The sequence below is a fragment of the Cyclopterus lumpus genome, chromosome 8 (genome assembly GCF_009769545.1).
Source record: "Cyclopterus lumpus isolate fCycLum1 chromosome 8, fCycLum1.pri, whole genome shotgun sequence".
NCBI lineage: Eukaryota > Metazoa > Chordata > Actinopteri > Perciformes > Cyclopteridae > Cyclopterus > Cyclopterus lumpus.
Genome location: NC_046973.1, coordinates 4,088,629 through 4,158,654, shown reverse-complemented (window position 1 = coordinate 4,158,654; position 70,026 = coordinate 4,088,629). Strand labels below are relative to the sequence as shown.

Genomic DNA, 70,026 nt, shown 5'->3' with positions numbered 1-70,026 from the left:
TCATCGGTGCTCGCTCGCATTACAGAACGTCTTCAAGCATCTGCAAAAGAGCTGTGTGAGTAAAAAGAGACAGCAACCTGTCTAAGAATGTTACATAAGTGCGTCTTGAGTTTGAAATGTTATATATCTGAGAAAAAATTATCTAATTGGTTACAGTCTCTCAGTTTTACCCACTTGTTGACTCTGGCTCACTGGATTGTTCCACTGAAGTCCATCAAGCATAGCAAAAATACTTCTTGTTCCTCTTTATCGGCATGTAAGTAACTTCCCAGGGTCACACGATGAATAAAAGAGCCTGCTATCCCGATGACAAAGTCTGTGTAGTCCTTTGTGTGTCTCCCATTGTCAGTGCGTCCTGTGAGTCCGGCAGTGAATCCTCATCTTGGCCGCTGCACCAACTTTGGCAGGACGTCCCCCGGACAAGGAGAGCCGACGGGCATGCGTCTGTGTGAGTCTCGGCCTTCAGGGGTGTCCTCCTTTTTGTCTGAGAGTGAGTGTTGTATGCGTGTTGTATCCTCCCACATCTACGTCAGCTTGCCTTTCTGACCTCCTGCAACCTTCTGCATCTCTCTCTGGTTACTGCGGCTTCATCCATACCCTGTTCGCCTCAACTTGAGGCCTCATCAAGTCCTCAGCTCATGTGCATGCACATATGATCATATGTATTGTATGTCTGTTTGAGTATAAGCATCAGAGTGTATCCCTATGATATAGTTGCAAAAGGCCCACTTAACGCACCGACTTTACTGCCTCGGGGTAACCCTATCTGCAGGCTCGCTCCTGTATGAATAATGCAGGCTGGCTGAGCTGTTGCTAAACTGTGTATGAGAGGCGAAGCCACACAGAGCCAAAACACACACATAGCGGCGGTAGCAGCGTAGACCACAGCTGAGAGTGATATATGCTAAAATGTACACACAAGAATTCAACAGCAACCGCACAAACCAAAAGTACACATGTTTGATGCAGGAAGATTCAACTCAGGACTTACTTGGGTTATTCAAATAAAGCAATACAATGAAATATTGCTGTACTTATTGTTCTAGTCATTGTTGCACTCCAGCTAGCTTAACTCATGAATCTATAGCAACTTTCCACTAAGTAACCACCGATAACAGGAACTACCCCATCAGAAAGGTCTATTGGCCTATTGAAGCCTGATTTACAAGGTCAAAAAAGAAAAGGCACCATTTCTTAATTTGTTGCACTTTTATTGATCCTAACTCAGCCATGATCCTCTCAGTGGCCATTAGGCATCTCTCTAAATATCATTGTATCATTTCATACCTATCAGGTACTATATTGGGCAAAAAAAAAAGAACAGGATAATAAAAAAAATATTAAACCTTTTAATTATTTGTCTCCTCATCATCATGGCTAAAAAACCTACAGACTTGCATACATCTCTGCCCCGGTCAGAAGGCGAGCAAGCTGTAAGGTGGGCGGGTGTGAGGTGTGATGGCATTACACAAACGACTGATGTCAACTCATTGAGGACGGTCTGACGTGAACTCACTGACGATGATCTGATGTTTATTCATTGATGATGGGCCGATATTCAAGGAGGTCATCTCAGTGGCAGATATGAATGTTTAATGTCTGCCCTGTGTTCTGGCTACGCAGCACGGATAAAACATTCATTGCAGGTTGCTCTAAATATATCACAAAGGTTCAACCCCGCTCTGGACTTGCTCCCCAAGCAATGCATTATACATACGGGCTAGTGTCAGGGGTTAAAGGTCAGACACCGTCAGGACAGAGAGCAAATAGCAAAAGAAAGAAAGAAAAACTGAGAAACTTTTTCTGACAACAGCAAAAACAAAGTAAAAGAAGACATTTATCCACATGGAAATCTTGATCACTTATTACAGTTAACAGGCCCCGCCTCCATCTTTTCTTTCCGCCGGCTTGAGTTTGAACGACTAATGGTTTTGACCTAAGATACCATCTCTGTATCACGTATCCTCATAGGAGCAGTGACCATAACCAGACTCTAAACTGTCTGCAGGTTGCACAACAATAACAACAACAACAGCTGTTGGTATCATCTGACTGCAGACTAAGATAAGGGAGATAAAGAGAGCGAGCGGGCACAGACAAAAGTTCAAAAGTTCAAAAGTTCCTTCCTGTCTCATCAGAAGCACGCATAGTGGAGGTTGTTGGTCACACAGAGATATCTATTTGATATGTGTGATGTGTATCTGCTGTCTGACTGATGTGGTCTGTTGACTGAGTGAACTGGTGATGAATAGAGCGCAGGCGACAGAGATGGAGGAGGTGGGGAAAGGTAAGGAGGGAAAGGGAGAGGTGCATCAACGATCTGCCGATGAATGAACTGGAATGAAAAGAGGGAGAGGGGACAAACACGTGAAAGAGGAAATTAATTAAAAGTAAAGAGAGGAATGCTAGAACTAGAAAAGGGAAAAAAACAAGAGAAGAAAATTGTTATCGTGAGAAACAGAAGATGGAGGGATGACAGAGAGGGACAATAGAGACGTGTGATTGATAGATGAAGGGAGAGAGTCTCTCCATCTACACGCCAACCACTGACAACATGCTTTCAGCGGATGCACTCAGTGACACACGACTAATAAAGGAGATCGCCCGAGCAGAAGCACAGCCAACAGGCTCATTTAACGCTCCATGTCCACTATTGGAAACGCTCCCGAGGCCGGATACGTTTTCTTAAAGCTCCGGGGGTTATGTCCTCGCGATCGATTGTATTTTCTGAAACTAAAACAACTGCAGTGTGCAGAAAATCTGCTTTGGTTTGGACCAAAGCCTTGGATAGACAGATATTGTCATCCCTTCAGCGCTTGGACTACAATGATGATTATACTAGAACAAAATGGTTTGAGGGTCAGATGGAAAATTAGTGTCTTTTCATACAGAAAAGGTGAGGCAGGAGGATGAAGAGGCTGGACTCAGGTTTCCTGCGAGCCCTTTGAGCTCAATTCAAGTCTTAACATTCGCTGCCAGATGCAGTGACAATGGCGAGATGCCAGCGGCTGCTCACACACACACACACACATTGAAGACTTGTCACGGAGGATCAAACACCAACACTTGGCTCGGAGAGACGGCTATTCTTAGACCTGAATATGAGATGCTCAATTTGACCTTAATGTATCCGTTGCGTGCGAATGTAAATACCAAATGCTGGGTGGAGGTATCGAACACGGACATACACAAAGAAACATTCTCCAAGACTTTGTCACGTTTCATGAGCCGATCCTTCCATTTAAATCAAATCCTTCACATTGTAAAAGAAGACACATTTGAGGCATTTGGCTGATGCTGTGATGCAGGAATCTCACAGTAACGAGATATTTTACTTGTACGGTGATGCAACAGCTCATCAAATATCCCCACTCATATTCAGGAGTACTGCACAGCCTATGAACGAAAGATATATAAAGTCTTCAGTGGGTCTGGAAGGAGCTTTTTCAGGTTTAAAAACTAACACAGCTGGAGACTCTGAAGAAAGAGGCTATGGAGTTGCATTATGGGAAATGTAAGATCCGGCTCACGGACACATCGACTAGGGTGGGGATTGAACTGCCAACCCCCTGATTAAAAGATGGGCATGCTAACCACTGACCCATATTTCCGCCTCTGAAGCTTCGATTTATTTTGCTTCTTTTTTTAATGCGTCTCACTCGAATCACTTACAACAAAACCAAGAAATGGCATTATTGCAAGCTATGGTGACTTTAGAGGCGGTGCCTTTCATCCCTCTGAGCCTAAAAATGTAAAAATGTAAAAAACAATGAATATATTGTTAATGCCAAAACAAAGTGGCACAAGCATAACTTCTCCAAGTTTCAGCTGACTTTAACTAAGAGGGATTGAATCTGTGAATTAATAATATTGATAATCACAGAAGTTGGAAGAAAATATGACTTATAGTGAATTATTCAAGAAGTGGTAAATACCATTCACAAATAATGTAAACTGAGCGATAACACCATTTCAACACCAGTAACTCCCAGTTCTCCCCCCTTTTCTTTTCACAAGGAGACAAATTCTAAATATATGAACTGCCACACCCTCTAGTGGCAATATACATCATTTCTATAATCACAGCCAGTTGTTGTGTTTGGTCCAGCTTACCTTATCTGTTTTTTTGTTTTTGAGTCACAGATGTTGTTATTTAGAGCTCTTGAATCCCCCAAACCGTCTGATGAACCAACTCACCGTCTGTGGTGAAAATCTATCCTCCTGACTTTGGTCTGCACCGTCTCCTGCACCTCCTCTGGACCCTCTGCTCATGTTTTATAGCCCTCTGCACACAAACACACAAACACACATTCACAAACCTTTCCTTAAATTACATGGTACACATCTGGACACACAATGGGCCTTCAATGGTAAAAGAAAAACAACAATAAAAACATTTGTTGTTTCAGTGATTTCCTGAACATGTACGGTACAAATGTACAATAGTGAGTAAGGTGAGAAAGGAGTCGGTGCAGAGAGGTAAGAGACCACTCTTTACATCAATACAAGCATCAGCAGTGAAGTGGTTAGGTGTGTGTAGTGCTGCCTCCCCCCTTCGTGCGCAAGTGCCTCAGTAAACAATCGTGCTGGTCCATTGTGCGTTAATAGCACGATCACCCACACATACAGACACACACACACACACACACACACCACGCTATCATCCTCACACACTGGCGTCCCGACGTTGGAGCCAAAAGAGCAATTTGTTATGTAAACCCCTTTGGTGACAAGAGGTTGTGTGTGTTTGTGTGTGTGTGTGTGTCAGGGATGGTTATCAGATCTCCTCACATATACACGCACACACACCACAAAGAGGCATCCCTCACAAACTCACAGCATGAGGACAGAGCTTTGGTAGATGGAGGACGCTCATAGTCGAGTTTGTTTATTTATGAATGGAAGGCCTGAAACAAGATTATCTTCACATAAAGGCAAATGTAATACACGCAGCAGGCTGTTAGCTGGTACATATGTACCTTATGCAGGTACATATGCTCAGTTCAGTCCTTTTTAACCAATTTCTTAATAAAGTCCCTGTTTGCTTTTCCAGTCTTTCGTTAGACCGAATGTACGTTTGATGTGCCGAGAAGAGGACAGTCATCGTGAAGCGGTAAAACTCAACTCAATAAGCTATTTTACAAATCCAACCCAGCAAACTGGCAACAACAACAACAACAACAACAACAACAAAGCAAAACAACAACAAAGAAACCTCCCGGCACACTGCGAGGAGACAACACCCAACTTAAATGGGATGTCATGAGCAGGCTGAGTCAGAAGAGGGCAGAAGAGACCAAGTCATCGTCTCAAACGCTGGTGACTTTTGTCTATGCCTTGTCTCTTTTCTATTCTATGAGCCAGAACATGTATAGTTCTATGCATTAATTCATTAACGATAAATCTCCTGGTGCTGCACAACCATGTTTTATTCCCCAGGAAGAATAGCCGCTGCTTTGGCTTCAGCGAACGCGGATACAAATAAATTAAATTAAATGTTGCAGGTGGTTTTCCTGTCGGACTAAAAATAGCATAAAGCAAATTATGAGAGATTTGTTTGCCGGCTTTGGGATCAAATATGTATATATTTGTATTATTAAATAAGTTATGTGTAAATATACTGTATATTGTGGTATATTTTATGAAAGCAGAACATTGTCATTCCTAAACTCTACAAATAAAGTGATGCATGCGACCAATTGCTATCAAAAAAGGTCATCCTGGTGGCCTCTGGGTTTAAGATAGATACATCTATCTCATCCGGGTCAAACTGCCCAACGAATGCATGGATCATGGCAAAGCTGCACGAGAGCAACAGCTGCACGTCTTCCAGGAGGAACTCAAGCTTATAAGTACAATTTTCACCATCTGACATGTGATCATTGTTGTTAGAACGAGAAGAAAGTAGTTCTTAGGTTTCAGTCCATTAACCACGTTGAGCTGCAGTTAAGAGTCATGGAGGCTTTGTTGCCTCTTAAAGTCGTGTGACCTCAATTTATAGTCCATTAAGTCTTCATACTGGTTTATTTAAAACCAGTCACTGTGCTACACAGAGGGAAACTCACACGACACATGATAAATCAATTACAATAACATGTGAGTCATGTTGCAAAACTATTATTTGTTATTTATAGGAAAGTTAACGTATATAGCAATGACTTTGCACCTGGAATTTAGCTGCTTTTTGCACAACATATGATATTTAACATAAATTATTGTTATAACGCCGGCGATAGAGGAGCTCTTTGGTTTTAAGGCTGTTTTTTTTTCTTTCCTTATCGATTAATCCGCTGATTATCTTCTTGAGAAATTAATTGATTAGTTTGTTTGGTTTATACAATGACAGAAATGTGTGTGTGGGGGGGGGGGGGGGGGGGGGGGGAGTTCACGGTGAATATCTTAAAAATATTCTCTTGAGTCATCACTGCAAACCAAAACACAATAAGTTTACTTTGATTGACCAGAGGAAATTAGTAAATCTTCATATTTGAAAGACTAAAAACAGCTATTTTATGGCATTTTTGCTTGAGAGAGGACAAACAATTAGATCATCTGTCAATTGACCAATCGATGAATCAAATAAACACTGCAGCTTTATGGCAAATAAAAGAACATTTGGTTGGGTTACTATTGATTATACGAAGTCATCTGTTTAAAAGAAGCTAAACACTACTTTCTCTCATTAAGACTAAACTAAACATACACAAACAACATACTGTAGACCTAAAGACATGAAAACAAGCCTCTTAAAAGCACTCTAACGAAACAGCCAATTCTTGCTCATGTGGCACCACACACACCCTCTGGAAGCCATATGGAGCCAAGCAGCATCAAGTGTCACGCCTGCTCCACACAATACCCGCCCATTGGACCGTACCTTTTGCTTCTTCTTCTCCTCCTCCACGGTGTTATCCCTCCATCGTTTCCTCTTCTCTTCAGGTTATTCCAAAGCAGCACCTCTCCATCCACGACTCGCTCCGCGGAGACATCTTCGTGGCATCTTTTAAAGGCCGGCGGTGTCAACACACTCTCTCCGTCCCCCCTCTCCCTCTCCCAGCCCCGAAGAGCTGCTTCTGAATATTTAATGGTGCTATTGTGCTTGTGTGCGTTCCAGTGAATAGGGAGCATTGGCTGGGAGTCCATACTTTCTGGTCAGGCCCGCCTCGGAGCGTTGGAGACGGGACGCAAGCAGCTGGGCGGCCTGGATGGAGACAGTGGAGACAGGTCAAAGGTGATTGACCCTCACCTGGTGTGCAGAAGGGATGAAGGTCATCTGAGGGTCACAAAAACAACATAGACGTAGTTGAAGTGAGGCAAGGAAGTGCATTTTATTATTTAATTCAATACTTCATGGTTCAGTTATATTTCTATGACATTCCTTTTCACATTGGGGAGTTTTGCAGCATTATTCCAGAATGGCGTAGCTGTGTGCTAGCGTCTGGTGTTAAAAGGTTGTTTAACTCACCTGAGCTCTGAGTTTAAGACTCAGCCGTATGGAGCTTTGCACGTAAGCAATAACATCTTTAATCTCACTATTTTTACCAACTTTATTGTTTTTGCTTCACCGCTCTCAGAGCAAGTTCTGAGAAGCTAACTAAGCTAGCTGACGCTGAATTGAGGCATTGATGAGCGACTAGTAGCTAAAGACTGGAATATGTTCCACACGAGACTAAAACAGAACTAAGAGTAAAATATAGGACTCAAGAGTCTCCAGGTGGATGAAACGGGCTCCAAATTGACAATAATGTTGCTCCATAACTGCAACATCTCAGTTCCTGTTGTCAGTGTTGAGTTCACAGCTCGTTTCACCCAAACGATCAACAGAAAATGTTTGAAATAAATATCTAATGTGAACAAGAACTCCTAAAAAATGTGTTACACCACTAAAATACAAATAATAAAATGTCAGTTGTAATAATTTCACATAATCTTTAATTTATATATTTTACCAAATGTATTTATACAACCATTAATTTTATAGTTAGTTTAAAAGAATGCTGAACTTAAGACAGCTTCATGCAATGTAAAGATGTCGAGGAATTAGAAGTGTGGTATTTACATGTGAATATAATCCAGGTGAGATGCAGTTACATATACCAATAACACATTAGAGGTGAAACTCATAGTAATAAAAGAAACACAAGGACTCATCATTTTACGGACTTTATTATTTCCCCCTCCCCTCCCCCTCGTTTCTCTATCTGAATGAATGCATCTTCTTAATAATAATCAAAAAGTCAAATACAGCATTTCCTGGGGACGGTCACCTGAAGACTGCTCGGTCTCTTCAATGCATTTTGTTCATTTTAATATACAAAATAAGAATGGCGGATATTTTTCATTGATTGCAGTAAGTTTACTGTACAGTGGATCTTTTTTTCCCCTCCATTCTAACTCAAAGTGTGACTCTTCCTGCTCCGTCTCTCCTCCGTCCCATCAAAGGCTGGTTTTTACTTCTTAACGATCTGGATGACGTCCTCGTGCTCCATGATGTGTGTGAGGCCGACCCTCTGGGGGCTGTACTTGGTACTGGTTCCCTGGAAGACCAACACACCAATCAGTTCAGGCCCTTTTGGTTTGGGTTTTAAATGCAGTGAATCGCTACTCTGCTTCTCATACATACACACAGTGAACACAGCTGTAGCTCTACGGGTGAATTTAATTTAGAGAGTCAACTACACGAGCACTGAATATAGTGAGTATTATTATGGTCTGTGACCAAAGTTATTCATTCTGAGAGCTGCAGCTGTGTTTACTGTAGTAACGGTACGAGTAGGGACATTTGAGAACCATGACAACGCTTACAGGCAGTGTTCATAAACCGTGTCCCAGTTTCATATAATAAATAATATCAATAGATTATGAATTATTTACAGCTGAGAATGCACACATTTTCATTTATCTTGCACAACCCATTGTGGGATAAAAGCAACATCAACATCAACTCGGCACAAAAAAAAAAGTATCTTGATATGTTAAATTGTGTTCTTCCACAAAAGGTATAATTATTTGAGTGATTCTTGTTGAGTGACATTACTACAAACAGTTTAGTGTATCAGCCACACAACAAACTACAAGCAGAGACATTTCACTGGCAAAATATGTCGTAACTACCACGGTGAACTTTCAATGACATTCATTTTGTGTTGGGACACCATCGAAACCTCTCATCGGATTTGTTCACCATCTTTATGCAAACAGGCGGTCATATTTACATTTTTACATTCATGACCCCATGAATCACTGTGTAGTGCTGTGGTTTAATGCAGCCTATCCATGACACCCTTAAAATAGATTTTATTTATTCTGCTCACTGGGTCAACATGAGGGAGCTCGTTCACACAGTTTATGAGACAAGAGGCACATGAGTTTCTGGAGGTCACTGCCTCTGAAGACTTGAACTTACCCAAACCAGGGCATATTTGAACTGGCTGGCTAAGGTTCTATGGATTCGATGGCACTGTGTGGGAGAAAGCAAAACAACATATTTGCAAACACACCATACTCATCGTCATGATATTAACTCATGTACAAATGTTGGCGTTTTACGTACCACGTGTTCTACAGACGCTGCTCTTCTCATAATGATGGCATCGTTAAAGTCGGGGCGCTCTAATGGAAAAAGAAGAAAGGAAGACTTAATACATTAGGTATACACGAGATTGACGACAGTCAAGCATCTGAAGAGAAAATGCGCATGTACCTCCTCTTTTCTTCGTGTAAATGCAAATCAGAGCCAAGTATTCCCACAACGTCTCTAGAAGGTAATCCAGGTTCAACTTCATCCCACAACTGAAATATACATGTGGAGAGAAACGGAGAAAGCTGTTTAACTCCCACATACTTAGAGATATTTACATAGATGAATACAAAACGAGTTACACACACCCACACACACACACACACAGATATCTGACCTGATGATAACACTGTTAGCTCTGTGAGCCAGGCGGTCAACCTCCTCGATGGAGATTTGATCCACCTTATTGTACACCTGTAAATACCACAAATAATATGAGGGGGGAAAAAGAGACCCTAAGCAAATGCTAAAAGCTTGACAGAACCTCGTAACTCCAAATATATCTTCCAGTTTTTTGCACAACAACATTTGTTTCTATGGGTTGAAAATGTTCAGAAAAACCTCTCTCCGGACTTGGAATTTGGCTTTGAAACATTTAATATTTAAGAGCTATGAGGCTTTGACCCAACCCAGATGATGGACACTGACTTACATAAAGGCAAGGCATGTATACTCTGTTCCCGACGATGACGTCGATGAACTCGTCTGGTGTGCTGTCCTCCCTGAAGAGGACTTCTGCATTAAAGATTTCTGAGGAGAAGCGGTTAAAGAAATCAAACAAATCCTACTGTGACTTATTAAGTCCATAGAAATGATTTTCTACGAGGAGCCTCTTCTGCCACTTGAGGGGGGAAGGATACTGTATTCGTGAAGGATGAGCTGAACAAGCTTCTCTGAGCACATGGTGAGAGGAACTGTGGAGTTGTAGGAGAGGCCGCCACCTTTCTTGGGCTACAGGAAAACATAAATCACACATTTACCACAGTTCAGTTTTATAACACGACAGGTTTCTTTCATGCTCCGCTAGCAGCAAGACCCCTTAATGACAAAGCAAGCTACCGTGACTATTTTAAACCCAAAATGTTTGCAACAACACAGGTCTCTTTGAATTCAGCTGTTGATATTGATGGTCCGCTCAGGAGGATGATAGAAAATATACCTTGAAATATATATTTGGTTTCGACCTGTTGAGTCTGATGCCCACCGACTCCAACTCCTTTTCTAGAAGTTCTCTAGAAAGATGAAAAATAAATAAATAGGAAATAATTAGTTGATGAAATAACTCGTCAGCCTCTCAACAGACCGGCTCGCACACACACAAACACACAAACAGTGGGCATCACACACCTCTGAACTTCTCCTTTAGTCGCGTCCAACATCATGATGACGACGTCTGCCGTCCTGGCAACGGCAATGACCTGCCGACCTCGACCCTTACCTATAACCAGTCAACGGGTCAGTGTTTTAAAATCACTATGAAGCCCTCTCTCAATATTTCGAGAGGCAGCATCTAAATTATAAACTGAAAGAATGATTACTCTGAAATCCCACACTTTATTGTTCTTTAATAATTCTGATGCAACGCCACAATAACAAAATAGATATGATACAGTGTCTGCTCACTTTGAGTTTAAGTACACAACATTATAGAAAACATCTAAGCGTACCTTGGGCAGCACCCTCAATGATTCCTGGCAAATCCAGCAACTGGATGTTGGCCCCTTTGTACTGAAAAGCAACAAATAACAGTGTAAATGTTACTTATTTTTTGTTTAAACAATAATTAAGACATGCAGTGGCTGTGATTGTGTGTACCTCTATGACACCAGGTATGCAGGTGAGAGTGGTGAACTCATAGGAAGCAGCTTCACTGGCTGTTGATGTCATCAAACTAAGAAAGGTGGACTGCAGGACACAACGGAGGATTCAATTACACCCGGACGTGTCGAATCGTTGGATTATGTTTCATATATATACATTTCACACGTTTCTTTCTGTTGCTTTTCAATGCGAGAGGACCGTTGGGTCAGTTCAACCCTCTTACTATTTGTTTGTATTTGAGATGCACAGTGCAGCAGGACTAATGAAACATGATGATGAAAGAGTTTCCAGATCCAAACCTGAAAACCGCCGGCAATGTTGACGTACCTTACCCACAGAGGGGAAACCGATAAGAGCAACACGAGCATCTCCAGATTTCATGACATCGAAGCCCTCGCCTTTGGCCCCCGTTGACTTGGGCTCCAGGAGCTGCGCTCTGTATTTGGCTAGCTTGGCCTTGAGCAAACCCAGATGGTACTCAGTGGCTGGAGAAATTAACGAGAAAAGAAAATGGTGACACAAGCTGCTTTAAAAGTAGGAGTCTGATGCCACATTAATGAAGGTGAGAGGTGAAGAAAGGTGGCTATAAAACTGTGATACCAGCACAAACACCACACTGGAGTTTAGTTTGATTCATTTGAATGAATCAGCTGTTATTTGGGAGATTGTTCCTTTAGGTATGTGGTTGCTGTAATCAAGCTTACGGTGTCAATTAGCACGCATCTCCTACTCTGAGATCGATGAGTAACACAACACGGACAAGCTGACACACAAACAGTGAGACAAGAGAGGTGGTACACAAGTTCGTCCATGGTTAAGCTAACGGTTAGCCTCGCGACTGGAACTTTTTTACCTTTGTTTTTCTGCGTCCGAGCGATTTCTCGTTCTATTTCCGCGATTTTCTCCAAGATCCCCATCGTGGCGGTTCGGCTGAGCTTCAGACGACGTGACTCTGCCGAGGAGAGAAACCAACAGAGAGCAATAAACGTGTCACTCCACAGCTAGCTCGGTTAGCCACCCGGCTAACAAGTGGACACCTAACAGTTTATAAACACGATTAAAAACTATGAATCGACACAAATAGCTTTAAATGAATATCTGCATAAAACACATGCAATGTCAAGTTGGTAACAAATGTTGTAATATGATAGAAACGTACACTTTGATAGAGGCTTCTCTCAGCGGCATGCACAGACAACTGACATCACCGACCGGAAGTCGTTCCGTGCCCATGAAAAGTCCGGAGGAAACAAGGAAACTCACGGTCACGCAAATGTTGTCCCCGTGCGTCGTTATCGGTCGGTAAGTGAGCGGCACGACGACCGCGACGTCCTCCCGGTGGAGTAAAATATATTAAAAAGCGACAGCGGGCCGAGTTGGATGTAGCTGCATTTTTAACATCCGGACATCCCTGATGTTGTATCGATAAAGCGGTCCGAGGTATTGGGTAATACAGTCCGCAAACATGGCTGCTCCCGCAGGACCGAAAGGGACGTCAGCCTCCAACCTGCCCGGGTTTGAAGGTTTCCCGTTTCCCGTAGCCGCTAAACCACCGGAGGACAGCTCCGGTAAGGAGCCGGCGGAGCAGACCGGGGGTGTGAAGAAGAAGCCGTGCAGAGCTTGCACGGACTTTAAATCCTGGATGAAGACCCAGAAGAAACCGACAACTGCTGTACAGGTGACATGAGGTCAAGAAGGGCTTTTTTTGAGGGATCTGTATAAATATTACATTCACAGCAGTAAAGTTTGGCTTGACTAATGTTTATAAAGTATTTGTATATTGTCAATGTGATCGAGTTTTCTCTTCGAGCTTTGCCAAACGTGTCATGTCATGACGCAACGTCCCATGTTGTTACATTGGGTTTCGTCCTGTAATGCCCCACATCTGATGCAAAGCCTTTTCATATCAATTAAGTTGATCTCCACGAGACAAACAGTCTTCTCTGACAGGATATGAGCAATTAATGTGTAACCACAAACCCACATAAGGCAGCTGGCTTGCCTGCTCCCTTTTTTTTTAAATACCAGTTTGACTCTCCAGGAGACCCGAGCTGCAGAGTCGGAGCCACAAGACCCACAATGTCCATTGGACAGGGAGGAGTTGGGGCGTAACACCTGGTCCTTCCTGCACACCATGGCGGCATATTATCCCGAGAGTCCATCTTCCACCCAGCAGCAAGAGATGGGGCAGTTTGTGAACCTTTTCTCCAAGTTCTTCCCGTGCGATGAATGTGCAGAAGACCTCAGGGGCAGGTCAGAGACCACATGGATCCTTTAGATTTAATACGAAGGCTGACGGTCACGTATCAGGTCTTGTCACCCTTAACTGCTTTGCTTGTAGGTTTAGTGGAAGCAAACGGATCGGCAGCTGTCACATTTTAAATGCACCATTTCCTCTCTGCAGATTGAAAACCAATCAGCCGGACACCAGGAGTCGCCACACTCTCTCTCAGTGGCTCTGTCATATCCACAATGACGTTAACGTCCGTCTGGGCAAGGCAGAGTTCGACTGCTCCCGCGTCGATGAGCGGTGGAAAGATGGATGGAAAGATGGTTCCTGTGACTGATGGACGAGAGGTGTGAGGACTGTGAGGCCTCAGTGGAACTCACAACTCTGTTGTGGAGAAACTTAACGTGAGGAGAGACGATGTTGTGCACTTCACATTCTTGTTTTGAGGTCAGTTAATAAAACTGATCCGGTAACAAAATGGAAGATACAAAACAAATACTTATCTCTCTCGGGTGAGAACCAATACTGAACCTCTTGTTAATACTGGTTGTGGGGCGTTTGCGATATAATTGTTTCTTGAAATTTTACATTCAATCTTGTGTTTGTTGACCAACGTAGTCCCGACGTGTCTCTTAAAACAGAACGTTAAATCGGACCATTACAATGTTTTCTAGTCTGTACTGAAGTCAGAAGACTCTAAATATCACGTCCTTAAATGTGAGAATAATTAGAAAATGTTGATATTGTCAGTGATTAGAGGCATCTCCAATTAATTCATTTTTAATGTCATATGTCATATACACATACATGTCATATTTACAGTATGTAGTATATGCCATGTACACATATATATGTATGTATATATGTGTGTATGTATGTGTGTATATGTGTGTATGTATATATGTGTGTATATATATATATATATATATATATATATATATATATATATGTGTGTGTGTGTGTGTGAATGTTTTTTCATTGAATATTTGTATAGTTACTCTCTTTGTGTGTCTTGTGGGGTGGTGTACCTGCAGAGTATATACATTTATTTGCATAGTTTAGTGCTGGAATTATTCATTATGTAATATTCTATTTACAATCATAAATAATTGATCATACAAGTAATTAAATTAAGAAAAAAAAATAATATTTGTTGTTGATTACAGCACCATGTGAAGCCTTTTCCCCTTCAGTCAAGATCCCTGTGAAGCCAGCATCACAGCCAGGTGACCTGTGTGTTATTAATAAACACTGATTATGAATTTGCTATTTGAGGAATGAGCAGAGGACACAACCCCAACGAGTGTAATGCTCAGCTGCTACTGTGTGTTTGCACTGTTATCATGATCCCATAAAGGGTGTGTGTTTGTTCCACAACTAGTATTCCTCTTCAGCTCTGGTACGAAGTACTTTTAACATTACTGTTGAGATATTGAACTTTGAAGTAGACGTCACTGCCCTCTAGTGGTGGGAGCCGTGTATGACACGCATAATGTATTTCATGGCAGCTTCAGTTTGCCATTTTGACACCACAATTCATGCAATTTTAGTGGAGAAAATAACACCTGCCATGTTTTTACAATACCAGGACTACATAAATTAATTGTCTGAATCTGTGTCGGATCCCCGCTGATTGGCGAATATCCCATGACGATAAACTTGTGACTGTATTTTATTGTGGTATTTGGCACAAGTACATCATCATGAGACATGTTTCGAATGTAGGATTCTCTTTTTTTTACTCGCCACAGTAGGTGTGACCTTTAGGCTTTATATTTAGACGGAGTCCATCTTTCACTTGTGTAATCGCTTCAGTTTCTGCAATTGAGGACAATTGGAGTCACGCTGGCTGTTACTTTTCTTATCTGTATATTTTTAATATTTTTGAAATCTGAGGGGAGTTTACATTTCATAGTTTAAAAAGTATAATATTGTGGATACATTTAAAGGCACTACGGACCCAGAATATACGTCCACACAGAAGTTGTCACAGCCGGGTCAGCTGACTTGTAATTTGGTTTAACATTATGTTATTTAAATGTAGGTTCATTTGTCAGAAGGCCCCTCTTGAAGCCAATTTTAACCATTGACTTCAAAGGTTAAAACCACAACCTCAACCCAAACTAAAGGTCTATCCAAAAGGATATCTTGTCCTCTGCTGCTTTGATTTCGACCATTCCTTCACTGGATTAGTTTTAAAAATCTAAAAAACATTTATTAGTCCATAAGGAAGTGCATGGTCGTGCACCAGATCACCCCTCAGAGATGCTTCAGGACCCCTAAGAGCCACCGGTTCTTCTCGATTAGCTGTTCCACAAAGCAGAATGGAAACAATGGAATTTGAGATGCTGCTTTCAGTCATCACGCTCCAAGCTGCCGGAACAGCTTTCCAGAGGAGCAGAAAATACTGATATTATTAAATGTGACCCACAAACCCATCTTAACCCTTTTTTAAAATCTAGTTACTCAATTTTGTGTTATTGTTGATCATTAATAATTTTGTTGTAATGACATAATGAAGTCATATAAATTCCCTGTAAAGTTCTTTGAATCACATTTAATTGGTTTAAAAGGTGCTGAAAATTTTAGAGTGTAGTTCCACCACAGTCGTTTGCGCGGGCACGTCTGTCATGCACGCCCCCACTCCCCACCCCCCTCACTCGCGGCGTCCTACTCCGTATCCGCGCGTGCGCGCAGGACCAGTCCCTACAGCAGCGAGCAGCAGCGCATCCATCCTGCCGTGGAGCCGGGAGCGTGGAGCCGCGAGGAGCGCACAGAGAGAGAGAGAGAAGACAGAAGATGGACGGAGCGGGATCGTTCGGAGCGGGCCGGTCCGGGTCCACTATCGACCCGATTACCTTCGCCAAACAGCCGCAGACCATCCTCAGAGTGCTCTCCTGGGTGAGCGCAAGGAGCTTTTTTTTTCGTGCTCCGGCGCGTATGTGTGTGCATAAACTGTGTGTGTGTGTGTGGGGGGGGGGGGGGGGGCTCTGTGTTGTCCTTGCGGTGCGAGACCCATGACGTGTTCTCACTGCAAATCCAGAAACCCAGAAACGATAATTGATAAGCAGGGTGTGTGAACGGAAACCAGGGAACGAATGTTTATGTCGGAGCGCGTCCTTATAGAAATGCAGCGCACAGGGTGCAGCCAAGGCCTGCTGGCTGTCCGACACCCCGGCCACGAAACTGATCTCACTACAGATGTTTTCTTTTTCTTTTTACGCAAGGAAACAGACCTATTCTCCTGTTTTTATTTCTCCTTTTCCCCAAATGTCAGTGCTTCATGAATAAGGTGTGCGGCAGACCGGAGCCGGATTGTGTAGAAAACGAGAAAGACACGCGGATCATGTTCGTTCCTCCCGCTTCCCGTTGTTCATATATGAAATATAACATTATCATTTACTATGTGCCAATACATCTCCAAGTTGTCGCCAATTATATATTTTTCGAGCTAATTATTTGTGTTATATTTTTTTTTTGCTGATTTACCCATAAACGGTCGTCGTCCGTCGCCGCACCTTGTGATTGGTCCGCGCTCATCATTACGCACGCAGAGCCGCGTCGTGCCCTGACGTTTGATGTAACGCATCACCTTTGGGTGACACGGAGAAGGTCCACCCTGCCAGGAGCAAAAAGAGAAAAGGTGGGGGAGCTTCTCTAAAACACACCGAGGGGGCGGGGGGACACATCGGTCCGAGAGCGTGAGATGTGTCCCAATATAAATGTGTATTTATCATTATGAGTGTCCGGTGACTGGTTCTTCTCGTGCAGCGTACACATGAAGTCCCGCTGAGCCCTTTGGAGTCGTCGTTAGCTTATCATGAAGGACAAATCCAGTTTAGCCTGCAGATCAATCACTTTGACTATTTGAGCGGATGCGCTTTGAAGATTAATTGCCCACGCGTTTCGTTGCTCGTTGGTGTATTTTCATAAAGGTACAAAAGCATAACAAACTACGTGTACTTATAATATCGGAGGTATAGCTTGTACCTTTTAAAAAGGTAAAAGGTATGTTTGCTTGAGTTTATAATCACCTGAAATAAATACGGTAGCCCAGAATGGACAAACCAAACCCTGGCTTTAAATGGGACTTTTGCGCGTTACTTTTTACATCTTCGCGTCGGCCACCGTAGTTCTCCTAACGCGCTTGGCACACGAAAGAAGTTTCAGTAGGTTGCAATCTGCCGCCTCACTGCTAGATGTCAACAAACCCTATGCTCTGCACCTGTTACTGAAGTATTAATATATATGAAATAATTGTATTATTTTTACTGATAAAGCTGGTCGAGATTGAGCCTTTAAAAAAAAAAAAAAAACTACTTTATTTACATACAGGCAGTTTAATCCAGAGGTTTCCTATAAATTAAAAAAGGCATACAATTTAAATACCGAAGTAAAGTAGGTCTACAATTATCTTACTTAAATGTACTTAGTGACTTTTAACCATTGGCTACAACGACGCTGCTGCTCTCTGAAGCGTTACATGTAAAGAAAAAACAACTATTGTATCACACTGATTATCACAAAGATAAGATAACCCAGTGTAAAAATAGGAGAGAACATTATCACACTATCATATTTTTAATATCAGTCAAAGTGTTTTCTCTCATTTGGAGATGCAGTGCTTGAGAAGCTTTATCGTGGTAATTCACTAAAAGCACCTGAGTGTGTATCTGCTCTGATTATATCCCCACATGTGATTGGTTTTAAAGTGTTATCCCATTGTCCACCATCACATGACCACCCCCCCAAGTGTGTGTGTGTGTGTGTGTGTGTGTGTGTGTGTGTGTGTGTCACATGGCCCGATTCTGCCACCCAGAGTTAGTCAGCAGACAAGAGGTAGGAAGCTAAACAGATCTACAGATCAGACCTAAAGAAGAGTCTCATTCTTAAAAAAAAAAATGCAATGAAGTAACAAGGGGAAAAAAATAGATTAATGGCACGAGTTATAGCAACATTCCTGTTTTGGTGTACACACACACACACACACACACACACACACACACACACACACACACACACACACACACACACACACACACACACACACACACACACACACACACACACACACACACCGCCTCAGGACGATTCTTGATGGCAAGTGAAGCATCCACATCTTCAGTCAGAGACAAAGAAAGAGAAATTAGGTTAATGCCTTTGGATTGAGCACGCTCAAAGAGTAGAGGGATAGCTGGTGATTGTTGATGCAATAATCTCTGATAATAGTTTCCTCCATTACTCCTCCTCCTCCCTATCCCTCACCTTCTTCCCCTCTTCCTGCCCCGTCCACAGATATTTTCCCTGGTGGTCTTCGCCTCCATCGTGAACGAGGGCTACGTCAACCTGGGCAGCGAGCGCCTCCACTGCGTCTTCAACAAGAATGCGGACGCGTGCAACTACGGCGTGTTCATGGGGCTGGTGGGCCTGCTGGCCTGCTCCTTCTTCTTCATGCTCGACTACAAGTTCTCCTCCATCAGCTCCGTCAAGGACAGGAAGAAGGCTATAATGCTCGAGATCGGCTTCTCGGGTGAGGAGGACGAGTCGCATTCGCACGCACGCTCCTAATTTATTTGTCTTTACATCATATTCTATTGTACATTTTCACATTTTAAAATGGTGTCTTTTACTATTGTATGGTATATAAATAAATAGTCAATACACCGTTTCTGATTATGACATTTCATAGTTATAGTCTGTGATTTAATTCTAAGTCGGCAGGATTCAAAAGGCAGGGTTTCCCTAAAAAGCCTCCTCCCACCCCCTAAAAAAAATAGCCAAACTAGGCCAGATGACTTTCAGAGGACATCAAGAGAAATGAAACCTGTAAGCAAAAAAGGTATTAGAGAAATGAGGAGTATCTTTAATCTCTCAAGGGAACAAAGAAAGGTTTCAGCCGGTCTGCGTGTTTCATGTGTAATGTTGGAAATCACCCTCTTTCCGTTGTAACTAAGTGTTATTGCTCCACAGGTTCCTGGACCTTCCTGTACTTTGTAGGTTTCTGCTTCCTGGCCAATCAGTGGTCTCGGACCACAGCTGCTGATCTGCCACTCAACCAGGGGGCCGACGCAGCCCGGGCCGCCATCGCCTTCTCCTTCTTCTCCATCATCACCTGGGTGAGGACAAGCAACACCCCCCCCCCCCCCCCAACCACACACACACACACTGTTGCTCCTGATAGTCACGCGGGAGACAAAGAGAGGCTCTGTAACTCCTTTCTAAAGCTATCAGACACAATTATATTACAACAATGTTTTAATGGTCTTATATTGATCAGGACCGGCACAATCTGACAGTCCAAAATTCAAAGTTCAGGTTAACCCTTCAGACGGGGGAGGCTGTGGATTAGACCAGTTCGGGCCGCAGTGGCTAAACTCCCTAAATATGAACAGTAAACCCGTTCCCGATTACATTTAAGGTTGAAAAACCGGTCATGCGTCCCCTGAATTGTGGTAAATATAACGCGCCTATTTTCAGTGGTGTGCGAGTTAAGAGGCGTTGTCAACATTGCAGGTTTTTAAAGGAACGGTTCTGCATTTTGGGAAATTCCTTTATTCTCTCTGGAGAGTTGAGATCAGACGATTGAGATAAATATGAAGTTATTCACTCTATTCTCAGCATGAACGAGAGCGCCTCGACATTGTGTCATTTTGTGTTCCTCCTTCTGTTTTAGATCAGATTATTTTATATATTATTACATTACTTTGCCAAGCGTCGCTAGCAGCTTCATCATCATTTACGTACCACTGATATTAAGCTTTAAAAAACACCCTGTTATTACGTTTTAATGCTTTTTCAAACAAGAGAGTAACCATTTGATTCACATCATGTGATCAGACACAGAATTTCTCTCACTGCCAGAAGGGTCCGTGCTGCATGTTTAATCATAGGGTAAATAAAGCCAATAGTATTTGGGATTATTGCAGAAAATTAGGTCCTGTACAAGTTCATGATAATTACATGTTAATTTCAGAAATAATTTAATTAAAATTAAAGCGTGAATGCAATCTGTAGAAGTAAAAAGCTAACAGCCTTTTTTTAAGACACTTCAAAGCAGAAAAGATTACAAGAGGGGTAGTTACCAACATATTTTAAAACGTAAAGCAAACCACAGACAGGCATCTAAAATTAAAAAGAATAAAAAATTAAAAACGAGTAAAAAAAAACAAAACACATTGACTACGAGTTAAATATACCGGAAGCGAACAATTGCAAAGTTACTTCTAGGTTCTCTCTTTGTGAGGTTGGAAGTTCATAAAATCTGTCTTCCAGCACCTCTAAAGCGTACTAATAATCAATAATCGCTTTATATCTTTATTGGTAACTTCCTGAACTCTCTGCTGGTTGCCTGGTATTTCTCTGGAGTCCAGTTTTTCATGCTAAGCTAACAGACTCCTTGCCTGTATTTAAAAAGAGACCAACACCAAAGTGGTATCTTTCTTCTCATCTCGCGTATTTCTCCAAAATGTATTAAAAATAATAATATTTAACGGTAACTTTATTTCCAGAGATGAAACCTCTTTTATTTACGGCTGACGACCATCTGGCTGTGACGACGGCGCCTTCCATGACTAGTGCAGCTGTTTTTCTAATCTTTTCCATCTCCCCCCCTCCTCTTCTGCTCTGTAGGCCGGTCTAACGGTGCGTTCGGTCCAGAAGTATCTGCTCGGCACAGACATGACTCTGTTCACCACGGAGCACATGGACGGCGGCGCGCCCACCCAGCCGTACCCCTCCAACTCCCCGGTAGGAGGCGGCACCACCGAGACCACAGAGACCTACCAGAGCCCGCCGTTCACCGAGAACAACGCCGCGCCCACATACCAGGTTCCCATTTACTAGATAGGAAGGCAGACGAGGAAGGTCGGGAGACGGGCACGAGAGGAAAGTTGACAGAAAAATTGCTTTTCTGTGATGTTGCACCTGCGGTTGTTTGTGTGTTGATCTGGGCTGAGTTTTCAATAATTGTAGAAAAAAAAAGAAAGAAAAGGCCTCTCCTTCTTTGTTCCCTCGTCTCGTTCCCTTTCCTTCCTTAACATTCCGGCTTTATCTGCACCTTTCTTGACTTGTGTACTAAACTAAAAATGTCAGTGTCCTCTCATCAGAATATGAGAGGAAAAGAAAACAAGAGGAGAACATGTAGAAGAGAAGGCCATATTGTACACACCATTTTGACCAAAACATACATAAAACAACATTTTAAAAAAGCAAGTGACCACAAAGCAGTATTAGATTACAAATAAATACATAAATAGTGCAGAAGGCATTCACATACAACACCTTCGTCTTATTCTTTCCATTCATTGAAGTGTCAAAACCCCCTTTCATGCCAAACAGTGTGGGGAATGTCATGTGTTTAGTTTAGCTACAGTTCAGTCTGGTCAGTGTAAAGTGATCATGTGTGTTGAATCTGCATGTTACCAAACTTAGAGATCAACTAAGTGCCATACTGTACTGTGTGTCTCAGACAGTGACTTAATTTTAGTAGATTTCCACATGCTGTAAAAAAACAACAACAACAACAACAATGTTTTGTGACTAAGTGCAATATCTCACATTCTTCTGTAGGTCTGTATATTCTGTACTGTAGTTAGGCTAGTTACCGTCAGGTTAGACCAGTTTCAGGTACCGTCTCAAATTACATACGAGTCTTTGAATTGTACAAACAAACCTCAGGCAAATATCCAAATAAAAAAAAAAAAAAATTGTTGATCCGACTTTGATTGAGCTTCCCTGGTGAAGTTTGCAAGATCTGGGAATTCTATCCTAATCCAACAGATCCTCCACAGAAGCGTGTTTCCAATTTAAATAAAATTAGTATCCGTGTTTATGGTCTTCCTTGATATATTATCGCAGTAAAGGAATCTGTGGGATTCTGGGTAATTCGTGTACACGGGTCGGTTTGCCCAGGTTTATCAAAGTTCTGTTGGAGAAACCCTAATTTGCAGTGAATCCTTCTTCAGTCTGTTGTTGTTCTGTGCCAGGCATGGATGGAGTATTGGACGGGCCTATGGGGTCAGGGGCCCCCTGGACCAGAGCCTCTGTTTGAAGTGATTTTTTTACATTTCTTTTTGGAAAGTCAGTTAAACAGCTGAGATGCAAAAAAAACTTAAAAGTAATGTAAAACGACCACAAAGAGACTCAAAACAACTACAAAAAGACACTGAAAAACAACCTCAACAGAATCAAAGGGGTGGGGGGGGGGGGGGGGGGGGGGGGTCTGTGCTCAGGGGCCCGTCGTCCCATAATCTGTCCATGGTACCAGAATGTATGTAGTGTGTGATATGAGACGGTGTCTGAAGGTGTTGTGTGTGTGTGTGTGTGTGTGTGTGTGTATAAAACGGGGCGAGTGGGGGAGATTCTGGGAAAGTCAGGTCTATTTATGTTTACGTTTTAGAAGCTGCCAAACTGCCCTGTGTTCTTATCGCTGTCCTCTGATTACCACATTACGACCATGTTGTTATTGTCCAAAGGATTTTATGTGATCACAAAGCAGAAGGGGGGGGGAGGGGGTGTCCTGGAAGATTCAGTTTTAAAAAAGGCAAAAGAACAATCTTAAGGATTGCTAGCTGGCTAATTCATTGATCCTGCTTTTCTGCCATTTCGGGAGGGTGGCAGGGTCTGAATTTGTTGCCAGGGTAACAGGGACAGGGTTGGGTGGATGTTGGTCACTAAGGGCCCCGATGTAGATAGTAACCATGCCAACCATGTGGATGTGTAGCCGTGTCTCTGGCGTGGCTCACGTACACTCCCCATCAGCGAAACTGTAGTTTTTGGTGTGTGTGTGTGTGAGAGAGGGGAGTGCGTCCACGTGCAACAGGTGTACACGTGCTTTAGCATGCGTGGGACGCGTGGGACAATGTGTGAATGTGTGTCGTTAATTCAATTTTGTGGTGCAGAAAAGTTATTTTCTTGAACATGTGTTTGTCAAAGTTTTAGTGCAGAGGAGGAAATCACAAGTCTGTTACACCCTTTAATAATTTACCCCCAGAAATAAAATAAATATATTATCAGTGTCACTGTCAAGATGTATGAATTACCAAGTATGAAACTGTTTGTTTTGACGAAGAGAGACAAATATAAAACGTCATATTAGAGTGATATTATTGACCCATAGAACGCTTTGCCTGCTATTCTAAATTGATCCTTTGTAGAACAGCGCCCTCTGTCGATCAGAGACGGTACTGCCACAACGGGACAATATTTTAAAAAGTAATCATGATAATAATGCATGAAATTGTTGTATAGATCTCATTATATATTGAATACTATGTAATTCTTGAGTTGACAAGTTGTTTTTTTGCAAAATGAGATGGATTCCGACTGGATTCCCTCTCACAATTTAATTAGTCGCAGTTTATTGTCATAATTGTGACCATAAGCCCGAATTACTCTTTTGTTTATTCAGCGATCTCAACCCCATGATCCGAGTCGGTCACAGAAAGCTCCGGGGTGAAACCGTCACAGAATGTTGTAACATGAAAAACATCACCACAAGCTTTAATTGATTTAATGGCTATGAAGACCATTTCCATTTGTTCTAGTTCCAGTATTAAAAAGGTTTAGGATCATTTTAAAGTCTTGTAAAACAAAACTAAGAGAGCTCGGTTTAAGATTTACCTTTGTGCACGACTTTTTTAAATTTTTTTTACAAAAGCATATTATTCACCAGACTGTTTGTCAGCGAGTGTATAGATAAGTGAGTACATGTTATGAATTTATGGATAACACAGCAGTAGTTCATTTTTAGGAAGGAACACTTTCCGGGGTTTCAGGACGGGTTGATTTTCCAAATACTTTGGAGGTACTCTGGCTATTGTTAAGTCTATTTGATGCAAGTTTAAAAAAAAAGTTTTTTCCATGTTGCAAATTATTTCCTAAAAGAAACAGATTTTTTATCTTTAAAAAAAACAAACATTTGTTTCGGTTCATTCTAAATGTGATGTGAATATCAGCTTGTGGAGACTCCGGACATGAAATGTTCAAATTGACCTGACGCCACTCGACGACATTCAAGTTACCTTAAAGCATGAATAACAATGGCAAAATATGAATAATAAAAAACAAAACAAAACAGCAGTCCAGTTCTTTAAATCTTACTGGGCTGCTAGTAACCTGTCGACTGGGACGAGGTGGAACTGGGTTATTGATGGTGGTATTGGGGTACTGCTGGGTAGTTGGGGGTACTGTCAGGTCAGGTTGTATTATTGTTCTCAGTGCTTCGGTCTCTTCTTCAGTCAGTGTAAAATAAAAATAAAATAAAAATACGTTATGTTTTGTGCTCTGGCCCGTGTATTGGTTGTAAAATTCAGTACGTTATTGAAGTAAATGGAACCTGTGTGTGATGCCGTCTAGGGTCTGGTTTGTCCTGTACTACTAAAAATACTGAAAAAAAAAAATATTTATTATTATTATTTGTTAACTAGAATGCACTCTCTGTTGGAAATACTTTGTTTGACCGCTCTTAAAAAGGGGGCCGGTGGCACCAAAAATCAAAGTTTTATGTGATTTCATGCTGTCGTTTTGTTAGACTGAGATTATAAAAGTGATACTTAGTAACGCGGTCGCCACCACTTGTGTGGTTTCCAGTATAATACATTGCATGGATGTTACAATATCTCCCCCCATAATATTGATAATAAAAATATAAACCCCCCTCCCCCCATCGACCAACAATCAAGTAAACATTGATTTTCAGCGTGCTATACCCCTCTAACATGTTTCCTCTGAGTTGTTTCTTCCTGTTCTGAAGGTGTGTGTCCTCTTCAGTGTGTACAGAGATGTGTGTCACTGTCTATTACCTGAATGTCTCTGGACTGCAGTCTGACCGTCACTCGAATAAAAAAGAAAACATGTTTTGGACTGCCTGTTTCTGTCCCTGACTTTACTGCCTGGAAATCAATATTTTATGACAATGTATGAAATACACTAACGACGGTAGCAATGAACTTTTAAAGGGTCACCACCTGAATCCTCTCGGCTCATTGTTTAGATTTCTGAATAAGCACTAAAAACTCACTGTACAAGACCTGCCCAGCACCACATGGCAGACAGACAGTTATAAAGAGCCAGATACAGGTGGTGGGGACCAAAGATGGAGCGAAAAGAGAGTAAATAGACAGAAAAACAAATTAAGGAATGACATTAAAAGAAAGGTTTGCCATATCAACTTACAAAAAATATGTAAATATTGTGTCAAGTTTGTCTGATTTAAAAAAGGGAAAATTCATCACCTTTTATGGTCATGTCTATAATAATAAATAATAATCCATTTCATTTATATAGTGCTTTTCTAGATACTCAAAGACACTTTACATTATACACCGTAGACACAGCTACGGGGAGCAATGCAGGGTTAAGTGTCTTGCTCAAGGACACATCGACTAGGGCAGGGATTGAACTGCCAACCCCTTGATTGAAAGACGGGCATGCTAACCACTGACCCATAGTCGCCCCACTAGCGAAAACTTGAGAGACTCGAAAACTTGAGAGACTCGCCGCCGCCCTTTCCGGACAATCTCGTGAGAGATCCGCACCTTGTGGATTTCCTTCTAGACACAACAACAAGTCAAATCAATGCTGAAAGGAAATGTAATCCACTGAAGAAATAAATTCCCCAGTGCGTGCCGTGTTGATCGGGAAAGACGATCTCTCCTGCCGCGGCGCCATACCAACAGGTTGCATAATAAAAGGAAATGCATTCACACCTAAAGAGAAAAACAAGACCACACTTGAACGGAACTAAGACAGACTTAAAAAGCCTTGTCGACTTATCTTTAAGCACACAAAACGAAAACTCACCAGTCTGTTATAGTCTTTCCACCAATCAGCAACTCTGGTTTGATGGAAGAGTGAGATGTGAAAATACTCCACGCGATCTTTCTCTTCGCCGTCTGTCATTCATTTCAGCAGAATGGATCCGATTGGCTTCAGAGGGCGATTTGAATCAAAGTCTCCAACAGGCGGTGTTCATATTCTCGGACTGGAGGCAAATTTCATACGATAGCGCCGACTTGGACAGATAGAGATACTTTACTTACTCCATCATAATAAATTCCATGTTCAAGAAATAGACTTGGGTTGGTCACTTAAAAAAAATAACTATGCATTAATCCAAAAGTAGCCAATATATACATTGGGCAATACACGACACGGCTGATTTTAAAGATGCAGTTTGTGTTATGTGACATGCATAAATTACAAGACGGGGACACACACACACACACACATAAACATTCCCAGTTTGTCAAAGCTGCAGTTCAAACGGAGGCAGAGCGTGTCGGGAATGACGATATTTTGTTGTTGTGTCATTTATGAAAGCTGGAGGAAGTTCTTCATGATAACTCATAACAAAATGTGTACTTAAAAAAAAAAACGAACCTGGAGACTTAAATAGAAATAGCTTCTGGTAACCTCAGTGGTCGACGTCTCATTGTACCACTGATCCTGAAAAAGTAGATATATTATTTAAACTTAACAGTAAAAACATGCGAGGACCCTCGTGAATAACAAGTCCATCAATCAGCCAATAAACCACATTGGAGAAGCTGTACATACAAAAAATAATAAAAAGTATTCAAACTGTGATCCAGCATTGTTTCTATTTCATGAAGCAGCTTACTTCCTGTCACCCGTCCTCCGACAACACAAGAGCAATCCATTCACTCCAAAACTCCAACAGGCCTTCCTCTGCGTGAAACGACGGACAATTCAATAATCAAACGGCTGAAATAAATATGGCGCTGTGTAGTTGAACCGATCATGTTTGTTTATTTTGTTTTTTGAGCAAACAGCCCCGCTGGGGAATCATACATACTTCATCAGCTTTGATGTTAACAAAATACATTTAGTCATAATTGTATTCGAGAGAGAAAAACACAAAGCGAGGTAAAACAAAAAAAAGTAAATCAATACAATTTTTCGTAGTAGAGCGCAAAAGGTGTTCCCGAGTGAAGCCTCGTCTCGTTTCTCCTCGTTCATTAAATAAATCGACAGGTCCGGTTGGACCTGTGTTGCCAGCGCCAGCTGGAGACGTCCTCAAAAGGATGCAACAAGTAGAGCAGCTCTGGGTGTTTAAACACAAGCCCATCAACATAATCCCCTTAGAAAGTAAAAACACCGTCTGCCATCTTTAAAAAAAAAATGTTTTATGAGCCATTGTTTTCCACACTGGCTGCTGCAACTGAAAAATAACCTCAAAATGGCATTTGGAGGAAAAAAGAAAAACGAAGGGCTAGCTGATGATACGGCTAATTGACTGCAAGGAAGGGAAGTCCTCATTATCCCTGATGTGCATGGTCTTGTGGGAGTTGAAGTCTTTCGGGGCAAGTACCTGTCTGCAAGTGGGGCACACCTGGCAGTCCAGCTCAGCTGCTGCGTTCGCCATCGTGGTCGGGATCTGCCAGGCGTTCTTCTTGTTCTTGTTCTTCTTTCCTCCTCCGGCGCCCGACTGCTTCTCCAGCGCCCGGCTGTCCCCGTGGGCGTTCAGGAGCTCCTGCTGCTTGCCAGTGTCCGGCAAAAGAACCAGCAGCTCGTTGAAGATGCGGTTAAAGTCTTCACCGAGCAGGTCCTTACAGCTGCCGTGGTACTGGACTGCAGATATCACACTCTGGGAACAAAGAGGAGGAGGAGGGTAAGGAAGCTACCAACACATCACCATTTACTCGGGGCTTCAGGACTGTGGGATTATACACGTTTTTTTACCCACAGTTAAAGCTACTACAACAAACTTTCATTTCGTATTTCTGAGCACCAGAGTCCATTAAAAAAAACTCTAATTTGACTGCAGTCTGACAGTCTGACCCGCTCAGTGCTGGAAAGTTGTCTGTATTGTTATGTAAACACAATATCTTTTAATAATTCTCAGGATCATGATGTGGATTGTTATGTGGCGAGTACCTGTCTGAACTGGGCAGAGTAGTTTTTGAACTGGTTGAACGTTGACTCGTCGTTGTGAAGGTACTTTCTAATGGACTGGATCAGCTCCAGGTTCCTCTGATTGAAGTCGTCTGGCACCAGGTAACCACTGCTCGACACCTTGGGGGGCCTGGGACATGATAGCAACACGGTCAGAGTTGTTCTTGTGGAGGTACAAACACTGACAAACCAAAAAGAACCGTATGTATTATGAAAGGGAGATTGTCTCACGGGTTGACTTCAGGCGGCGCAGGCTCCACCACGTTGCTGTTGAGGGGGATCCCAGTGAATCCCGGGGGAGGCTTGGGGGCTGAGATTCCCAGACCGGGTGGAGGTGGGGGCATGACGGGGGCCGGGGCCGAGGCCTTCAGCGGGAAAGAGGACTTGAAGCCTGAGAGATAAACACAGTGTGAGCTACTGGTTCTAGCAAAACAACTGACCTTAAGCGGAGAAAAGGAATTGTTAAAAGACAATAGATGAATATTGTGGATATCATGTACCTGGTGGTGGGTTCTTGGTCATGAGAGCAGGGAACTCCTCCTCCTGCTCAAGAGGGGGGTCTGCTTTGGGATGAGGGGTTATCACAACGACCTCCTTACGAACGGGTGGTGACTTCTCAGGGTGTCCGTTAGCCAATCCACTCATCAGAGTCGCCGTCACAGCACTGGAGGGGGGTTTGTTCCGACTCTTCTCAGGGACGTTCTCCTTTTGTGCTGCCGTTTCCACAGAGATTGTATTTACAGTCTGTGTCGTCCCCGACATTGAAGACGAGGGCGGAGAGGGAGCAGACATGTTCTTCTGCTGTTTTTTCTTCTTGTTGGCTTTAGAGGTAAAAGGATCGGGGATGGGGGTTGGGTTTGGAGGGTTGGAGGTCACAGCGGAGGGTTTGCTTTTGCCTCCTTTGACAGTGAGTAGAGAGGAGATCTCCAACATGGTGGGCACCGAGCGGAACTCCTGCTGCGTCAACCCTCTGATATCATCATCAGAAGGAGGAGGAGGAGCTGACCGGGTAGATATTTCATTCTCCTGTAACTTCTTTTTCCTCCGCAAAGATGAGGAGTTGGAGGAGGAGGAGAGGATCTGAGGGCCAGAGGATACAGACGAGAGAGGAGGGGAAGGCCTGGAGGATGGGGGAGGCTGAGTTTGGGGTTTAGCTACAGCGGTATGGTTGGACCAAGCAGAGTTGGTGCCAGCCGCATGTTTGAGGGGCCGGATTTTGGACACAAGCGCGGGGAAATCCTCCTCGTGGAAAGAGGAAGTCTTCCTCGGTTGGGCAGAGTAAGCCGGGGTCATGGGGGACGCGACCGCTACAGTCGAGAGGCTTGGGAAGTCGTCTTCCTTCAAAGCAGCATGGGCTGTTGTTACCATCGCAGGAGCTGGTTTTACACTGGAGGGATACAAACAACAACAACAGAAAATGTATATTTCAGCCCAATTTGGTGTGTGCGTGTGATTTAAGTTTATACTGTTAAAAAATAAAACGTTACATGGTCGGGGCAGCTGTGGCTCCTAAAGCTGGGAAGTCATCTTCTTCATCCCCTGGATTAGAGCTCTTCATTGTTCTTACTGTTAAAGAGAACAAAAACAGTCAGCACAGTGACGGTCAAGCTGCTGAGCATCTCTGCTGTTCTTGCTTCAGCAATACTTGTATTAGCCCTTAATGCTAACTTACTGCAATCCCATGATGCAACAGGACAAATCAAATTAATTTTGTGTGAGGAGTATAATGCTTTGCCCACAAGTGCGTTTGTTTACAAACTCTGGTTTCTCCTATTAAATTCAGAAATCCTTAATTCCCCTCTAGCACCACGGTAACGATCGTGCACAAAAGGCACGTCTCCATTCTTCATACGAGTCCACCACGCACGATTGTCTGTTATTTTATTTCCATCAATAAGACTATGTTGAGGACAGCTGCGTAACAAACCCCTGAGAGTGACAACACTGTTTTAATATGTTCCTTTTTCACCTGGAGGTTTGCTTATTGGCTTGATGTGTCCGGTCCTGTGTTTGGGCTCTTCTGGTTCGGCTCTCTCGGTCCTCTCCTCCCTGCAGTGTTTGGGAGCGCTCCTCTCCTGTATCGCTCCTCTCTCCTCCTCTCTACACTGTGCCATGGATGCCCTCATAGCAGCTGCCACCTCCCTGTCCTCTTCCTCTCTGCGTGAACAATCACACATTCACACTAATAAAACGAGACACCAGTATGTTACAAACGTGACCGAGAACAAATTGGAATTCGACTGCAACAGCTACCAAGACAAATATGGTTTGAATAGGAACACATTAAAGCACTGGTGAAGCCATCTTTGTCCTGCAAAGTGTCTGTATGCTGTTGGTGCTTACTTGTGATACACATCATAAACCTCCATCCAATCAAGGCAGCGTTGCTCATTTAGACTCACCGGGAATACCTCCAGCTCTTCTGTCCCCCATGAGGCCTTCCTCTTCCTCCTCGTGTCTGACGCATCTCGTCGTAGTCCTCACCTGACAGCATACCTGAGGGCAAGCACATGTTTTTTCTTTTCTTTTTTTATACATTCACTGCCTTCAAACTAGTTATGTCAACTTTGAAAACAAATTAAAGATGAGGCCATTCTCAAACACAGAGCCATAACAAGTTCACCCACCTTCATTTCTCCTCGTTTGTCTTGAGGTGTAGTTAAACTGCAGGTCGATGTGGCGGTTCTGTCGGGCCTCTGCTCGGTTCTTGCTGTGCGCTGCAGCTTTGTGGGCCTTGTAGTCGATCTCAGAGCGGAATGCATGGGTGAACTGTTCTGTGGCACAGCGGCCCTCCTCACACAGATAGTGACTCTCTCTGAAATGCTCACTCAGGTACGGGTAATCACTGTTGATAGCAGGGTTAAAAATAAAGATTTAAACAACTGCTTCAAACTACAGAGCCACCACACTCCAGTGACCACATGTTTTTGTTTTTTTAACTGTGTGGGAGAAACCGCTATAAACACACCTGTAATATTCCTGGGAACCATCTGCGTCACAGAAATGGCAGAAGTAGTGGTCCCTGCGCAAGTGCTTCAGCAGCTCATCGTTGTCAAGGTAACGGTCATCGCAGAACTTGCAGAGCGGGTGTCCTCTGTGACTGGTGTCGTCTGGATCTCCATGTGCTCGGTGGCGTGCCAGTTCCTTACGGTTGTACCATTTACGCTCATGGGAGAAGATCTGGTGGGAGAAGTGAAGGTTAAAAGGGAACAAGTTAAGACATAACAAAATAATGTTCCTAAAAAGTAGATTCAAATGTATTTACAAGCGAGTGCTCCAGTGCATGGTGGGGCCAACAGCTCAATGTATACCTATTAGTTTACACCGACCTGGCTTAGAAACTACATGTTCTCCTAACCCAGGAACAATTTCCTTGCAATACATGAACATCTACAACAAACAGATTGGTATTAAGGACATAGTGCAACATCAACTACACCATCAACTAGGATACACATCTACATCACTAGTTATATTAAAGACAAGCTTCTAGACAGCTCTTTTGGAAGATCTTAAAGTTTGCAAAACAGCTAATTGATTGATGAAGTCTTTGTGGCAAAAAAAACAAAAACGAAATCAGTGGAGCTCCCTCAAGTAGGATAACTGTGGCCATTACTAACCCAAGAAAAATACATCCACAAATATTTGGGTGCCACATTATTGAATATATTATAAACAGTACACATTAAAATATGATTCTCTCTCCTATACTTTGCTTTGAGAGGTCTGTCTGCAGGCGTAGGCAACATTTTCTATTTTTGTATTTATTGTGATGACACTAGGAGAACTGAACGATCTGCAAAAAGAGATTACAATTACAGGCTGACTTCATGTCGTTGACATACTGACTAAGGGAACCCACGTTTTAGGTCAGACATGGTTCCATTTATATCCATGGTTTGTTCTCTGCCCTCCAGATATGACCTAATCCAGTGTAAAGATGAATGGCACCTACTTAGTGCATCAATTCTGATCAGTGTTAAAAGTGTAAGGACTGCTTGTGCTGCATCTGTGCTATTACTACAAATGACCGGCAAGCCCCTGCATCAGCTGATTGGGGGTGAGTGTACCTTGAGATGCTTTGTGCAGAGCTTGCAACAGAAGAGCTCATGCTGCTTCCTCATGTGATACTCCAGCTCCTCAAACTTGGAGAAGACCTTTGGTTCTGAACAGCGGAGGCACTCTGGCAACAGCAGATGCCTGAAACAACACAGAAAGGCACACGGAGTCCATCAGTGTCAAGTCAAAGTAAACACATCATTAGAAACAGTCAGGATTAAAACCAAAGAATATGAGCTCCTGGTAACAGAGAAATTACTTTGGGAAATAAAGATTTGGTTGACGGAGTCAAATCCCTGCTGCCATACGTTTGCAGAAAAGAAAATCAATGCACACTTGGTACGTACGCACACACACACACACACACACACACACACACACACACACACACACACACACACACACACACACACACACACACACACACACACACACACACACACACACACACACACACACACACACACACACACACACACACACACACACACACACACACACACACACACACACACACACACACACACACACACACACACACACACACACACACACACACACACACACACACACACACACACACACACACACACACACACACACACACACACACACACACACACCGTACCAATTAAACTTGTCTATGCAAGAGACAGATGCAGAGGTAGTTAAAAACAAGAACACAGCATGGTTCGATCCAGACAACACAGAAAAATGTTCTTATTTCACCCGGCTACTTTGAGTCACACCATTTCATTGTGTATTCATATACATCTTTCGCCAATGTTTAATTTATTAGGCTACTGCATGCTGAGATTACAAGAGGTGCTTTTCTCCGGTGCGAGAACAGCGACTTTCTGCCATTGAAAATAAAATGGGCCACCAAATAAAAGAAATCCTGCAGGGAGAAAGAAAACTAGGTCACGTTTGTATTTATTTTTTTAAGTTACAAAAGTTCCTTTGAAAAATAAAAAATCAGGCAATCCAGCATTCCAATAAAAACATGATTATGACCATACATTTAATGTTAGTCTTCCTTATCGTTTTATGTTATGATGCGTTTCTAAATGGCATTTGCCTGCGTTTCTTCAGTGAATGTGTGAGTTATTATTTTTTTTTTTTTTACACAGACAGTTTCTATTCAGTGAAAGGTCATTTCAGTTTCAATTCTCCCCAAACAGAGAGTGACACTGACACAATCAAAAGTTACCAGCATTTAACTGGTGGAGTCTCCACTAATTTTAGTTGCATGCAAATTGGAGACTAAAATGTCTAAAATAATTAAAAAAATAACACAATCATGACTAATGGAGAATGGAGCAGAGCAAGAGCAATACCTGTATTGGGCGTAGATCTTCTCGTTACAGAAATAGATATCATGCGTCTTCTCACAGGGGAACTGTTGGAAGGGCAGAGACGAGAAGGCCGCCAGGTTCTTCACAAACACCACCTGAGTGCAACAAGAAAGACAGCACTGCTAAACAACTAATTCAACACACACTGCTTTGAGGAAAGTGAAGGGATAATAATAATGATAATAATAATAATAATAATAATAATAATAATAATTCGGTGGTTACCTGGTGGGAAAATTAAATTTATACTGACACCGGCTTTACAGTAATTTTATATATATATAAACTTTGTAAAGGGAGTGGTTGGCAGCGAGGCCCTAATTGTCCGCGTCACGTACTGACACCGACAATAGACTGGAATCCAACCTAACGTCACCTTTACCTGAGTGGTTCCTCTCAGGTAAAGGTTCCTCTTTCTTAAAAGGTGAATGGCACACAATTACCTTGAAAGAAGGTGAAGCTAAATTACCTGCAGCAACGCCTAACGCTAGCTATCTGACTCGTGTGAGAGGTGACAGCTCACGAGATGAACCCAGCAGAACCAGCACCCCGTGCAATGGTTAGCCACCCATTTGACTGCAGGTAAAACGGACGACGTTATCGAACCTGCGTCGATTAACCGGCTCGTGTTAGCTCGAGCTCCCTTAGCTACCGTTGCTAGGCTAATGACAGCGAGGAAGAAAGTAACGTTAACGTTTAAATCTTAGCGGCTTGTCTACGTCGTTATTCACTAACATTGCTTTTTATTATTATTATCAATCCAGCCACGATGTTATCAAACAAAAAACATGTTTCATACATGTATATATCTTTAAAAATAAAAAATAAAAACTGCCAGAACAATGCGGCCTACTTAGCACCGCCAGGCGGCACATCCCCGGTGCACAGTAGCGGAGGAACCCGCACCTTGTCGAGCTCTTCCCGGCAGACGGCGCAGTACTTCTGGTCGCACAGCACTCTCATTTTGGTGGAGCAGCGGTAGCAGACCGGGTGGTCGCATTTTCCCAAGGCGAAGATGTCGACCTCTTGGCAGCACAGGACACAGTGCTTCTCTGTTTCTTTACTGGTTCTTGAAGCCATGGTGGTGGTAGTGGAGAGAAAAAAGGCACTCGTCAACTTCTGTGCTACTTGTTATTAGGGGAGAGCCGCTGAAGAGTTTACGTAATCATGCAAAGTCGGCAGGCGCGTCACGTCATCTGTCGTACCTCCAATCTGTATAGCGTGAGGATGGACTCGCACCCTTTCCGGTGTGGTGACGCTAAGACCCATCACATGCGCGTGCGTCTGCGCAGGTCATCACGACTGCTCCACGTGTTTCCCAGGGTGTGCGCCAGACAGGAGACCGGTGGTAGCTGACATCGATATGAGGTTCTGCACTTTGGGAAATACTAAATGTGCAAATATATCAAGATAATCGTTATCTTAAATTGCATGTACTTATTATTCTCAAAATTATGTCAAGAGCTCTATCTTATTTCACTATTTTTAACCTTTATCTGAACTGCTTTAAGGAATCTTGCTCGTTTCTCTTGAAATATTTGTGCTTAATTTATGCAATTTACTGTCCAAAGTTGTAGTCAGTCATTTTAACGAAACGTATTATATTTATTTCCCATGTCCTATTTTCATATCTCTCACGTTTCATTCGTTTTACTCATTTGATTCCTACATTTAAAACTTCAGTCACAATAAACAGGTAGTATCAGTCAAATATAGTCCAGTATTTTTGGTTAAACTTATTTATTATAACATTTTCATTGATTTGTGACTGTTTAGAAAACCTGCTTTATAAAGAGAGTTGTGATAATATATCATGAAAGTTTTGTGAATTATTCCCAACATGTTTGCGTGTGTTTATGGAAATGTTTATATTCAGACTGATCCAAAAAACTGATTTAGTTATACTTCAGGTTCTTTTGTTGTTTCCCGACATAAATTACTGTCCTGTAAGATGTCCGCTGTGTTAACTCTTTCTAAATCTGTCTGTTGAATGTGTGTTCTGTTTATTTCAGAGTTGGACCGCCGCATAACCATCCATCAACTCAGGATTTTACAGACAAAGAGAGGTTGACTTTAAGTTTGTAGTGTTTTATTGGTTGTAGTATTATTATGTAGTATTTATTGGAGTATTTGTAGGATGACATCACCATGTGTGAGCTCTGTGAGCAGTGATCACGATAGTCAGTCAGTGCTTTTAATGTGTGAAATGTCCACGGTTGTGAAGCTAGCTAGCGTCTCTTGTAGTGCTTGCTGCTCAGTCCCATGGCTCTGAAGGTGCAGCTGGCAATATTCTCATAGAGGAGGAACATGAGTGCAGCAGTCAGCACCGTCTGCAGCAGCTTGGCCTCGAGGCCTTTAAACAGACCCAACATGCCGTATTTCCTAAAGATGGAAACCAGGGTTACAAAAAGACAATACAAACATGTTAATCACCACTATCTGAAAGGAAGTCTTCTTAACATTCATTCATTTAACAATGGGTCTGCACACACAAAAGCCACAGAAAGAGCTGCATGGTTTTAATAATTTACGGAAGGTTAAAAATATAATATTCAGACTGCAGGCACATCTCTTTAAGTTTTACTGTCCAGTTATTTGAGACCACGTGTGTAGGCATTGTTTACTCATCAGCAGTGTTTTATGTGGTAACAACATCGGCGTACTGTATTTACATATGATGCACATGAAAGTTGCAAACCAGCTGAATAAATTCAATGTGCTCTGTGGGTCTTAGTGGAAATATAAAATCATGCTGACAAAACATGTTGTGTTACAGATTCATTTTAAATGATTTAAAAGGTTTACATCTGAGCAATATTAATAGATTCATTTGTTAATTTTCTTCCAGATTGAATGAAAGCAAATTTATTGTAATCTGGGTTTGCCAAAACCAGATTTGGACCACAAGTTTGAACACACACACCGTTTTTTTTTTTACCTCATTCCTCCCAAATGAACTGCAAATCAAATGCAGTCTTCATCACTGCACTTTTGCACTGTGGTTAAATACAGGAATTTAAATTCCCACAGGCACTCACCTGACTCTGTTGACCAATAGACACTTGATCGCTCTTATGCTGGACAGTAGTTTTGGCTCGTTTGTTGACTCACTGAACTGACCAAACTGCAGTGATTTAAAAGAAGAGAAAAAACAACACCTTGTATGTGTGATTAAAGCATATTGTCATGTATATAGGCTATTATTTGTGTTAAAAATAGGAAAAATCCACGAGGAAGGTTTTAAATAAAAAACGTACAAAATAAACCACATGCCTCTCATTTTACACACGTGAACAAAATACACAGGAAACCCACCCTGAGAATGGACTGTACAGTCTGCAGCGGGTACGTAACAATGGTGGCAACCGCTTTGGCAACTGCGCCGATGATGAAGACCTCAACAGATGACAGCTTGGAGGGGGAAAAAAAAGAAGAAAGTCATATTACTAAAGGAACAGTGGAAGCCTAAAAGGTCTGAGCTCGCCTCTGATTTATCATAAGCGTTACGTAATCCTTAACTAAAACATTTGTCCACCAAAATCTAAAAGTCAATGTGGTGTAAAAGCAAACGTTCAGCATCTGCTTCACCAGATCTCTTTTCTTAAGTCACACAAGAATCATGTGAAGAGAATTACTGCATATCGAGTGTGTATCCATCCAGATGATGGGATGAGCGGAAGGAACTTCCCTCCTCTTCTTTTCCATTGTTAATTATGTTAGTATATGTGTGTTTTAATTTATTTTATGATACAACACTAGTGTATACTTATTATAATAAGATATATTATTCTGAATTATATTCAGGGTATTCAGCGACAGTGTGCTTTTCATCACTAACTCATATTTGGGCACACAATTTAGATTCTATGTTGCAATTTCCAGTGATCTTTGAAACTTGCTCTCATGTTATTTTTTTCACAGCCAAAAATGTTTAGGTCAAAGACCCATGTGAAAGTAAGTTTCGATAGTCTTTTTTTACTGTTGAATATATCAAAACTATATTGGCATCGGTTTAAAATCGCAATGTCAATGCAAATGATTTTTGACAATCGCAAAAATGTCATGATCTCAAATTTTAAGGGAAATGATCAAACTTTGTTCCTCATATATCGCCTCCCCTTATCTTCCTAAAACACTGCTCTGATTTCTGAGTTCTCCTGATCCCTCCCCCACCTCTCTCCTAATCCCTCCCTCACCTCCCTGGGAACTCCTCTCTTCAGATGCCTCTTCAGGCCTTCGTAAATCATGAACTGGATTGCTGGGTTCAGCACCAGCAGCAGAGACGGGAAGGTCCCGTTCCACAGGGCCCCCACGCCCTCATCACGGATGATCTGAGCAAATGCATCTGCCAAAGAGCAAATCAGCCATTACTGAAAGAATTACCACCTCGTGGTTGTACATCTCTGCCAACCAGCTATGTTGCAATGAATCTGTCCAAAATTCCATCGCTTCATCCAAATTACATTACATTACATTACATGTCATTTAGCTGACGCTTTTATCCAAAGCGACTTACAATAAATAAATTAGCATATGAGCTCTTGAGTTAGGGCCAAAAAAAACATGTTTGTGAGGTCACAGTGACCTTTGACCACCACATTCTGATGGGTTCAACCTTGATTCGAAGTGGACGTTTGTGCACTCATTCCTACGAAAGTTGCTCAGTGCCGATTGCACAAGGCAAAAAAAGTTGGACTCAGATAAAATCACACATGAAAGAAGGAAAATAACTCTGGAATCAGCTATTAGTACATTTAAAATCGTTTATGACCTAACGATTTTTAAAAAAGGGCTATTTCAGTGTTTATACTGTGAAGTTGATTTAATCCCCTAAAAATATTACTGCTGGTTTCCCAATGTAGATCTATGGGTGAAAGTTTCATCGGACCCAATGGTGTCACTCGAAGTGTACACGTGGGTGTACGTTAGGGCCAAATCTGAAGAAATTCCCTCCGGGCGTTCCTGAGACAATGCATTCACAAAAATTAACCTGACGGACAATCCAAAAAACAAAAATCACATGACCATTTACCCAGAATGCCAGAGTAGTTGGTGGGCCTTATATCTGCATTGCGAAATTTGGAACCCTGAAGCTTCAGTCTGGTGTTGACCACCCACAAAGGAGTGGTGAGCAGGACGTTTACAACACCTGGAGACGAGAACGCAGGGGAAAGTCAAGGTAAGTGTATTTGTAGAGCACATTTCAACAACAAGGCAATTCAAAGTGCTTCACAGAAAACCATTAAAAGCATCAAAACACAATGCAAAAGAAAACAAAATTTAAAAACAATTAAGAACATTCATGAACAATTTAAAAACAGTCAAAAGGCAAGACATAGAATAAAGGTTGCAGTGCAGTAGTGAGATCCAGAAATTGATTGATATCCTTGAATCTTGTTCAATTAAAAGCAGCAGCAAACAGAAACGTCTTTAACAGGAGCAGTTTCAGCACTTTTTCCATTATTTTACTTAAAACTGGGAGGTTTGATATTGGCCTATCATTGTTTATTATTTCAGGGTCTAAACTAGCCTTTTTTAAGAGTGGTTTAATAACTGCAGTTTTTCGGGCTTGTGGGAAAACACCTGAGAAAGGATGCGTTTGTAAAAGATCAGTGTGAAATATTGTGCGTCGCTAGAATATCCAAGCAGAGGATGTTTTCAGATGTTTTATAATGTCTTCTAGGCTTCTTTGATTGAATGAAATTTTGTCAAGATATTTGAATGGATGTTATTTAAAAGGTGCTGACAACACATACCCTGTGGTTGGTGCGGTCTAATTTACTATATTTTGTCAGCAAAAAAAGGAGGCAAATTGATTGCATGCCCAGGTGGATTGGAAGAAGAAGGACTGCCTTGCATTTCCATAATTTGGAACTTAGACAAGTCGAGAGGAAATGGCCGTGAACTGGATGGACTTTCTTGTCCTCAGTCACTAAAACAAGGTTTTGTGGTAAACGTGACCCTCTTACCTGCAGCAATGCCTATGATTAAGTCAGTGCTTGGTGCCGACTGCTTTCCCTTCAGCCAGCTGGCCTTGAGGCTGTGGAAGCAGTAGAAGTAAACAAAGTTGGAGCAGCACAGGCTGCAGATGACGGGGAACCAGCCTCTGTACAGGGCTGATCTAAAAGGAGGGACAGCAAACACAGGAACATGCCTTAGAGCCCTTCAAACAAAAAAACGCCATGCACAAACATTTCCCAATTAGGCTGTAAATGTATGAGGTGCTTGTGTTCATGTAATTACATAATTCAGGTGACTTAAAATCAAGAATTTACTGGCGAGCAACTACATCAAATCTGTTCCAATAACATTTATTCCACTCACAGTCCTTCCTCTTTGATAATTTCTGCCAGAATGGCTGGTGTTGATTTGGCCTTCCTATGTTCATCCACTGAAGGCAAACAAGAGACCAACTTGTTATTAATAATGACATCAAATTGATGCACCACTTGTGTTTCTTACCTTGGAGCCTCAGTCTGGCCGTATCAAGAGGGAAGAATACCGTCATGGCGGTGACACTTCCCTAAAATAGGCCACAATCAGTATTCAGGGAAGAGATGTAGTGGCTTTTTGTAATATGGAATACATATTATATCAAACTCCATTGCGAAATCTAACAATGTAATAAATGCATGGCACAAAACACGCCTTTAGATCCAAGATACTATATTTCCTGGATAATCACGAATCACTCTAAAATGCATATGATGTAATGTACATATGTAAAGGTTGGTGAAAACGTGTTTAACACATTCAAATCCTAATAAATGTAACGAGGCATGTGTTGCTATCACGTGAGACACGTTACACTTTGAATGGAGTCTTGAGTGGAAGATGTAAGGCGTAAAGGCTCCTCGGTCGCGGCTGCTGACATTAAACAACTGAATCACAGAAATGAATAGTGGAAGTGAAGCTGACTTACCATGGCTCCTGAGACGGCATGGACCAAAGCCTCATACGAGAACACAGCGAAGCTCATGTTTAACGAAGTTATTCTTTGATTTTTTATGCTCCAAGCCTTTTTGCTCGACTAAAAGAAACCCATTTTATTAAAACTCCCGTTACTAAAACTAAATCTGCTGTTGTGAACCTCGCTTTTTTTGTCATGCGTCGCTTCCTTGTGGCTGACTTGCAGACGTTTCACTGCTGAACACGGAGGGGCATTGTGGGTAATGTAGTTCTCGTCATTCTGCACCTGCATATTCTATTTAGCCTTTTAGGGAATATTTGCAGGATCATCCTAAAGAGGGATTCAAGAACAATGTCAAAATAAAAGATGGATGCACTTATTACATTATATAATCTGTATTTAACCAGTATGCGTGTTATTAATGAGGATGCTGCTCAAGTCACTGAGCAACAGGGATGTTCAAGTTCACCCTGTAGAAACAGGAGCAGCTTCATCAGTACTGTTGTAACACAGATGCACTGTTCTCTTTTGTTTCCATTTTATTTTCATTGTTTGTAAGTTGAAATATAGTAACTATTACCCTGCATGCATTGAACTGTTATATTTAGATATGTCTTCCCTTTGTCATATTATACATTTATTTAAGTATTTATAGGTCCATAAATAAAAAAAAGAAGCAGGCCATGTTGTTACAAAGAAACTCCACTTCTATTTCCTTCTTTGCAGGATTGACTTCCTGTTGGGATCTAAAAGTCAATGAAAATGTGTAATATGGTCAATTTTAAGCATCGCAAAGACACCGTTGTGCAGTCGCAGCAGGCTAAGACACAACTGGTGGCTGTCAATGACTGGATAACAGGGTGCAACTGCACCACAGCAGTTGTCTCAGGGTGCTGCAACAGAACACAAGTTGAAACTGCACACGTATTCCACTGGAATAATTATGAGCTGCATGGTCTTGCTGCCTAATGCTGTGTGGAGCAACAGGCAGTGGAAAGCATGTGCATGGCCTCCGAGCTAAAAGAAATCCCATGTCGGCAGTTGCATTTGTAGCCCAGAAGATATTCAAAAAGGTATCGATGTAAGGACGGGACTGAATTCTTGTTCAACCATTTATTTAGCTTGTTATATTAGTACCAGACCAAGATTGATTTGTAGACATTTGCTGTTACTTGTTATTTGTTTGATTCAAAGCAGTAAAACAATAATTTTATAAAAACAGAATGCTTTTACATGGGATTCCATGTATGTTATAGCCATGCAGTGAATGTGACAACACACATGGAGTTACGAGTATTTGGACAAAAAACAATTGCTTACACTTTTCAAGGGGGGGCGGCAGGGGGAATGTATACAAGAAGAAGAAAAAATATGGCATCAACCCAACCCCTCACTTGAACTTGAGCAAGGCACTTATTTCTCACCTACAGTGTTGGAACTTCTCAGTGAATCTGTTCAAGACTGTTTTTTAGTGGGCAGCTCCCGACTGTTAATTGTGAATGAAAGCAGCAGCGTACATCCATGCTCACACACATCTCTTCTAAACTCATTGTGACTGATTTGTGAGGTGTTTAGGATGCAGGGTTTTACTTCCGTGTATGCCATTTAAATGCAATGGGGGAGAGGGGTTGTCAGTGAAATGGAGCATACACACTCAACGTGACCATCATTGGCAAACAGCTAAAATAAATAAAAATACATAATAATAAATCAGTCCCCAGCCCATTCGCTCAGCCACTCCTGGCACTGCCTCCTCTGCTCCTCACTCTCCCAGTCAACCCTCTGTTCCCGGCGTCCTTTCCTTCTCTCCTCCTCCCTCTTCGTCCTCTCTTTCTTCTCCTCTTTGATCTTTCTGTCCTCCTCCACCCTGCGCTCCAGCAGTGCCTCCACAGTGGCCGCCAGAGTCCGCAATGAGCGCCGCGGGAGCCACTTGGGGTCCGCCGCGGGGAGAAAGGGGTCTCCGGCGGAGACGAGCAGGGGCTCCGGTTCCAGGGGGATGTGGAGGAGGTGTGCGTGCAGCATCATGCGGTAGGGGGCGTCGTCCGCTCCCGAGCTGTAGGTGAAGTCTCCAACGATGGGGTGGCCTATTGCGCTGCAGTGGACCCTTAACTGGTGTGTTCGGCCTGACCGGGGGGAGAGATGGTGAGGAGTTGAAACGATTTTTCACAGCAGAGCATTTTCATGAAACACATGAGGTACTCAAGGTCAAGATAATTGGAAGATCTTTATTGGTCCAGTTTTACTGTAATTCTTTACTCACATACGTCAGTTTTCCAAAGTAAACATTGTGTATGTGTGTATGTGTGTGATTTAATTTCCTCCTAAATTCATAAACTATAGCTATGTTCTTAACTATGTAAATATAAATATATTCCATTGTTTACTTTTTCAATAATAATAACAATAAAAAGGTTGACGACTGTTACGAAAATGTAAAACACTTTCTCTAGAACCGATTTGTTTCTAAATAAGGTGAAAAGAAGAAATGGTCATTTATCTTGTATGAAAAGCAGTGAGTGTTGTTACCAGTGAGTGGCTGCAGCAGCACTTTGGTGACAGGGTCTCCATCATACGATCCGTACTCCAACACCGTCAGCTCAGTTTGGCAAGGCTTCGGGTTCTCACAACCTGACGACGGAAGTATTCAACAACTCATTTCAATCACTACTTCTTCTTAAACTCTATGTGTGAATATTTATTTATTCCATGTGTATTGTGGACAAAAACCTGCAGAACAAAATGTTGTGTTTCCAGTCCAAAATGTAAAACACACACACACACACACACACCTACACACCTTTGCTTCCCTCAATACACATCATGTGTGTTTTTCCTTCTGAGGAGTTCTTGCCGATGGAGAAGTCCAAGGTTTGCGTCTCTTCTTCCACGCAGCCACGGATCTGGGAATCAACCATTTAACTTACTTCCTTTTCAGTCACATGTAAAAGGCTCTGTCGTGTGTCGGCTGCTGTTTGTGTTCCTCACCAGAGCGATGTAGGCTTTGGTGACGGTGCGGTCCTTGAAGCAGCGGTAAGCTCGGCCGGCGGCAGCCTTATTGAGGGCGACGCAAAGCACCCCGCTCGTGGAGAAATCCAACTGATGACAGAACCTGTCGAGAGAAACACGGCGAGACTATCGATCCTCACGAACGAGCGTGACCGCACGTGACCTGATGCAGTTGGCTTCCTGTGTGATTCTGACCTGAATCCGTAGTAGGTGCTGGGGTCCGACAGCTCAGGGAAGCGGTGCCCGAGTTGCGCCTGCACGGTGTGCTTCTCGTACCACATCTTGCTGTCGATGCGGATGTCCCAGTGCTTGTCCACCACGATGTAGTTGTCGCTCTGGTGCAGCACACGCAGGCTCTCCAGGGGGGCCGACTCTGTGGTCATTGTGTGCAGCGTCTAACTCCCACAGCTCATCCAGCCCTGCAGGACAAAAGTGTTAAAAACTAATAAAAGCAAAAGTATTATCAGCTAAATGCACACGTGGTAAATCAAGTATTTATTGTGGAGAAGGATCCCTTTCAAACTGATATATATATTATTGCACTATTACTGATGTCAGGCAGCTTTATACTTTGTAGCTGGTCGACATGGAGATAATTCACGGCGTAATATTTGATCAACTAAATCATGTTAATTGCAGAATGCATACACTTGAATACGTGTTACACAGTGCATGCGATTCTAAATACAACACTGGCCACCACTCATTCAATAAATAAAACATAACACAAATAAAGAACGTGTTAAATCAACATATTAACATGTTTTAAACTGAGAAAGTCACAGGTAGTCGTCGCGTCTCTCTCTCGTTCCCATGGTGAAAGTCTTCCTGTGGCTTTTGCCATAAAGCAGAAACACTGTCGTGACACAAGCGCGGTTCATTATAGCTAATATTGAAAACATATATTATATATATATATATATATATATATATATAAAAATATAAAATAACCAGTTTAGCTGTTCGTGCGCGTCATCATACTGCGACGGTCTACGCCACTTACCTCTAGAAACCAGGTGAGACCCATATGTGGTGTGTTGTTGTCGACATAGCGACGGTTAGCACACGTCTGTTGAAAAACATCCACAAAACCCTGCAAGTTCTTCTTCGTCTTGGTTTATTATGGCAGATAACCAAAAATAACGCGTATACAGCGCCATCTACCGTCCTGCTTCTGTACCGCAGCATGACTCTGCGTGCATGTCAGTCTTTTTCTACAACTAGGATTAATGGATTATTGATAAATACATATTACAGATTTGAGTTCTGGGTTTTCATCGTAGAAAGTTAGTCAGTAATCCAGTAAACCTGCTTTTTGGCCATAGACCCCGGAGATGATGGATGTATGGATAGATAGATAGATAGATAGATAGATAGATAGATAGATAGACAGACAGATACTTTATTAATCCTGCAGCAGTATACAGCAGCATGTATACAGGTAAAACAAAATTAAATATACAAAATGCAGAATATATACAAAAAATAGAATAGAATAGTATTAACTAACAAAACAATCGTGCAAAGATATTACCAACCAACTAAACAAACAACAGTGTTATTATATTTCTGTTGCCAGTTTGTGTCTGTGAGTTGTCTGCTGTGGTTTAGTTTAGTTTAGTTTAAGTTTTAGTTAAGTGGTTCCTTAACCTTTTATCCTATGACCTATTAGAATAAAGCAACGTTTACTTGTCGCCCAACTTTTCCTTCTCAGATTCACTGAAAAAAAGATCTTGTGGCCCACTTAGGTCCTGACCCTCAGGCTGGGAACTGCTGTTGATGCTTCTTTTCCTATAAAGACGTGCAGGTGTAAACTGTTATACAGGTTATTGTAGAGAAAGAACAGCTGTTATTTCTTCGCCTCAATCAGTATTGTGCGTGCTGATTCATTGGGACAATGCGCTGAGCTGTGACTGTAACTGTGTTTACCGTAGCTTGACATTACAGACAGAACATTTCATTGCAAGTAAAATATTTCTTTTATGGCCACATTATGGATTGCATCAATGCTATTGAACAGGAAATGTAAGGGTCCATCTTCTTGACACATGGAATTATGTTTATTGCATTTGTTTCGTCAGTGAGCATTGTCTCCAGGTCACTCGCACCCTATTCATGACGTCCATAATCCCTCACCTGAACCCCACCTTCACCCTTTCATCTGGGTCACTGGATTTGATGATTCCTTCCGGCGTTGTTAGCGTGCGATGTTCGAGATAATCGCAAGCTGGCGTTTTCTGTTCAGTTTGTGTATTTCGTGCCACCGTGTAGACTTTATATTGACGAAGAGTCGAAGATGGAGCTAGCAGGTGCTTGGTTTGTGAGTATAAATAAATTATATTGAACACGTGGCACAACGCGGATCGGATTTTAAATAAATCTTTATCATTATGAATAATAAATGAATAATTATCAATCCATAAATCCATCATTTAAATTCAGGGCATATTCTAACACGTTTCAATGGGGGATGTGTTGTATTTTTTCTTTGTGGCTGAAGTTGGGAGTTCCTCCCTCAGAGTCAGTTTCATAGTTTAAATAGTACTAAAATATGTGACCAACCTTTCTCTCAGACCTTATTAAAGGCGTAATATATACAGGATTCAGAGCTTTAATAAAGATACAGTGTCATGCTAAGAGCCGTTGCGAGGAAGTAGAAATGCTCCAAATTCTCATATTAGGCATGTTTAAATAACGTTTAATACACGGGGCAACTTTATTAAAAAAGTTGTATAATTGACAAACTAAGCCCTGTGTTTGAAGGGAAATGCAGTTCTTCCTTCCTACAGCTATCAATGAAGTCCTACAACCCACGTTAAACAAAACAAAAATGAGAACTACATATTTGTAAGATCTGGGCTGAACACTTTAGCCTATTTGGAGTTACAAATGATTGGTATTAATTCGTCTTTTTATGCCATTTATTACATAAAAGCAATAAAATGCTGGACAGAATCTACAGGTTTGGAGCCGAGGCACAAAAGAAAGGATACAAATAACTGGATCCATATTTCCAGCATTTTCCCAACACTTTTCTCCTTAATGTGACCTCCTCGTAGCTCCAAGCTAAGCTTCACGGTATTAGCAAAGTGCTGATGGAACAAACTGTGCCTGAAAGCTGCTGGTCAAATACAGTTGAGGTTATGGGTTCTATTAAATAATCCCCAAACACAGCAGGTATGAATTAGTTTTCAGTTAAGAAGGTCAAGAATTATTATATAATTGGAATTGTGTGCGTGCGTGCGTGCGTGTGTGTCTCTGTGTGTGTGTGTGTGTGTGTGTGTGTGTGTGTGTGTGTGTGTATGTGTGTGTGTATGTGTTTAAAGAGACAGGTGTTACTAGAGAACAGGATTTAAATGTGTGGTTGTGTATATATTGTTGGGTTTCTGGTTACATAACATTTCAGAGCAAATCGTCTTAGAGAGCTGAGTGGCAGATTGTTGTGTTTACCTGGGCATCTCTCACACACGCACACACACACACACACACACACACACAAAGAGATGCACAAGACTCTGCGTGATGTCAGGTGGACATGATAATGAAGTCAGATAACAGAGGACGAAGAAGACGAAGAGAGAGGCGTCGCTGACGTTCAAAACATTCATGACGATCTCGTTCAACAACAAGGATCGGTTATTTTCTTTTGATCCAAAACTGGATATTCATTTTTTCTTCTTCTTTTAACTATAACTTAACTTATTTTTCTGGAAATATTGCCAGATTCCCCTGTTGTTTTGGGCTCTGTGAATGAAAACCTGCCTGGATGTCGCATTGCTCTCATGCAGCTGACTCCATGTTGTCCTTTCTCCATCTGGGATGTATGCTTCATGCTCTTTGAATAAACCACAACACCAGCTGTGCCTCAGCTCCGTTTCCTCCACAGGTTTGCGCATTCGTGCCGTCTGGATAAAGTGTTTCCTCCCATTTTGAGGAGAAAAACACCGTCTGAGTTGATCGATGGAAGTGTTGGCGGGACATTGACAAACTGTGGGCTGACTCTTCTGGCCCTTCTTCTTTTATTTCTGCCTCTGCGTTAGTGTTAGTGGTCTTGTTTGCACACTATGGAAAATAAGTCCTTTCTGCAGGCCCGCTGCGAGGAGCCCATCAGTACGTCGGACTGGGGCCTCCCTCTGCTGGTGGCTCTGCTGGTTCTGGCCCTGCTCTACGCCTTCCTCTACCTGCCGGCTAACGCCCAGCGAGCCCTGCTGGAGCAGGCGCTCCGCAGCAACAACACGACCACCGCGGTGACGGGAGACTGGCTCACAGAGGCGTAGGACGGGTGGAGACAAAGAGCTTCATCAGAGGACACGTGTGACAGCAGAGCTAGATGATAGATTCTGCTCTAAGTCTAGTTTTTATTGACCATCGGATTGGATGGCATCGAAGGACAAATGCATAAGGTCTAAGAACGTCGTAAAATCAAAAATAATGTGACAAAGCATTGCATTTTGCCAGTTTTATCAGGGTTTGTAATTGCGTTTGATGCCAAAAGAGGTTGAGAGGTTAAAATGAAGGAGGTGGTAGACCACCTTCTGGATTATTGGCCAACAGGCCCAACGCTAACCCTTTTATCCTGTTTGTATTGTGCCATGCATTACTCTTATGGAGATCATTTTACACGTTAAGAAAGTCAAATTTTTTGCTGTAAAACGTAAGTAAAAGTAAAAGCCGGTGAAAATATGTAATTTTTTTATGATACCTTTATGTGTGTTTCTTACCAGGATGTTCGTAACGGCCGTGCTGGCGACGAACAATGTGCGAGTTGAGAGGTGTATAGTTAACTGATTGGTTTCGCATGAAACTAAATGATACTCCGATAAACTAATACTTCCTTGACGTGCAAAATTAATATTTTAAATTGACAAACACCACATATTCATGGCACAAACTTACCAAACCTTCAGAAATGAGGTCCCGTGGTGATAACACCGGAAGAGGAGAGCATTCACATGGTTCACACAAATACACTCAAAAGTTTCACATTCCAGATTTCGTGACGTATGTTAGATGGGAAGATTGACATTGATATTAAATATGAAGCTTAGCTTAGCACAACGGGACAGCTAGTCTGGCTCTGTATGAAGGTAACAACATCAACCCACCAGAAGTCACACCATGTTATAACTACAATTATCTTTTCACATTAAACTAACAAGATAAAATGTGTTAGTAGCTACAAACTGACTATTTGACTGACATATGTTTAATACAAATATATTTATGCTCTGCTAACGCTTATTGCCATATTTCCACAAATTTCCACAAAATATTTTAAGTAAACCTATAAGATATGGTGATTATATACTATATTACTAAACACGTTGTAATTTGCTCTTTTTTTCCAAACGTTTGGTGGAAAAACATTTGCTAAATGGTTTGAAGTTCAATGAGTTTGACTAATGTCATCTTTCTTTATCTCTTTTTAAAAGAGGACTTGATTTGATTCTTGTCTTTTGATATGTTGACTGAGACTCGCGGTTATTAAAAACAGAGTGAGACGTTGTGTGTTGTGTAACTCAGATCTTTTGATGATTTGTGTTGTTTGAAGGGCCACAGACGTGTTCCAGACAACCAGAAAATAGCGTGACAGCATTATTACGTCTTTAGTTCAAAGTGTTGTTTTCTTGGCATTTTACAGGATAAATAAAACATATTGTGTACATTTCTTGATTGCCAGATTAAAATAAAATGGCATGAAGTATTTAAATGGTCATCAAGGACATTTACATGTGTAACATTTTACTTGACCTAGTTAAAGGTATAAAACACATTAAAATGTCTAACTAGACTTCTGCTATACATTATATATATCATTTTTGGGGGTTAAATGTATTAAAGGTATCGTTGCGATTCGTCTGGCCAGCTGTCGATGGAGTCGTGTCGCCTTCACAACGTCTATGGCTCTGACAGCCGGGGATCCAGGTGAGAAGAAACTAATTGGTTGTTTTGATGAAGACAACAACTCCCATGACCCCAAACTGCTTCACAACGTCTTGAAAGTCCTGTTTAAAAAAAAAAAAAAATTAATTGAGAAGCTCCTTGTGGAAGAAATACTACATAATGTGCGTTTAAATAGTATCATGTGGTCATATTTGAGACCAACTGATTCATGTGATATGATGATTTCTTGCTGATAATTTGTTGAGGAGTTTGATCCCCCTCTCATGTCTTTATGGTCAATATAAAGCTACTGAGGGTTGGTTAGCTTAGCATAAAGACTGGAAACAGATGGAAACAGCTAGCCTAGTTATATCAAAGTGTAAAAACAACAAGTTGCCATTTAACGAGGGTTCATGTCTCTGGTTCTTTCTTTTTCTTCCTGCCAAGAGGAGAGATTTTGCTCGCTGGCTTATTAGCTTCAGAGAGAGGCGGGATCCACTGCTGAGGCTTTGTGTGCATGCAGGAGGAATATCTCAAAAGACACCTCTCACTGGTTGTTTGAATTGCCTTTATTAAAAGATACAGGATACTAGATTTGACACCAATATTTGACGATGCAGCACTTTATCGTTACAGTCCGGGCATTGAACACAGACAAATGTTTCCAGCTGTCTGTGCCTTTAAAAATAACCCTGCAAATACTGTGTCTGCAAGTCCATGGCAACCATTGACTTCTGGATATTGCGTCAGTATCTTTTTTGTATTTTTTTAATCACATTCAATTTTACAATAAAGTCGTAAAAAAAGGAAGAGCATCTTGCTAAACCATGCAACACCCAACAAGCCAACATTTACAGTCAGTCTTAGATCACAACGATTTCAAGTTCAATGTTCAATATGTTCAGCGACAATGACAATATCATATCCAAAGACTTAACACTATAATGATTTACTTCTCAGTATTCTTTCAGCTACCGTCTCAAAATGTTTAATTAATAGTCAGAGCGGAATTGTATTCTCATCGTGTGTCCTTGGTATATGAGAGAAGTTTAGAAAAGGGCACACTTTGTTCATTTTTAATGAATCAAATTATTAATGGACATGCATGCATCTTTCTACAATATGCACAGTTTCAGTCTTTAATTGGTCTTTCAAAACGCTCCACAAAGACTCGAGAAGGCTGCTGCTTTCAAAGCACACAGCAATGTTAAAATAAGATGCATCCCGGTTTATTAACGTTTGGATAATTAGAGCATAATCTCTTTATATGATTTAAAAAAAACTACCGTTCCTTTACCTCCTGTAGAACTGAGGATGTGAACTATCACTCGGTTGTTTTTTTTGCAATGAAAAAACGATATTTGTGGGGATGCGACAGATCGATCAATCTATACCCTAAGACATGGGATGAAATATATACTTTACCCGAAGAAATACATGAAGAAAATACAACGAGTTAACCGACACCTACGGTTGAGAAAGTCTTTTTTTAATTCTACATCTATTTTGGGGATAGTCTTGCTCTACGTTTTAAAACCACAGTACTACAAATAAATGTAAAGCCTTGGGGGACGTAAATTGGAATTATAATATTGCCATTGATCAATTTCTTTGCCTATGTTGTATGCATTTGTGTACATTTTGGCACACCATTGAATGTGCTGAATTAGCTCTTAGGGGTTCCTGTTTTTAAGTGTGTAGTGTATGTTTTTCCACGATGGACATGAAGTCCCCGGGATCCAAGAAGTTAAACTGAATCTGAAAATAAGAGAAATATGTCTACGAGAATTCTGGCCAATTGTGGCAATCGGGTGCAAACGAGGGCACAAATGTGATCCGCGTAAGCACGTGAACGTAAATGACCACCACAATAACGCGGCCCTCAGCGTGCGATCTTACACAGCGGTAGCTGAACAAACAACCGTCCTCCAGGGGGCGACGTGGAGCCAATCGGAAGGGACTCCATGAACACGGCACACTCGCTGCAGTGCGTTGAAAACCATCTTACGTCTTAAGGTTTAAAGGCCTCAATGAGCTCCATGTCACACATCATCATTGCCTACGTAATGTATATTGTATTTGTGACTTCCTTTAAATGCCTGTTTATGCCCCGCCCCCCCCACTCCCCTACTGCTGCTTGAAGAAATTTCCCCCTGGGGATGAATAAAGTACATTTAATCTAATCTATGAAGGCAGGGTGGGAGAAAGGAAAAGGAGATCATCATCCCTAAAGCTTCCTCGTGTGAACTTTGAATGGATGTGATACAGATGTAAAATAATCTGGAAGAAGAGAGAGAGAGAGAGAGAGAGAGAGAGAGAGAGAGAGAGAGAGAGAGAGAGAGAGAGAGAGAGAGAGAGAGAGAGAGAGTGAGAGAGAGAGGATTCTTTTCTCCAAAAGTCACCGAACAGACAAGGAAGGAAAGGTCAATGTAAGGAGGGGGAGGAGGGTGAAAAGGGTGAAACGGGGAAGGTCAAAAGGGAAGGGGGAGAACAGGAGTGAAAGACAGGAAGCTGCAGCATCATCATCATCATCTCTCTCTCCCTCTATTCACTCCAGTCCTTGTTGAGGTCGAAGTTCCACTCCCAGTCCAAGTGGGCGTTCTTGTCGTCGTCGGTGAAGTGGGACATGACCTTGTAGTGGCCGCGTGACATCACGCCTCTGGGGACCTCGTCCACCGGGCAGAGGAACTCGTGCTCCTCTTCCCTCGGGCAGTAGCTTCCCACCATGTGCGACACCTTGTCCACTGCAGGAAGATACAAGATGGACACTTTGGGGAGGACGGAAAAAAAACAGTTGGATGAAGCCGTTTGCGGCTCCACTATAGGGAGCTGGGTGGAGTCTAATAAAGTGCCTCAAGTGATGTCATCTGAGTCATTTAGGGCTGGAAAAAACTACAAACTATTACAGAGAGAAGTGAGCTCACCTGAGCTCTAAGAATCCTCCTCACACTGCAAACTGTTTATCAAACATTTACTTAAAAAATGATCTTACATTTAAGAGAGCTTTGGGGGGTAGTCCAAAACAAAAGGTGGGAAAACACAATACAATATGTACCGATATTTATAATTGAGAATAGCGTCGTTGCATGTTTTTTTGTTGTTGCATTGCTAATCGAGCCGGCATTGATTTTGTTTGCATTTGCTCTCCGTGCTCCCTCGTTATCCGCACTGAAGCACATCAGCAGAATAATGTTTTTCCTTTTCCAGTTTTATTTCTTTCTATTTAATGCAATGAGCCTATTATTTCATCCCTGTGTATTTATAATAAATGTATTTCATTGCTTGCACAAGGCAATCGCTAATAGTTTTTCCACAAATAAAATAGTATTTAAAAAAAAACCAATACATATACCATATTTAGTCACAACAAATTTCTTTTGTCACTTTATTATCAGCATAAAAAAAACAACTAGATGAGTATAGTCCTGAATATATTCTTAACAAGGTACCTGTCATTCCTTTTCTGGAGGTCACGTGATGGTACCGCAAGCCAGCAACGATTTCTCTGTTCACCTGCACACACACACACACACACACACACACACACACACACACACACACGCACGCCCACGCAGGGTTTCATCAGATCTCCAAACATTTTCAAGGACTTTTCTGGAACCCGTTATTATAAACCTGGGAACCAAAAACATGGATATTACATTATTACATTTCCCATAATGCTACTCAACAGCCTTATTTCTATTAAAAACATTTTGTAATTGTTGCTTGTTTGGATAAGTGCTGTATAAATAACCTGTATCATTAATAATGTGTTTGTAGATTAAAAACCTGCAATGCACACCATGAAAATAATAACCAATAACATAGAGTTCAATATTCTAATATTACAACTACACAGAAAAAGGATTTTCTACTAAACTATTGACACCCTCAGTCGAGCTGCATTAGAAGGCAGCAGTGAGGCCATCTGTCCAGCAGGTGTCCTCACAGCTGTTAGCTGTCGAAATGCAGATTTTTACAAATGATACATGACAGGAATATCATTTACAGATTAAAAACATATATACGTGTGAAGTTATTCTTTAATCCTTAAGGGAACACGAATGTGTGTATCACAGCAATCCATACGGAAGTTTGAGACATATCAACTGAAAAGTACAAATGGGGACCTGGTGGTGGCGCTAGAGGAAAATTAATACCAAATTTCAATGGAAATCAATATAATATTAGATATTTGAGTAAAAACCAAACACAAATACAATATAATATAATCCCACTGATATCGTCATCTGTAGTCTGGCTCACAATACTATTAAAGAAACTTAAGAGTGACTTTTCTCATTTAAAGAAATCTAAATTGTAATCGCAGACTTGAGAAAGTACGTTTTAAGTTTCCTCTCTAGTATGATCATTAAATATGATAATGGCCTTGCTTGACATGTTGGCTACTCGCCCCTTAATCAATCACAGTGATCACCTGATCCTCTGTTGGTTGGTTCCACCCAAACACACCATCCAAATAAATACATGAATACTATTTAGTAGAATTAGATCACAGTGGTGGCTGCTGATATAATTGCTTTCGACTCGTGCGATCCAAATGTTTTCGATAACCTAAAGTCCAAAAGTCAAAATCCGACAAGATATTTCTGTTATAATAGAAGAAGTTATAATAATTAAAGACGTTTTAATAAAAACAGACCAACTCGTTTAAAACGCTGATTTAAATCGAGGATTTTGTCTGCAGATTTGTAATTTTTTAGGGTGATGTCATCAGAAAATAGGGGGAAGGGGAGGGGCTTCAAGGAAAAACATGTTGTGACCCGCTGATTGAGCGTAAACCTTTCCATCCCTAACGTACCTCTGCTGCTGCATCCATCCATCTTACCTTGAAGTGTATCTTCAGTCTGTACGTGACTCCTTCCTTTAGGGAGAGGGTCTTCTCCTTCAGAGCGCTCAGGTCTTCTGCACAGACAGCAACCACAAAACATCCCTCATGGTCAGCATGACTCACTCTGTGTGATATCACCTCTCCAAATGACTCACGACATGACCACAATGCTGCTGATTTACACAAATACAAAGCGGAATTGTATCAGAACAAAAATATCTGGACAAATTGCAGATCTTTAGCCCAAAATATGTATTTTTATTTAACTAACATTTATTTTCCCTGTTTTTCCAAACTTTATTGCTTGAATTTCCATACTAAAAGACGTGGCCGTCGAGATTTAATTAAAATTAAAAAAATATTTACAATCACAAAAAGGAACTTGGATGGTCAAAAGAAACAAAACGAGCCAAAAAGGGATTTTGAAAACCAACAAGGAACAAAAAGTTGCATTGTTGATTCAAATAAGTTCACTTTTTTTTGTAAGTCTTAGTTGCTTACAATAATATAAATTAAAATCATGAAAAAAATACACTTAATTCAGCAGATTTGGGGCAATGTACTCTCATTGTGTGAGCTAAAAAAGAGGAATTCAAGCCATAAAGTTGCTTTTATAACGTTACTGGTGGAAACAGAACGGCTTCTTTGTTCAATAAAATACTCGTTGTCTTGCAGTTGATCGGGTTCATCGTACCAATGGAAAAAGCACACAGAAATGCATCCACTGCCTAATCACTTTATATCTCAATTTCAAAACCCGACCATCAGTCCTGAGTGCCTCCTAATGGACGGAGATAAACAAGGGAAGGAAGGAGGAGAGGAGATGGAGGAGAGATAGGGAACGGGCTGAATAAAAACAGAGAGGCAGCCGAGCAAAGAAAACAAGGTTGGACAAGTGCTCTGTACGGGCGCACAGGTTTGATTCCCACCGGCGGCGCCCATATGAAATATATATATATACAGTATATATATATATATATATATATATATATATATATATATATATATATATATATATATATATATATATATATGTGCACTTTAAAGAAAAGGCCTCGAAGAATCGACATAATGCTCTTTCTGATGAAAATCTGCCAACTCTGCTGATGTTGACAGTTGCGTTTTCACTTAAATTGAGAATCTACATGTCCCCCCTTGTGGTTTGGGAGATTCATAGCAATGCTCCCCATTAAATACAATCATAAATGTATGTCGTCATGAAGGTGTTCCTCACAGGCCGGCAGAGATTCATCACTGCTCTAGCTGTGTCTCGGTCTCATTCAATTCAGTCTCTCTCCCGCTTATGAACTGTAGAATGTAAATCTCCTCTCCCTCCTCCTCCCTCCTCCTCCTCCTCCTACCTCCTCCTCCCTCCCTCCCTCCTCTTCTCCTCTTCTCCTTCCTCTCGTCTCAGGGGACCGAGAAAAGAGAGAAGATGCTGGCCTCCCCCGGGAGCGTCTGACTGAGAAAATAGGTCAGTGTGGAGCATCGTGCTGCATTGGACTCAGCCACAGGTAGACAACCTGTTATCCTCACCCACACCCACACCCACACCCACACCACACACACACACACAGCTGAGCCTCACACACCGAAAGATTAGTAAAATATTAGGGAATAAATCAACTGACCCTGCTAGTTTACTTTGTGATCTATTTTAACAATAACAATTTAAAAAAATTATTTTCATTGTTTCATTTGTTTTTGTTACATGATTCACATATAAAATGTGTTGTGTTCTTATATATTAAACTACCCGACAGTGTATGAAGTAGTTAAAGTAATACTAGCTCCGCCTTGCTCTGAGCTAAATGCTAATGTCAGCATGCTAACAGGCTCATATTGACAAAAAGAGTCATGACACCAGTAAAAGGTCTATTTTAAAATACATAAAAATTGAAGAAAGTCGCTTAGTGCGGGCAGCATATATATATACATATATATATATATATATATACATATATATATATATATATATATACATATATATATATATATATATATATATATATATATATATATATATATATATATATATATATATATATATATATATATATAATGTGTATTCAAGCCAAACTAGGCCACAGCATTGTGTCCATGTTATTGCATGGGGGCCCCATTGGCCAATAAATCCTCATCTCTGGCAGTCATATTGCTTTTTCCACCGAATTGCAGAGAAACGCATTACAAGTTGCTTTTATGCTGCCCGAAAAAAAATTAATAAAAATGATTTTCATGTTTAAATGCATCAGTGTTCAGAAGGCCATTGATCTAAACACGAGCAACGACTGAAACTGTGATTCCTTGAGAGAGAGAACGGATCGGAAGGAAAGTCGGTCAAGAAGATCAGTCAGGCTAACAGTTTAAAAACAATAATCTAAAATGATTCACATGAGAGCTCTATATATTCACTAGATAAACCTCAGTGCAAAATATTATATATAAGAATTTGGGACTATTTCTTATTGTATAAACAAAATCCACGCAATTAGTTTATTTGAGGTCATGAATACTGTAACATAATGAAGTAAAACGCTTCAGTGGACACAAATGATGAATGATACACAGTGAGAGCTCGGATGTGCACGAGGGAACCCGAACAACGTGGCAGCGGTTAAAGGTCTCCGATGGGACAACCGGCATCTCGTTTCTCTGCTCCACACTTTCAAAAAGTGTGGAGCAATCACCTTTACTGTGGTGCAATGTACACACACACACACACCCTCACACATACACACACACACACACACACACACACACATGCAGAGTAGTAAATGCTCGTCATCGTGCTGCATTGGACTCAGCCTGCAGTGTATAATGAGGTCTCTAATGCATTCAGCCTCCGATGGAAAGTCCATTTTCACATGCAGCCTGGTGCCGGCTCGACTATCTAACTGCAACGCGATACACCGAGCAGGACCGATGATCACCCGGCCGCTCACTCCGTAGATTAATGATGAAAGATGCTTTTCTCTCACACGGCGGCATGCGGCCTTTTCTTTCTTCTGCAGAACACAAACACACACACACACACACACTCATCCAGATATGAAGATATGAGAAGGAATGAGTTGCACAAGACCAAACAGCAGCGCAGTTTCTTTTAAAGACGCAGGTGCAATCAAGTGTTTCGGAAAGAGCCTCCGACATCGGACTGACGTTTCTTTGTCTGCGTGTTGGGACAAGGAGAAGTCGTTTATTATGCTTTAAGAAATCATCTGTAAAATTGATGAATCGAGACACAAATGAACTGTGTCACACACACACACAACTCCTCGCGAACTGAAGCGTGGTCGGGACCAAACAACAACAACAACAACAACAACAACAACAACAACATTGTGGTTGGGCTGAAATGTAACATGAGAAACAAAAAACACGTAACTTTAAAATAACTCAATAAGGCGAACACCGGTCCTGTCTTTAAATCCCTAATAGAGGTCAATCTCAAACACATCCCCCATAATGCAACAGGACCATCATTCGTCCATTCCACCACAAGTATTTGTTTGTGCTGCTGATGACATCACCAGGATCTCTCCCTACAACAGTTCTTCTGATTAGTTCTCCTTGTGTCTATTCCACAAGCTGCCTCTTTAAACTCCCCACCTGTACGCAATGCAGTCTTTCCATGAAATTATATTGTCCGAGTCGAGATTACTCAATTGATTTTCCATCCACCTTTCACTTCCTCCATCATCCGCGATGTCGATCAGATCTGAAAGCATTATGCGTGTCTCTTTCCATTTAGTGCAGATCAGCAGATCTTCCATTACACAGAGAAGCATGCACACTAAAGGCTGCTGGACCCTCTGTGTTCAGAGGCGGTATTGCCTAGCAACCAGGTGACCTTTCAATGTGTGTGCGCGTGTGAATGTGCATGTGTGTGTGTTACTGTGTGTGTGTTATAGGGAGGCATCAGACAAGGAAAAACAAGAGCAAAGCACACACACACACACACACGCACACACAAACGGACACACACGCACAGCCACAGCTCCTGTTGACACGCCCTAACACACAAGTCAATGACAGGTGAAAACACACACTCACAAATCGATCCTTTCCTCAACGTTATCCCCTGTAGGGATTGACATAATCTCTATGCAGCCACCTGATTACCATGCACCGCAGACCACACACGCACGCACGCACGCACGCACGCACGCACGCACGCACGCACGCACGCACGCACACCGAAGTGAACTTAGACACACCTCACTGTCCTTCTCTGACTGTGGCTTTCGCCTGCACCCGGGGGAAGATGTCATTACAGCCCACTAAGCAAACATTTGTCTGTCTCCTCTCTCTGGAGCAAAGACACGCCCACTGCAGTCTTTCTGCACATAAAAGGCAGAGCGAGGGGTGAGATGCCTTGCTCCGGGGGCATGTCAGTGGCGTGTGTCACAACTAGCCAGGGTTAAGGAGGAAGAGAAACGCTGGATAGAGAGGAACAAAGGGGAAGGGCGATGAAAGGGGGAGCGTCGCCTACCTGTCAGGTCCATGCTGATTGGTTCAGGAGCCTCGTCACACAGCAGGGTCAGTCTGGTCACCTGGACATTCGCCACAGCGGGGTCTGGAGAGGAAAAACATACATATATTCATATATTTATTTGCTTGTTTGTATATCTTTAGTTAGACACTCTGGAAAATAAGCTTTTTTTAATTTGCTTTACTGCAATATTTGATGAGAAGAGAGTCAGGAGACAATTATCTTAGCTTTGCATTAAGAAGTAAGTTATACACAAATGTTATATGGACCTTATTCTTATTCTTTTAAGCTTTTCAGATGATAATATATGACATTTGTCAATTTAAAGTCTTCGTCTGACTGAAGACACACATAGAGGCGAGGACGCATCGCAGACAGAGACAGACGGATGGGAAGAGGAGGTAGAAGGTGGACCGTCACTATTACACACAATGCTTCTTTAAGGGTGAGTGTCCATTTAGCGTAGATTCATCCTGGCAAATAAAACAGCTGACAGGAACCGAAGGATGCACTTTTTCTTTTTTTGTTTAGTAGAAAAATGCTCCACGGACGAATGAAGCGTCTCATTATTTTGGGACACGGAGGGGAAAAGCAGTGGGAAGCAAATCTGGAGGATTAGGGTATTTGTTAAACATGAAATAAAAACGTCTTCCCATTATGAAGACATATTTATGCTGCAGCAGCTGAGGCTGAATGTCATTAGGATCTCTCTCCTTAATTGGTCAGAAATCAAAGCATCTGGCAAACTGACATTTCACTCGACTCCCCAAATGTCAATTGCCTGGCGATACGACTTATTTTTAGTCTGGTCCAAAGGCCGGAAAAATATCGAACGTCCATTGTGCTAATTCTGAAATTAAACATATTAAAATATCTCAGTCCATAAACATTTCAGTTATTGGAGAAGAAAGTAATCGTCCAATCCCAGTATTGTAGGCCATCCGGACAGATTAAAAGCTTTTGACAATGAAGTCCTCTCCGCCCCTGCCCACTTCCCCCTTCCTCTCTTTACAGCCTTTCTCACTGTATTTCATATCACCAAGATGAAGATGAGGTGGTGTTAAGTTACAGCAGTGGGGGAGTCAGAGCTATTCTACTGATAGCAGCTGCCATGGCCCGGCTGCTGGATTAGAGATGCTGAGGCAGGCAGCTCTATTCCAGTGTGTGTGTGTGTGTGTGTGTGTGTGTGTGTGTGTGTGTGTTTGATCAGAAGTTGATGACTGCGAGGAACTCTGCACCAAGTCGTGAGATAGAGTGAATGGTATTATTAAAGCTGCAGTACCGTCGGGTACCATGGTGATTCACCAGCTCTTCCATCACCTCGGGTAAACAATAGACACGCACACACACACACACACACACACACATGCACACACACACACACACACACACCTGCTGGCCTTGTTTCCCTCCCCAGCAGGGTTTGCTTGTACTTGACCAGACTCTCGTCATTTTTGTCCAGTTGCCGAATCTCCTCCAAACTCTTCTGGACCGGCGCGATGTAGTTTAGGTTTCTGTCGTCCTCTTCCTCCTCAATACGAAGATCCTTCTTGTCGGCCAGCAGACCTTTTAGAAAGAAGAGAGAAGAACCAGTAAAGACGTATCCACACACTCCCCCCAAATACCTCGCCTGTCATTTCCCAAAGGTGTTCATTTGAATTGACTTTAAACTGGATTAACACTTATAATATACACAATATAATATAAAAGTGTGTATATCGTTACAGTGATTGCAATCTCTGAACCCCGTCGGCTGCTGTTGTTGGATAAGCCTCCGGAGGCGAGGAGCTATAGCGAGCTTCTTCTCTTCATTGATTACGGTCCGATTAGCAACTTGAGATGCGAGAGTTGGAGTTGAGAGACGACACGTACCACCGTGTTGTCGCACAAGAAGCCGGTTAACAAGCACGTTTTAAAAAACAATAAAAAGCTCAATGTTTCACTGCATTCAACCAAAGCCCGCTCGAACGTGATCGATCATTGACTACAAAACATAAACCAGAACTCACAATAATTGTCAAGTCTGCATTCTTATTAACACAAACTGGATGTTTCAACCATTTATCCATCAATTAAGCTAAGCTAACAACCATCTTAGGTGTTATTTAAATATATATAATTAAAGCATTTATCCAAGTTTCTCCTTTAGCTGACTATTTCAACCATTTTAGCCATTTATCCACCTGACAATTATTATTTATTTCCAGTATCACTTTCAGCTAATTATTTATTTCATTGTTTATTTATTCATTAATGTTAATTAATTTATGTTTAATACAATATAATATAAGAGAGGATGATGAGTGCCTTTACCAATATCACTAAAAATAAAAATAAAATAATAACAGCTGACTTCTACCTGACTATCCCCTGGAAAGTGCGAAGAAGAAAAAAACAATTAAATAACATTTGCAGCAGAGCTCACCTGGGTCAATATATCTGTTATATTTCAGTGTCTAAAAAAAACTCAACCGACAGGCGAGATTGCTTTACGGTCCAGGAGAAGATGCATCTTACTCCGGGGCCAGCTGCAGGCATCCGGGGTTGGATTTCATCAGGGATTTTTTGATTTAATATAGAATTTTAAAGACATTTGATAATGTGTATTGCGAGCTGAAATTTCATTTTTGTGCATCTCCACCTCATCCACACCTCCCGTGAGTAAATACTTGCAAGACGGGGAATAGTTGCACGACGACGGGGTTTAACACAACCGCAGATCACAGCAGTCACCGGAGAACACAGCGGTTCATGTAAGCCGGTGGACAAAACAAACATTTATTTTGAACTGACCGGTGAACATTTGAACACTCGAGGCCCTTATTTACCAAGATGCACCAACGGCATGGATTGAAAACCCTTTAGTCCACACTAAAACGTGCCTCCTGCGGCCAGTCATGACCACAATGCAAGCTCAGCGTTGGCAATAACGCCACTTTTGACCACGATAAAATCTTCTGGACGACGAACGAACTCAAGACTTTTCAAGTTTCTTTGTGACTTGGTGTGTTGAAAACTCTGTGGTCCAAAGAGTCGAGGGCTGAGATGAATTACCTATTAAATGTTCTTCTCTCATCGACACACATACACACAGACACACAGACACACACACGGTGCATGGTCTCCCACACAAATGCACAATGTAACCTCTAGACTCCAATTATCTGGAGAACAGGGCGCTCAGACACAAACTGCGTGCCGTATTTACCGTGCGGTAACTGCGTCGTGTAATAGCCTCTGGTTCTGTTTTTACTGTTCATAATGAGACGGCTCAGTGTACATCAGCTCAGAGCTGTGTGTGGAGGTAATTGGATGACACAGAGAGTAGACAACTGCACACACACACACACACACAAATGAACACACCAAACAGCATATGGATGCAGTCAAACCCTGTTTGATTATGTAAACATTAGTGGAAATCAAACGTGTTGAACAGCAACATAATGTCCAAATAATGTGTCACACTCTCACACACACACACACACACACACACACACACACACACACACACTCCTGTGTTCGTAGCAGTACCCCACCCAGTCAGGGCCAAACCCGGCTGCCTTCAGTCCGTCACCATGGCAACCCTTTCAACTCCCCTCGCGGTGACATCACCTTTTTGCTGTGGATCTGTTTTTTATACGTCCGAATGTACAAAGTGGAGCAATTAATTCCTACTTTCCATGGTGAATCACTTTTAATACAACCCCGCAAGTGCATTTACAACAATTAATATTTAACGGCATCATTTTCGTTTCTAATGGACAAAAACTCTCAATCAGTTTCTTTGTTATTTTTACATGAAAGTAAAGTTTCCACTGAGCACAGCGTGAGGTAAACTGTTCGCATGCAGCGCTACAGCTAATGAGACATTGGTGGTTTACACATTAGTATCCTTAATTTACAAGGATTATACAGACAGATTCCACCACCTCATACTTTAATTATATCGGGCAGATTAATTATCCCCACACAGGCGTTTCCTTTCCATCACGGTGACAATGTAGGTGTTCAGCAGAGCAATGCACTTTAAAACCCTTGATTCTGATATGAAATATGTATACATGAAATAGCATTAATTAGCTTAATGTTTTGAATCTGCATATCTTTAGTATTATTATTATTAATAAAGACAACTGTTGTTTTAAGACCTCCTGTGGTGCTTTCTGTGTTGGATGCTGTTCATTTTAAGCAGCTGAAAACATGAGGAATTGTTGAGGTAAAAAACTCCCGCGGTTTAAAATATTAACACAATAATCTACCCAAACACACACGTGTTAAACTCTTTGTCAGATCTGGGTGGCGGATGACTTCATAAATGATTCACCCGGCTGTATTTACATATCAAACTGTGCAGCCCATCCCCACAAGAGGAGCGTAAAATGGGTCCCCGAGCCGCTGCTCTACTCCCCTCTCTGACATCTGATGGCTCCTCTTTGATCTCCAGGCTGCTGACCTGTCACACTAACCGTCAATTAACATCTATTTATTTAAAAAGTCAGGGTTTTGGTCCTCAGAGGATACAAGAGTGTTTGAATATGTGGCGCGAGGCAGTAGCAACAGAAAAAAACCTGAGAAGAGAAATGTCTCCTTTGTTTGAAGGTGAGTAAGATGCTCCGGAGGAATAGGCTCTGTATTTAATTTCTACTACAAGTAACACATATTTTCTTGCAAAAGAAAAGCGGTGGGATTCGTAATAGCGCGTGAGAGGGAGGGGAAGACACGCCGCTGCCAAGGACACTACTCTAGGACACTAGGACTCTAGGACTCTAGGATGCTCTAGAGGCCGCCAGAGACACCTTTGACATAACGTCAACATTTTACCCAATATTAGTTCATTTTTTTAGACATTGAACCTTTAAAATTAGGTCAATTTAGTACAAATGTATCTGATCTAAAGGCGGACTTTATTTTAAACCTACAAATGTTGATTCCTTATGTGATAATAGCTTTCTGTAACATGCACCTTATTAGGATTGCGCATAATTTAAAAAAAACAAGAACCCATAAAGACATGTTAGAGACGGTTTTCTAAAATCTGTGAAAACATTTCTCTACTTTGCACGATTTAATCAGTTTAGTCAAAAAGAAAAAGAATAAAAAAATGTAAAAAGCAGCTGAATTAAGCCGAAACATCCGTGGCTAAAACCTGGTGTTAGAGACAAGCTAACACCAGTGAAAAGCCAGCAGTCTGTCTGTCCTCTTCCTTCTGTTTTCCTGATTTCAGCCCCTCCATCTGTGATGTGATATCAACCCCGTGGATTTTCTTCGATAGCCATAAAAACTGCCTCATTAGCTTCCCAAACCGTCTTCTGCATCGTAACGCACCTGCCGGCTGTTGAACACGTGCTACAAGCGTGAAGCGGCACTCTAGTGTTGTCTCGGAAAAGCTTAAAATCATGTATACGGCGAGGAACTTCATTCGTTCGTGAATTTAAAAAAAAAATCTTATCACACAAAAGAAAAGTGAGAAAGGACACGCGCGTTTAAAAAGAGGAATGTCATCGACAAGGAACCTGACACCTCTCAGCCAATGAGTGAGCTTTTAAAAATATATTCTTCTTCTTGTGTCTGATTATCAGTATCTGTGTTCGTCTGCTGATATTTAAAGCTAAACCAACAGGTTTAGTGCAAAACCAACACGGCAATCTGTCTTGGCAGGAAAGAGGTGGCTTCAGGGGGAAGAAGGACTGCTCACACAAGTCCTAAAACAAACACACACACACACACACACACACACACACATACACACACACACACACACTTGTTGACACAAGACTTTCACACATTCTGTATCCAGATTGTGACTAACTCGACTATAGCGGGTAGACAGAGCCAGACTCGCTGTTTCCCCATTTCCAGCCTTAATGCTAAGCTAAGCTAAGCTAAGCAAAGGCTGCAGCCTTATATAACAGACAGATTTGAGATTGGAATCGATCTTCTCGTCCAATTCTCTGCCAGAAAGTGAAGAAGCATAATTCCCACATTGTGAAACTGCTCCTTTAAGGACTCAAATGTGTCCAGTGCTGGTGGTGTTCACCAGATGAAAACATGTAATCTGGATCAACAAACAATCTGCGTTTGACATTTATTTAAAATACTCTTAAGTCATCAAAAGGTAAACCTCTTTTATTTTTCCTCAACAGCCTCTTTACCGCCTCCTCTTTCCTTAACCCAGATAACTGTTCACCGTGTCAGGAAAAACACTTCCTTCTGACTCCCTGTGCGTTTGAGCCCTAAGCGGTGCAGTTTTTTATAGTCCGATGAGGCCCGGCTGTCACTGCTCTGTTCTAATGCTATAACGAGACCTCCGGGACGTGCAAACACACATATTATATACAGAAAAACACACGGGGCGGAAAGATAAAATAGAACCCTTTCAGGTCTCCGCAAAGCCGGAAGCGGCTTTTACAACAAAAGGAGGAGGCAGTGAAGGAGGATTGATCTAAATAACAGCATTACAGCGGGGCCGTGAGCCCGGTTTGCCTCCGTCTCCGAGGCCGGTGTCGGCGCGCGGCCTTTTCCCCGCTACGACGCGACGGGAATCAATATGTCACCGGCACGAGGCTGCAGACACACGCCGGGGGGGGACACTCCTGACACTTCATCATGTTAACCAAACGAATCGTTCACGTCTCATTTTCCCTGCATGTTTTTTACTTGTTGATGAAACACACGAGATGGCAAACAGATGACACCCAGCTGCTGTTATCGAGAACGTCGTCGTGCTGAGGGACGTCTCGTGATAATCACCGCGGCTTTTGGAGCAGGTGGTTTTACTGCAGACCGGATGCTTTTAAAAGCGTGTGCACAAAGGGGAGCAAGAGGCGAGAGGTGAAACCGCGCCCACATACGTATGACGAAGGCCTGACAGCTGCTGTACGGTTTGATGACCGCGAATGAGACAAGAAACGCCTCACTCCCCCATCCCTTGCTTCTTAAAAGGGTATCAACGTTTGAGTGCACCAGACTTGACACTGCACACCTCTGGGTCCGCAGCAATACACCCGCCACGTGTGAAGTAGATCGAGTGTTGGTTCATTTTTACAGATGCATTGACTCCCTTTTAAATCTTCATGGAAGCTGTAGTTTTTCATGTTATCATCAGGGCGAGTGAAGGCGACGCCGAAGTGTCTTAAACTTGCATTCTTTACACTGACCACCAGGGGGCGACTCCTCTGGTTGTATAGAAGTCTATGCTTCATGTGTTAAAGCTGCATTCTCTCTCCTGCCCACCAGGGGGCGACTCCTCTGGTTGTATAGAAGTCTATGCTTCATGTGTTAAAGCTGCATTCTCTCTCCTGCCCACCAGGGGGCGACTCCTCTGGTTGTATAGAAGTCTATACTTCATATGTTAAAGCTGCATTCTCTCTTCTGACCACCAGGGGGCGACTCCTCTGGTTGTATAGAAGTCTATGCTTCATGTGTTAAAGCTGCATTCTCTCTCCTGCCCACCAGGGGGCGACTCCTCTGGTTGTATAGAAGTCTATACTTCATATGTTAAAGCTGCATTCTCTCTTCTGACCACCAGGGGGCGACTCCTCTGGTTGTATAGAAGTCTATGCTTCATGTGTTAAAGCTGCATTCTCTCTCCTGACCACCAGGGGGCGTCTCCTCTGGTTGTATAGAAGTCTATACTTCATGTGTTAAAGCTGCATTTTCTCTACTGACCACCAGGGGGCGACTCCTCTGGTTGTATAGAAGTCTATGCTTCATGTGTTAAAGCTGCATTCTCTCTACTGACCACCAGGGGGCGACTCCTCTGGTTGTATAGAAGTCTATGCTTCATGTGTTAAAGCTGCATTCTCTCTCCTGACCACCAGGGGGCAACTCCTCTGGTTGTATAGAAGTCTATATAAATGACTCTACTACTCTTGATTTATTCCCTCAGTAAACATTGTAAACATTAGTTTATGGTCTCAATCTCTAGTTTCAAGTCTTCTTCAATACAGCATGAGGTTCATTTAGTAAATTATGGTCCATTTAGAGTAAAAACAATAAAGGCGGGGCTACATTGTGATTGACAGGCTGTGTATCGGGTGACGTCACGACGACTACGTCCACTTCTTACGCACAGTCTACGGTTCTCACGCGGTCATTGTTGTGGGAATTTGATTAAAATCACAACATATTCCATTTAAGGGAGCGACCGTTGCAGTGGAGGCAGATTTTGTCTGAGAGAATATATTAAGTAAAGAGTCGCAGTCAAAGCTGGTGAAACAGAGGCTCTGTCTCTCTAAAGACAGAAAGAAAAATTAATGTACATCACCCCTTTAATCGACCTCTCTCTCTCTCTCTCTCTCTCTCACCTCTCTCTCTCTCTCACACACACACACACACACTAATATGTCCTCAGTTGCTCTGCAGAGACAGCAGGTTGTCTAATTGACTGACTTGATTGGTCTCTTATGCGTCTGCTCACCCGCACAACCTCATTTATCACTGCTGGCACACACACAATAAAGGAGGAGGGATGACGTGAGGAGTAGATACAGTTTTGTGTGTGTGTGTGTGTGTGTGTGTGTGTGTGTGTGTGTGTGTGTGTGTGTGTGTGTGTGTGCGTGTGTGTGTGTGTGTGGACAGTAAGAGTGAGCAGAAGAGAGGGAAAAAGATGGGTGTTAAGGAGGATTAGGGATCAAGGTGTGGAGGTTGCGTTAATTGACAATGTGAGATAGAGGGAGGAAGAGAATAAGAAGGGACCGGGGGAGGACAAAGGGAGAGGAAGAAAGAGAGGAAGAGAGAGGTAAAAAACTAAACAAAAAAAGTGAGGGAGGATTAATGAGAAAATGCAGATAGAGAGACGGGCGGGGGGGGGAGGAAAGAAAAGGATTTCAATTAGCCCGTTTGAACGCTTGCTGCTCGCTGCCTGCGCACGTCTATTCTGATTGACAGCTCATGAAGAGCGTACTGGGCCTCACCCACCCACTCTCTCTCTCTTTCTTTCTCTCTCACCCACTCTCTCTCCCACTCTCTCTTTACCACACAGACAGTTTTATTCAGTGGTTTTTTTCCTGCTGACAGAACATGTCCATCTCGATCGCCTTTGTTTCCTTTCCTTTCTTTCTTTCCTGCTTAACCCCTGGTTCCTCCTCTCCTCCTCTCCTCCTCTCCTCCTCCCTTTCTCATCACCTACCCTCCTCGAACCATTCCCTCTTATCTTCCTTCCCCTCCTCATTCCATTTTCTTCTTCTTCGTCTTCATTTCTTCCTCACCTTCTCCAAAAACCTCCTTTTGTCACCGTTTGGCTCCCTACTTGCCATTTATCTTCCACTCAGTCACCTCCCACGTTCCCATCTCTTCCTCCTTCCTCCTCATTTTTCAAAACTCAATCTCAGCCAAGTGTTTTAGACGAGATTCGATGTGTCATAGTCGCACAAACGACAGCACAGACGCAACAGAATTCACTTAAATTCAACGTGTGTCGGTTTGTAATTTCTTGAAGTAGTTTTGTTTTGTTTTTGGTTCAAAGACTTTTGTGATGAAGGATTCAGTCCTTTAAAAGAGGGTTTTAACATACATGTAGGATAGTTGAAGTTAAGGGAGTGAACCACGAACTAGTGAATCAGACATGAAGATCTACGGTCCGACTGGAGCCATCAATTCAAATAGCTGTTTTTAATTCAGAGACTTAATAGAACTGATTATTCACGGCCGCCTTAGATCTTAAATCACATTTCACCTCCTTAAAGATCTCTCATTGTCTTCTGTTTCTTTGCTCCTAATTGTCTCTCTCTCTCTCTCTTTCAAGATGACTTCACTCACTTCCTCTGTTTGCATCCCTCTCTGCCTTATTCTCTTCATCTCAGAAAACACACACACACACACACACACACCTGTGTGAGGGGAAACCCCAGGACTGTTCCACCATCTGTAACTGTTCAGCCCTACTGCAGTGTAGTGAACACACACGCATGCACGCACACACACATACATAGAGAGAGAGAGAGAGAGATGCCTTGCAAATGTATACTGTTGCAAATATAAACGCAAAACTGCTTATAAAACTGATAGACACACAGACGCACACACACACACAGAACTGCTCCCTCTGCCAACATTTCTTATGAACACACCTTTTGCATGTATGTGAGCAGAAAAATAATTACAAAAGCCGGCAGAAGACATGCACAGATAAACACACACACACACATTACAGATAGTCACAGATAGCGTTGGAGGTGATCAATAGCTATTGATCTTCCACCTTTGGCTTGTCTTGGCGGCTTATGTTGGACATAAAAATGTCCACACCCGCCACGATAGAGACATATGGCAGGCACACTTACACACACACACACATGTACGTTCAAGCACATACACAAAGAACATCTCTTAAAACATAACGCACACGCCCGTGATTTTTATCTCATTTCTATATTATAAACACTTTAAAATGAACACACACAAAATAATAATTCATGCACCTTTAATAACTTATATTGTGGATGTTAATCTAATTCACTAGAGCACACACACACACACACACACACACACACACACACACACACACACACACCAACGCCTCACCTCTGTAGCACATAGTTAACCACAGCAGCTCCAGCACCTGACCCCCAAACTCACACACGTCCAATCCCAGCATGGTGCCTCTCTGCGGGGCTGAAAAACCAGACAAACCGGGGTGGGGGGGGGTGGACCTCCACAGGTAGCAACAAAGTAGCAGAGCAGGGACGGATTAAAATAGGAGACCATCCACAAAAGTCTTGAATTTTGGAGAGATAAAAATGGGGTGGGTGGGGGTGGGGGGGTGGGGGGGAGGGAGGTCAGATGGGCATCTCCTCCCCGGAAGAAATTTACACAATGTAGTTGGAAGGGGTGGAAGGGGAAGAGGAAAAGGGCTGGCGTGAGAGAGATGGAGGCAGAGAGGCAAGGAGGGTATCCTTGGGTGTGGGTGTGGATGT

General features: G+C 42.1%; 7 protein-coding genes across 8 annotated transcripts; 2 read left to right on the top strand and 5 right to left on the bottom strand.

Annotated features, from left to right (window-relative positions):
- Nucleotides 1–8,150: 8,150 nt before the first annotated feature.
- drg2 (developmentally regulated GTP binding protein 2) lies at nt 8,151–12,695 on the bottom strand. Its single transcript, XM_034539316.1, has 14 exons — nt 12,561–12,695; nt 12,255–12,353; nt 11,729–11,886; nt 11,396–11,485; nt 11,248–11,308; nt 10,928–11,018; nt 10,740–10,812; nt 10,441–10,531; nt 10,233–10,330; nt 9,918–9,994; nt 9,704–9,792; nt 9,554–9,612; nt 9,407–9,460; nt 8,151–8,537 (listed from the first exon to the last, which is right to left on the bottom strand). Exons 2-14 carry the CDS (start codon nt 12,316–12,318, stop codon nt 8,451–8,453), a joined length of 1,092 nt encoding a protein of 363 aa, XP_034395207.1. The 5' UTR covers nt 12,319–12,353; nt 12,561–12,695; the 3' UTR covers nt 8,151–8,450.
- Nucleotides 12,696–12,842: 147 nt separating this feature from the next.
- Nucleotides 12,843–15,008, top strand: gfer (growth factor, augmenter of liver regeneration (ERV1 homolog, S. cerevisiae)). Of its 2 annotated transcripts, XR_004609849.1 has the most exons (4): nt 12,843–13,079; nt 13,443–13,654; nt 13,806–14,035; nt 14,798–15,008. XR_004609849.1 is itself a non-coding variant. In XM_034539327.1 (3 exons), the coding sequence occupies exons 1-3, from the start codon at nt 12,867–12,869 to the stop codon at nt 13,966–13,968; spliced, it is 588 nt and encodes a 195-aa protein (XP_034395218.1). In that variant the 5' UTR covers nt 12,843–12,866; the 3' UTR covers nt 13,969–14,490. The 2 variants fall into 2 exon arrangements, 1 of the variants encoding a protein (XP_034395218.1); XM_034539327.1 differs by lacking the exon at nt 14,798–15,008 and having other exon boundaries at nt 13,806–14,490.
- A 1,191-nt stretch (nt 15,009–16,199) lies between these two features.
- On the top strand, nt 16,200–25,486 carry syngr3a (synaptogyrin 3a). The gene is made up of 4 exons (XM_034539323.1): nt 16,200–16,532; nt 18,927–19,161; nt 19,602–19,747; nt 21,261–25,486. Exons 1-4 carry the CDS (start codon nt 16,431–16,433, stop codon nt 21,471–21,473), a joined length of 696 nt encoding a protein of 231 aa, XP_034395214.1. The 5' UTR covers nt 16,200–16,430; the 3' UTR covers nt 21,474–25,486.
- Nucleotides 25,487–27,376: 1,890 nt separating this feature from the next.
- On the bottom strand, nt 27,377–35,210 carry znf598 (zinc finger protein 598). Its single transcript, XM_034539308.1, has 12 exons — nt 34,868–35,210; nt 33,944–34,056; nt 32,618–32,747; nt 31,516–31,727; nt 31,175–31,392; nt 30,950–31,043; nt 30,517–30,704; nt 30,035–30,113; nt 29,048–29,934; nt 28,779–28,938; nt 28,530–28,677; nt 27,377–28,239 (listed from the first exon to the last, which is right to left on the bottom strand). The coding sequence occupies exons 1-12, from the start codon at nt 35,039–35,041 to the stop codon at nt 27,865–27,867; spliced, it is 2,778 nt and encodes a 925-aa protein (XP_034395199.1). The 5' UTR covers nt 35,042–35,210; the 3' UTR covers nt 27,377–27,864.
- Nucleotides 35,211–35,344: 134 nt separating this feature from the next.
- On the bottom strand, nt 35,345–41,104 carry slc25a17 (solute carrier family 25 member 17). The gene is made up of 9 exons (XM_034539317.1): nt 40,884–41,104; nt 40,424–40,484; nt 40,286–40,352; nt 39,931–40,082; nt 38,994–39,110; nt 38,158–38,306; nt 37,277–37,372; nt 37,000–37,085; nt 35,345–36,343 (listed from the first exon to the last, which is right to left on the bottom strand). Exons 1-9 carry the CDS (start codon nt 40,938–40,940, stop codon nt 36,190–36,192), a joined length of 939 nt encoding a protein of 312 aa, XP_034395208.1. The 5' UTR covers nt 40,941–41,104; the 3' UTR covers nt 35,345–36,189.
- An 865-nt stretch (nt 41,105–41,969) lies between these two features.
- On the bottom strand, nt 41,970–44,999 carry rpusd1 (RNA pseudouridine synthase domain containing 1). The gene is made up of 6 exons (XM_034539318.1): nt 44,881–44,999; nt 44,073–44,296; nt 43,857–43,980; nt 43,669–43,771; nt 43,398–43,499; nt 41,970–42,994 (listed from the first exon to the last, which is right to left on the bottom strand). The coding sequence occupies exons 2-6, from the start codon at nt 44,258–44,260 to the stop codon at nt 42,582–42,584; spliced, it is 930 nt and encodes a 309-aa protein (XP_034395209.1). The 5' UTR covers nt 44,261–44,296; nt 44,881–44,999; the 3' UTR covers nt 41,970–42,581.
- A 7,089-nt stretch (nt 45,000–52,088) lies between these two features.
- Nucleotides 52,089–69,707, bottom strand: arhgdig (Rho GDP dissociation inhibitor (GDI) gamma). The gene is made up of 6 exons (XM_034539326.1): nt 69,635–69,707; nt 60,500–60,673; nt 59,108–59,191; nt 54,610–54,686; nt 53,210–53,273; nt 52,089–52,504 (listed from the first exon to the last, which is right to left on the bottom strand). Exons 1-6 carry the CDS (start codon nt 69,705–69,707, stop codon nt 52,305–52,307), a joined length of 672 nt encoding a protein of 223 aa, XP_034395217.1. The 3' UTR covers nt 52,089–52,304.
- Between the last annotated feature and the right edge of the window lie 319 nt (nt 69,708–70,026).

Bases quoted from the DNA above. Each gene is read 5' to 3' on its own strand.
- syngr3a (XM_034539323.1), top strand. From the start codon at position 16,431: ATGGACGGAGCGGGATCGTTCGGAGCGGGCCGGTCCGGGTCCACTATC. The intron at 16,533-18,926 runs GTGAGCGCAAGG...CCCCGTCCACAG, and splicing joins TCCTCAGAGTGCTCTCCTGG to ATATTTTCCCTGGTGGTCTT. The intron at 19,162-19,601 runs GTGAGGAGGACG...ATTGCTCCACAG, and splicing joins GCTCGAGATCGGCTTCTCGG to GTTCCTGGACCTTCCTGTAC.
- slc25a17 (XM_034539317.1), bottom strand. From the start codon at position 40,940: ATGAGCTTCGCTGTGTTCTCGTATGAGGCTTTGGTCCATGCCGTCTCA. The intron at 40,083-40,285 runs GTGAGTGGAATA...CCCTCCTTTTAG, and splicing joins ATTATCAAAGAGGAAGGACT to ATCAGCCCTGTACAGAGGCT. The intron at 37,086-37,276 runs GTGGGTTTCCTG...AAATCACTGCAG, and splicing joins CTGTACAGTCCATTCTCAGG to TTTGGTCAGTTCAGTGAGTC.
- drg2 (XM_034539316.1), bottom strand. From the start codon at position 12,318: ATGGGGATCTTGGAGAAAATCGCGGAAATAGAACGAGAAATCGCTCGG. The intron at 9,995-10,232 runs GTAAGTCAGTGT...TGGTATTTACAG, and splicing joins TATACATGCCTTGCCTTTAT to GTGTACAATAAGGTGGATCA. The intron at 9,793-9,917 runs GTCAGATATCTG...TGTATATTTCAG, and splicing joins GCTAACAGTGTTATCATCAG to TTGTGGGATGAAGTTGAACC.
- rpusd1 (XM_034539318.1), bottom strand. From the start codon at position 44,260: ATGACCACAGAGTCGGCCCCCCTGGAGAGCCTGCGTGTGCTGCACCAG. The intron at 43,772-43,856 runs GTGAGGAACACA...GTTGATTCCCAG, and splicing joins CCAAAGCCTACATCGCTCTG to ATCCGTGGCTGCGTGGAAGA. The intron at 43,500-43,668 runs GTGTGTAGGTGT...TTCCGTCGTCAG, and splicing joins GTGTATTGAGGGAAGCAAAG to GTTGTGAGAACCCGAAGCCT.
- gfer (XM_034539327.1), top strand. From the start codon at position 12,867: ATGGCTGCTCCCGCAGGACCGAAAGGGACGTCAGCCTCCAACCTGCCC. The intron at 13,080-13,442 runs GTGACATGAGGT...TTGACTCTCCAG, and splicing joins AACCGACAACTGCTGTACAG to GAGACCCGAGCTGCAGAGTC. The intron at 13,655-13,805 runs GTCAGAGACCAC...TCCTCTCTGCAG, and splicing joins GCAGAAGACCTCAGGGGCAG to ATTGAAAACCAATCAGCCGG.
- arhgdig (XM_034539326.1), bottom strand. From the start codon at position 69,707: ATGCTGGGATTGGACGTGTGTGAGTTTGGGGGTCAGGTGCTGGAGCTG. The intron at 53,274-54,609 runs GTAAGATGGATG...GTGTGTGTGCAG, and splicing joins GACTGAAGATACACTTCAAG to GTGAACAGAGAAATCGTTGC. The intron at 52,505-53,209 runs GTACCTTGTTAA...ATCTTCCTGCAG, and splicing joins CTCCAGAAAAGGAATGACAG to TGGACAAGGTGTCGCACATG.
- znf598 (XM_034539308.1), bottom strand. From the start codon at position 35,041: ATGGCTTCAAGAACCAGTAAAGAAACAGAGAAGCACTGTGTCCTGTGC. The intron at 32,748-33,943 runs GTATTGCTCTTG...GTGTTGTTTCAG, and splicing joins AAGATCTACGCCCAATACAG to GCATCTGCTGTTGCCAGAGT. The intron at 28,939-29,047 runs GTACATGATATC...TTTATCTCTCAG, and splicing joins GACCAAGAACCCACCACCAG to GCTTCAAGTCCTCTTTCCCG.